A 50,473-nucleotide genomic window follows, 5' to 3' on the forward strand; every position below is an offset into this window, starting at 1 on the left:
TTCGATTATTAAAGGTATTTGAGTTCGATTTTAATCCTAAATTTTATCTTTCAATTATGTTGAAAACCTTGAAAAACTCATGAAATGAAAACATTTGACCCATAAAAAATATGAGCATTTATTTTTGGAGGAGTTTAAACTTTAAATCCATATCCTTATATGGGATTTGTGGATAGATTTCAAAATTTAGAGCATAGTGGAGAATCAGGAATATCGTATTCAATACAGCTTCCTCTGGACCAGGGTTCTGCATGATTCCTACTCAGGTTTTATGAAGGAAATTATGAGGTGATGGAGGCGCATTTAATCCCCCAACAGCAGGTAAGCATCGAAGCTACAGATGATGAGTTGGTGAGATCATTGGCTGCGTCATTGCCCAAGGATTCAAGCAATCTCTCTTTGCTCAAAAAACCATTGCTTTTTTTTTATTTTTATTTTTTTCTATTTTCTTTTCAGGATAACGACATGGTTGATGGTCCTATCCCATAATGTATCAAATATTACAAACGCCCTTTTATTTGAAAGAACCCTCTTCATCATCGGACCTGTGGTTAGGTTACAAAAATCCATCCAAAATTATACTTGTCTTATCAGAACATAGATATGTTGCTGTTGCTCACCATTAATTTCCTCTTTCCTTATAAAAATGTATTTGCCATCGTTCTGATTTTTTTCATGAACCGAACAGAAATGATAAGTTCGGTGGTAAAAGATTGGAAGAAATTGAAATATTTCATAAAGAGGTGGGATTAAAAATGCTTTAACGTTATAAAAGCATGTAAATTTTTTAATTAACATAAAAAGTTGTTACAAAATTTGTCTAATTAACATAAAAACTGGTTACAAATTTGTCCAGAGAATAATTCACTATTAATTTATTAATTTATTAATTTATTGATGAGATTCAAACTTAACCATTTTTCATTAATTTTTTGAAAGCTTAATTACACAATTAATAAACAAAGATACAAATTCTTCTAATTTCAAACATAAAATCGATAACGTGATTTTTTTAATAAACATATAATGATTTGTAAAAATTATAATCAATGCAAATTTTTATCTCTTTGAATTTAGGTTGATCAAGTCCTCAATATAGAATAAAGCAACAAAGATATTATAAGAGTAATATTTTTTGAAAAATGAATCTCTTCGAATAAGAAAATTTGATTACATGGAAAGTCTTAAAAGGATCATTACTTGACTTGATTTTCTTTAGGTTTTGACTTTAATAAAGTGTTTCAAGGTTTTTAATCAAAAGATTCCAGCCAAATATGAAAAGTTGCATTGTTTTCATGATGGAAAGTTTATTGTCTTTCGAAGGTAAAATTAATAGTTGGATGACTAAAATAGAATAAAATGTATAAGTGGGTAGCCATTTCTCTAGTTTACCCATAAAAAAAAATCATAGCATGGATTAAACATTCTACATCATCATTTAATAAATAAAATTTAATAAAAGAATTAATTTACACATTTCAAAATATATAAAGATTAATTTATTGTTTTTTTAATAAAAAAATCGAAATACAATATGTAGTGCTATTTTTACATTGAGGAATCTGGTTCCGATGTTGTTTTTAATGATGTATGAATCTAAGCTAAAATGGGTACTTAACAACCCCAAAACTCTAGTTTACCAATGTTTTTGAAAAGTGTTGTGGAAAAGTAGTTTTGAGAAGTTTAATTTAAAATTTGAGTGTTTAGCTTTACTACCAAAAAGTACATTTGAGAAATAAAATATCCATTTTAGACATGTTATTATCAAATAACAAATATACATTTAAATAATATTTAAATTAGTTAATATTATTATATTTTAGTAAGAATATAAAACAATTATTATAACTTCTTGTTAATATTTTAATATATGAATTATAAATTTTAAATATTTTTAAGCAATAAATATTAATTATTTATAAAATTTAATTAAAATATATAAATTATATTTTAAATATTTAAATATAACCTTAAATATGTGTAATTAGTATTTTAAAATTTTTATTTTTAATTAATAATTTTAACATATTTGTAATTAAGCATGAAGAAAATAAAGAGAATATATTATGTCATTGAAGAGGTGAAAAAAAAATTAAGCATCAAAAATGCTTTTGGGAGAGAAAAAGCTAATAATTTTAATTTCTCCTTTTCAACACAATTTTTGGAATAAAAAATACTTTTAAAACCTAGAGTGCTTTTTTTAAGCAATACTAAACATTATTTTATTCTTTTACTAATGGCAAAAGCACCAGTGTTCGAGGTGAATAAGAGGTTTTGATTCGATGTAAAACCATGGGAAATTAAAAGCCACCCTCCCCCCGTTTCTCTAACACCAAGAATTGAGGTGCCAAACCCTAAAAGCAAGTGATTTGCGCCTCGCAAAGTTCGGTACTAATAAATTAATCATTGCCTCGGACAAGTTTGAAACCAATTTCACATGTGATTATTAACCGCCTTTGTCTGCCAATGCTACTAAAATATACACATTTAAACCATAGCAAGTGACGGCAGTTGGTCCATGAAAGCATGTAATATTCCCATCTTCAGTTAAGAGAGCTAAAACTACTATAATGTTGCTCCAAGAGCTCCACATTTGGTCTTCTGCTGAGAGCTGCAATTTAGCACTACAATATCCATTTAGCCATTTGCATAAATAAAAAGCTAATATCAAACTCAACTAATTCATTTGACATAAATACAAAAAGGGCAAACACCAAGGTTTACTATCGGACGGGAAGTTTATTTTTGACTTAAACAGTTCCAAGTATATGCTTTACATAGAGTTCACTTGTGTTTATTATCCAGCAGAGACGGCTGTTTCTGTTTCTGGGACGGCAGTAGTTGCCTTGTCTTCCATTTCTCTTAATGGAACATCACCATTTCCTGTTGGAGCAACACCCTCTTTGAACTTCTTGTAGATATCGCCTTTGTAAAATGTTCTTGTCCGAAAGACCAGAATCAATGAAACTATACTCCCCAACAAGGTAGCGGCACTGATGGTTAGAAAAGCCAATCTATAACATGTTGCCCCATTGCAGGTCAGGTCTTGTCCTGCTTTTCTTTCAAGTCCCAAAGCTTCCATTTGCTTCAAAGCTTCCTTATCATATAAATGACCAGCCACTCTCACGTTGAAGATGTAGGATCCAACAGGGCTTGAAACTGAGCCAACATTGTACATTGTGGAGTAGTGCTTAAGACCGAACAGTTCGGATATAATTGCACACAGTAATGGCAATTGTGCACCAAGGCAGAACCCTGTCATTACTGAAGCAAAATAAAGGGAATTGGGGACTGCAAAGGCAATCAAAAGATGACCAATACATGACGAAAGGATGACCAGAGTGAGCATTAGGGGACGAGGGAAGTTGTAGTTTGTCAAGGCCATTTCAGACAAATAACCTGCCAACACCCGTCCAAAGAAATTCCATATGCTCACTAGGGATATAAAGGTGGATATGCTATGTTTCGGATAACCCAATGATTTACCAAGTTGTCCTAGATTGTCAATAACTGTTAATGCCCCTCCAGTCCCACAAGCTGTTGCAATGAAGAGAATTAGCATGTCAATGCTAAAAATGGCTTGGAGGATGCCATAATCTTCGCCTCTTTCTGGAGGATCAAAGATCGTTTTAATACATGCAAGCGGCCGGATCGTCGCTTCCGCTGGCCTTACTGGAACTACGGGAGGATTCTCAGTCACAACATTCACTTGGGAATGATTGTTTGAAGCTTGTTTTTTGCCGGTCCAAACGCTAAGTTCTTCTTTTATTACAATAACAAGTGGCAGAAGTAATAAAACGACAACAACAAAAGCACTTGCCACATACTCAGTCCTGGTAAACCTGACCTTGTTCTGCAAAACAATCAAAACCATGATAAAGCCAGCAAGTCCAAGAGCAATGTAAAGGAATCTGTAAAAAATCTCGAGCTCTCTCGCCATCCGAACAACTTTCAAAATCCGAATAGTTCGAAGAAAAATTAAGGGAACAATGGTTGGAAGCCAAGCAAGCAGCAAGATGAGAGCCTTGGAATCATCCGTGTAAAATGCATGATAGTATTGAGTCATGACTGCGCCACTTAAACCGATAAACCCCTTCAAAAGGCCTAAGACACTGCCTCTGTTTTCAGGGAAGTTCTTAACACACGTGACCAATGCACCAGTGTTCGGGAATGACTGTGAATTTGCAGCTATCCACATATACAAACACATCTGCCATGCATGGGGCTTGGCTATGCGGCCAGTGACCGATACCCATAACATAAAATAGCCAAAGAAATTCATTAGTGAACCCATGCAAAGAACCACCCATGGTGGCACCACTTCGTAGATGAGCCCCGACAAGATCCCAAGATTACCACCCAAGTCCTTAAAGAAACTGAGCAAATTCAGAGTTGTTTGGTCATACCCTAATGTTGATTTAATGTCATTAGAATATAGACCAAACATGTAACCTGAACCATTGGCAGACATAATAATGAGTGTCGCGAAAACCATGAATAATCTACTGGAAAGTACATCAAACACAAAGTCCTTCATGCCGCCACCAGTTTTCCCAGTTAATACCATTTTTTTCCTTCAGTTTAAGCAGTCTCCACAACAGAGCTTTGGGAGCTGGATATCACAGTCCGCTTTTGAAGACGTGAATGAAACAGCTTTGGCATAACTTGGAGATTAAAAAGGTCAAATGGAACCATTTCTGTCTTAGATGTTTGTCTTGTACTGATTGGCGGAACATTCTTGAACTTTATGTTTCAAGAGAATCAAATTCTTGTTTCATCTTGTGGGTCAACGCTATTGAAAACTCTGTTTCCATTAAGAAGCTATTAAGACGAGTCAGATTGTTATCGTTTCACTCAAATTAATCCATACAATATGAAATAGAGGATTAAATTAATAACGCAGTTGCTTAAATGTAATTAATTTAATAAAACTCCTCCTGCAAACTTAACTAGTAAACTGAATACAATAAGCAGGCCATAAGCAAAAAAGGGAAAAAGGGGGGGGGGGGGAGGCTGATGTTTTACTTTCAGCATTTGCATTTTAATGGCGGCTTATATTTTTATGTTAATTCTGATATCACTCCACTTTCCCTTCAATAAATGCAAGTAAACAATATGCAGTCGTAGAAGGTTACAATTCATTGGTTTCCACTTTCATTATCAAAATTCCTTAATGTATTTTCTTATAGCCATGTGCGTGGTATGTTTTGTTTAGAATATCATAGTATATGATCTAAATAATTAATATTCACAATATTTACTAAAATATAATAATTTATAAATTTTAAAATACGGTGCATAAATTTCGAATATATCACTTCATCATTAAATAAAATAAAAATCGTGGAGAACTTATAAATAAATATTAATAATTTTATTTGAACATAATTAAATAATAATTCATTATAAATAAATGTTAAAACACTAAACTTTAAATCCAAGACCCTTGACCCAAAACTTAAAGACCTAAATATTTGTTTATAATAGTTACAAAAAGGTTTAATTATATTTAAATAAAATTATTAGTATTTAATTTTAGTTGTTTTATATTTTTATTTAATTTATTGACAATGTGTTATGCTATTATTTATTGATGATGCATAAAATTTATGCATCAATATTATTCCTTCTAATAATTATATTTTTATTTCAAAAGTAAAAAAAAATACTATCAATTCAAAAATTCAAAGATATTATATATTCAAATAATTAATAGATAAAAAATTTAAATAAAAATTTCATCACATAATAATACGCACAAATATAATAATTTAATTTATGTATATGATAAATAAGTTTCATTCGTTAACTTATTAACCTACAAAAATAATTAATTCTAAATAATAATGAGTGAAAATTAATTAGTTATAAAATATATAATTTCATAATAAATAACATAAAATAGATAATTTTAGTACAAAAATCATTAATTATAAATAGAGATATTCATGGATCGGGTCAAGTTGGTTTTAGATTGGTGTATGTATGCTGATATTAACATATTTTATATCTGCCCAAGCTTGACTTGGCCCTAAATACAGGTCACAAATTTTGTTCAAGCTCACCCATATTTGCAAAAGGTCAACTTGAACCGTCTTGAGGCATTTTGAAAAATATATTATTTTTATTAAGCTTAAGGGTATAAAAAGCTCTTGAACTTTTTCAAAAAAAGCAATTAAGCCCCTTTTTTTTCACTCAATTGAGTACTTAAACTCCCAAAATACATTAAAAAAGACGTTTTGACTGTTAACTGTTAAAGTTAACAGCTCCCGGTTTTTTTTAGTTAAAGCCATCATGTGTCACTACCCGGAGTGACATGTGGCGAAAAAAATAAAAATAATAAAATTTATAGAAAAATATTAAAAATATTAAAATTTTATAGAATTTTTTAAAAATATTAAAATAGAAAAAAATAAAAATCATAAAATTTATAAAAATTTGTAAATTTATAATTATAAAAAATCACTTCTCTCTCTGGCTCTCCACTTAGACTAAGTAAATTGACCTCCACCTCCACCTCCACCAACACCACCACTTCCTTCTCCATGTCTTGTCCCTTGTTGGTCCCATACATCAACGAAACTTAAACTCAACCCAATGCGGGTCGTGCCGACCGGCTCATTAACACTTTTAATCTAGATTATTTATTTCGCTTTATACTTAGGTTTTTAATTTTACTTTTAAATTTTAAATTGTTATTTTCCAAGGAAATAGGGAGAGGAAGAATTTAGTTGATGAAGAAGAAGCATCATACCAAAAACCTCAGCAACAAAATGGGAATGTCAAGTAAAAGAATGTATTCTATCATGGCTAGATTAGCCCGTTCAATGGAGGGGGCAATAAATAGCTGTTATTGTTTCTCCCTGAAAAAGCCCAATTCAACTCGAGTTATATAATAGTTTAAAATAATGAACTAAATAAATAATATGATAGAAAAACTCATGAATTAAGAGTGCTCATTTTAATTGGCCACAATCATCCAAATCAAGAACTTTGCTTGCTGATGTCTTTTTGGTGGTGAATCGAGCTTGACAACAATACTTTGAGATAAATAAAGTGGACATGGGGTTTGGTGTTCCTTCAAGATGAATGTGAGCTAGGGGTTATGGAACTTATACTCTAAGGTGCATTTTGAATTAAGCATAAGAGCCAAGTTAATGGTAAAGCTGGGAGTGTATATGGTAAGAAAAGGGTCATACTTGCCTATTTATGCTTGGTTTCTGAGCTGCTTGACAAGGATTCATTAGTCAGGCGTTTGCCAAGTTGGCTTGCTAGCCTTCCAAATGACCAATTTATTGGCCTTGCAACCTTAGTTGGTCAGAGTTCTTTCTTATAAGACTTGTTGATTCTAGATAGCTACTTATCATCTCAAATGGTTGACTCTTTGGTCCAAAGCTGCACAAATTGGATGTTTAGAATTTCGTAGGCCTAGATTTTGTTTGGGCTATAACACACTTCTTCTTTGTAATCTATAAGTTAGTCTAAGATTACAATAACTTTATTAATTACTTATACAGTCTATGATTTTAGGAGTTATTTATATAAAAGGATTTTTCATGTTGATGTGTTTAGAATAAAATATATAATAAATAAATTATATATTACTTGAAAAGAAGAAAAAATAAAAATATAATTTAAAACTTGATATAGAAAAACCTTTATTTAAATATTTTCATAAAAACTTGGCCTTCATTTGAATATTTTATAATGATTTGTTCTTTATATGACAATTTAAAAAAAAACCTGACCCTTATATAAATAACCCTAATATGTTAATTTATATATTTAGCTGAAAGAATAAATTGATAAATCCTTTTATCATTTATGATATTTCCTAGATGGATTCATCAATACAAACAGAAGCCCGACTTGGATTTTTTTTCCTTGAAAATATTGCTTTATAATATGAAACTAAGAAATAACCTGTGGTATGAATAATCAAGGTTTGGATTATATGATTTTATGAATAAGGACTTATCCTTTTCAATATTGAAAAAAAAAATACTTTATTGATGTTCCTGCTGTATTATGTTACAGCAAATGACAAACAATTCAATTTATTTAATTTCTTAAATAAAGGTATTAATTTGGAATTTAACGATTTCAAGATGTAGAGCTATGTCTAGGGGTGTAAATAAGACATTGGTCCTTGCAAGTTATTCAAATTTGACTCAAGAAAAATTCGAATTCAATTCAATAATTATCAATGTAACGACCCAAAATCCGTGGGCACCAGAAAAGTGTGTTATCGGGCCTCCGTCTTAGTAAAATAAGTTCGAAAATAATTATTAAAAAAATATTTATGAGTCTAGTAGTGTGTTTAATTAGGTTTTAATTAAGTAAATTTAGCTTAATTTAGAGTAATTAGTAAAAAGGATTAAATTGAATAAAGGATGAAAGTTAAATTGTAGATTAAAAGAAAATGAAGAGGACCAAAATGGAAAATAGACCATTTAGTATAGTTGAGGCGGCAAACAGAGAAAAAATCTAAAGATTTCTCTAGATTATTATTGAATTATAAATTATAAATTATTATTAACTATTATTATTAAATAATATTATATATATATATGTATATAAAACAAATGAAGAAAAGAATAAAAAGAAACAAAGAAGAATAAGAAACAGAGAGCATTCGAAAAACAGGGGAAGAAAAGGGAAAGAAAAGAAAAAGGGAAAATTGAGATTTTGAAGCTTCAAACTTATTTGGTAAGCTAAATTTAGTCCTTTTCTCTTAATTTTGATGTTTTAAAAGCTTTAGAACAAAGTTTTGATGAAATTAAGTTGATATTTTGAAAGTTATTAGATTTCTAAATATTGTTCATGTTGAATAAAAAGATGAATTAGGGGTTAAATTGATAGGAATTCAAGTTAGAAATGAAATAAGGATTGAATTGCAAAGTAAACTATAAGTTTTGTGTTTTAGGGACTAAATTAAGGAAAATTCGGAATTAAGAAAATATGTTGAAAATTTAATAGTTAAATTTGAGTTTAAATGAAATTTGAATAGGAATAAGGTGTGAATTGGTGTTATAAATTTGGTTATTAACATTTTACATCAAAACAGTTTTGGGAAGTAGCAATAGTCTGACTTTGAAAATTCACTAAAAATTGTATAAATTGAACTAGAGGATGAAAAAAATATGTAATTAAAACTTATTGAGTCTAGTTTCTTATAGTATAAATAGTGTAAGCAATGAATTGATGAATCAAGAGATATTTGAAATTTTGTAAGACTGGTTCGGGGTGATTTCGAGATGCCCTGTTTTAAATTTGGAAAATCATTAAAAATTGTACAAAAATTATTATGGAGTGTAATTTATATATGTGAACTCCTTAATGAATCTAGTTTCAAAATAAATAAACAAGAACCTTGTTCGAGTTCTGTACAATGAGATAATTTATTTTTAGTAGAGAGAGGTCAGAACTGTCAAATGAAATAACATGGGAGTATTTAACGAATAAACTGTACTAAATGACTAGACCAAAAATTCTGGAAATTTTATGGTTAGAAGATATATGAGTCTAGTTTTAAGGAAAATTTACGGATATTAATTTGGAATTTCGTAGCTCAAGATATAAATAATTTAGTAATAATGACTCAAGTAGACAGCTTAATGGTGAAATTATATATATACATTAAAAATGGTTAAATTTGCATGTTTAGGCCCATGAATTAAATTGAATCATGTTGTATTGATGATTATAAATTATTATTTTCAGTAGCCAACAAAGAACCTGAAGCATCAACATCGAAAGGAAAGGAGAAAGTCATCGAGGACTAAAACGGAGAATTACGGTGTATATTACTATAATTTGAATTTTAATTATTATTGATTGCTGAATTTTTATTGTTATGTATGGTAAGTAAGACCTGAGGTAAGTATGTGAAATTGATATGAATATTGAGTGAAAATGAAAGTGATGCAAATTGAATCAAATTGAATTGAATAAGTGAATTATGGAATATGTAATTATTTGAAAAGTGTATTGATTGAAAAATGATTGGTGATTTGAATTGTGAATTGAAAGTGATATAGGATTGAGAAAGTGAATTGAATACCCTATTAACTAGTCGGGCTGAGTCGGATATAGTTGGCATGCCATAGGATTGGAAGTGTTCAGGATACTTGACCTCGAGTCGATGAGACACTGGGTGTCACTATATTTCTTCGATAGATTCGATGAGGTCTGGGTACCAACTTTACTTGACTAGGCCGATGAGACACTGGGTGTCAATTATTACTGAACTATCCGATGAGGCACTTGGGTGCCATATTGGTGTGTTTGGTTGGATCCGTGTATCCGCCAAAGTCCGAAAGTTACGTTAATAGGGTGAAAAATTGAAATGTGAATTTGAGGCATTGAAATGAGAAGAATTACGAATTGAAATTGGAATTGTGATAATAAGAGAAAAGTATGAAATGTATATTCATAAGTGATATAAATTTAAGTTTGAGAAAATACATTGATTTATGAATTAGTACATATGACATTAATTGTTAGGTATTTTAATATTTATGTTTTTACTTGTTGTTGATATGACTCGATTTATAGTAATACCACTGAGTATATCCATACTCAGTGTCACGTTGTTTCCGTGCGCAGTTAGTAGAAGTCAAGTGTCTCGCTCAAGATCCAAAACAATCCCGACTCAACACAAATTTGGTGATGTATATTTTCTTTTGGATAAAAGTGGCATGTACATAGGTGTTGTTTAGTCACTTGAATATGTATATTACTTTGGGTAGTGAAGGATGATTTATAAAATTTAGATGGTTAAATGAAATAGTAAGGAAAGTACATGATATTTTGATACATGAACATTAAGTTGTTAAATGAATGAAGTTTTTAATCAATTTTGAATGATGCTATGATAGTTATTAAGTTAAAATTTTGTTAATGATATAAATAATAGTTATATGAATGTGAAATATTGGTGTTGGTTGTTTTGGTTTGAATTTGCAGGAGGTTTAGGTAAAAATAAGCGGAAATGCTGCCGAAATTTTTATAAAAAAAAATTTTGGAATACTCGAACAAGTCCCGTTCTACTTTTAATACGTGTTTGAACTTCGAGAGTTCAAGATAGGGACTTAATTATTATATTATACCATAAAAGTTATATTAATTGTAAATTATTCGCAAGTTGTCTGATATGTCCGGTAATGCCTCATAACCTCGTTTCGATAACGGTTTGGGGTTAAGAGGTGTTACAATTGTTGGTATCAGAGCTATCAGGTTTAGCCGATTCTCGGGCTAAATTGGGCTCGGAAGTGAGTTTAGAAGTACATGCCACTGTCGAGTCGAAATTGAGTCGGGATTTTTGGATGCTAATGTATTTATTTGATTTTGTTTTATAGATAAAATGTCAGATGAAAGAATGGATAATGTTGAACAGGAAATGTATACTGGAAGTCGAGAATTAGAAGAAACTGAATCTGCTACACCTAGTGTGAATCCGTTAAATAATCAATCTCCTAACGTAGGGAGAGAAATAAATGCCTCACAAGTGTTAAGAGATATAGCTGATGCTTTACAGTATATAGTGAGAGCTATACCTGCTACTACATCTATACCTACTGTCAGACAGGCCCCGATTAAAGAGGTACGAAAATATGGTGCCACGGAATTTTAGGGATTAAAAGGAGCTGATCCATCCGTTGCTGAAAATTGGATAGAAACAACAAAAAGAGTTTTGCAACAATTAGATTGCACCCCCCGAGAGAGTCTGATATGTGCAATATCACTGTTACAAGGAGAAGCGTATCTCTGGTGGGAATCTGTGGTTAGACATTTGCCGGATGATCAGGTAACTTGGGACTTGTTTCAAAAAGAATTTCAGAAGAAGTATATTGGGGAACTGTACATCAAGAGAAAAGCAAGAGTTTTAGTGTTGAAACAGGGAATATGTCAAGATTGGATTATGAGCGAGAGTTCTCTAGATTGAGCAGGTATGCTTTAGAATATGTTCCAACCGAGGCTGATAGTTGTAAACGATTTCTACGGGGACTACGAGATGAAATCAAGATTCAATTGGTAAGTCTCAGAATTACTAAACTTGTTGATCTTGTCGAGCGAGCAAAAATGATAGAACAAGTACTGGGCCTGGATAAAAAATCAGAAATTGGTAAATCAGCTGGGAAACGTATGGGAACTACTAGTTCTAATCCATTACCGAAGAGATTCAAAGAATCAAGAAGTGACTGGAAATCTAGTTTTAGTTCAGCGGAGGTGGTAGAAGCGAGAGTAAAACAGATGACAAGAACTACTAGCGATGTGAGAGGTCCATCTCGAGGTGTAGAAATTCAGATCGTGAGCATCTGCGGAAAGAAACACAGAGAGAATGTTGGAAAGTAACTAGAGGTTGCTTCGGATGTGGTTCTCTGACCATTTTATCGAGATCGTCCAATACCGATAGTCTTTGCAGTATCGTCACAAAGATCGATATCTCTGCTAGAGGCAGAGGGTCGTAGAGGTAATTCGGTTTCGGAGGAGGTCTTGGTAGAAGGAGCGGTGATATTGCTACTCGGCGATCTGAAGCAGTACCAGCTAGAGCTTATGTGGTCGAAAACGAGAAGAAGGCGATGCACATGATGTTGTTACGGTATATTTCTATTGTATTCGAGCCTATTTATGCTTTAATTGATCCGGTTCATCACACTCTTATATAAATTCAAAACTAGTCGAATCGGGGAAATTAGAATATGAAATGTCTAAAGTTTCTATAGAAGTGTCTAGCCCTTTGGGACAAACGGTGTTAGTAGATAGAGTATGTCGGAGGTGCCCGTTAATAATACATGATAAAATGTTTCTTTTGGACTTGTTGATCATGCCTTTTGGTGATTTTGATATCATTTTGGGTATGGACTGGCTATATGAACATGGGTTAGTTTTGGATTGCTATAAAAAGAGGTTCAGTATTCAGACAGAAAATGGGGATAGAATTGAAGTGAATGGCATCTGTACCAGTGGTTCGACACGCATTATTTCAGCGATGAAGGCTAATAAATTACTACAATAGGTTTCCAACATACTTGGCATATGTTATTAATTCGATTCGGTTGGGAGTCGGTCAGTCAAATTAGGATCAGACGTGAGTTTCGAGATGTATTCCCAGAAGAATTACCGGGCTTACCACCTGACAGAGAGGTTGAATTTGCTATTGAGGTGTATCCAGGTACAACACCAATTTCTATACCTCCGTATCGAATGTCGCCCACTGAGTTGAAAGAGTTGAAGGTGCGATTACAAGATTTACTAAATCGTGGATTTATTAGACCAAGCATTTCACCACAGGGAGCTCCGGTGTTGTTTGTTAAAAAGAAAGATGGTTCTATGCGGTTATGCATTGATTATCGACAGTTGAATAAAGTGACGATCAAGAACCGATATCTGTTGCCTCGTATAGATGATTTGTTTGATCACTTAAGGAGCTTCAGATTTTCAAAATTGATTTGAGATCCGGTATTATCACCAAGGTAAAGGAAAGTGATGTGTCTAAAAGCGCTTTCCGTACTCGTTATGGCCATTATGAATTTTTGGTAATGCCATTTGGATTGACCAATGCCCCACCGCTTTCATGGATCGATGAACCGCATTTTCCAGCCGTTTAGATCAGTTTGTAGTGGTTTTCATTGATGATATATTGGTATATTCGAAGACGAGATGAACATGATCAGATCTTGAATAGTTCTACAAATTTTACGAGGAAAACAGCTATATGGAAAGCTCAGTAAATGCGAGTTCTGGTTATCAGAAGTGGTATTTCTGGGACATGTAGTATCTGCAGATGGAATCCGAGTTGATCCTAAAAAGATCGAAGCAATTATTCAGTGGAAGACGCCAAAGAATGTATCGGAGGTACGCAGTTTTCTTGATTTAGCTGGGTATTACAGGAGGTTTGTAAATGGATTCTCGAAGATAGCACTACCAATGACTAAACTATTTCAGAAGAATGTTCCTTTTTTTTGGGATGATCAGTGTCAGAAAAGTTTTGAAACATTGAAGCGAATTTAACCGAGGCACCAGTTTTGACATTGCCAGAATCGGGTAAAGATTTTGTAATGTATAGTGATGCTTCTTTGAGTGGTTTGGGTTGTGTATTGATGCAGGATGGGAAGGTAATAGCCTATGCATCTCGTCAATTGAAACCACATGAAAGGAATTATCCCACTCATGATCTTGAGTTAGCAGCTGTGATTTTTGCATTGAAGATTTGGAGACATTATCTTTATGGTGAAAAATGCTACATCTATACTGATCATAAGAGTTTGAAGTATCTTCTTTCTTAGAAGGAATTAAATTTGAGACAAAGGCGTTGGATCGAGCTTCTGAAAGATTATGATTGTGTTATAGACTATCATCCAGGAAAAGCTAATGTTGTAGCTGATGCATTAAGCGAAAAAGTCAGAATTGAATTAAGAGCAATGTTTGTGCGGCTTAGTATCAGTGAGGATGGGAGTCTTTTGGCCGAATTGAGAGTAAAACCGGTAATATTTGATCAGATTAGATCAGCTCAGTTGGAAGATGACAAATTATTGAAGAAAAGAGAGATGGTACAGAATGGCACAGCAGAAAATTTTAGTATCGATGATTGTGGATGCTTGAGGTTTTGAAATCGGATTTGTATTCCAAATACTTCTGAGCTTAAAGAGTTGATTCTACGGGAAGCTCATGATAGTTCATTTGCTATGCACCCCGGAGGCACGAAAATGTATCGAGATTTAAGAGAATTATACTGGTGGCCAGGGATGAAAAGAGACATAGTAGAATTTGTAAGTAAATGTTTGACTTGCCAACGAGTAAAGGCAGAACATCAGGTTCCTACTGGATTGCTTCAGCCTATTAATATTCCTAAATGGAAATGGGATCGCATTACAATGGATTTTATTACGGGATTACCGTTGTCAGCAAGCAAAAAGAATGCTATTTGGGTGATAGTTGATAGACTTACCAAGTCAGCACATTTTATAGCAGTCAGGACTGATTGGTCGTTGCAGAAACTTGCAGACGTGTATGTTCGAGAAATTGTTAGACTCCATGGCATTCCGATATCAATAATTTCAGATCGAGATCCCGGTTCACATCGAGATTTTGGAGACGATTACATGAGTCGTTGGGTACTAAACTTAGTTTCATCTGACTTTTCATCCCCAAACCGATGGACATCCGAACGGGTAATTCGGTACTAGAAGATATGCTTTGAGCTTGTATTATCGATTTTGAAGCGAGTTGGGGCGATATTTGCCACTAGTGAGTTTGTCTATAATAATAGTTTCCAATCTAGTATTCAGATGGCTCCGTATGAAGCGTTATATGGTCGAAGATGTAGATCACCAAGATATGTTGGACGGAGTTGAATGAAAGAAAAATAATTAGGCCGGAATTGATTCGTGAAACAGAAGAAACAGTCGAGAAGATTCAATAGAGATTAAAAGCAGCTTTTGACAGACAAAAATCTTATGCTGATCTGAAACGTCGGGACATTGAATATTCAGTTGGAGATAAAGTGTTTCTCAAAGTTTCTCCTTGGAAAAAAGTATTAAGATTTGGCCGAAAAGGAAAGTTAAGTCCTCGGTTTATCGGACCATATGAAGTTATAGAGAGTTGGACGATTTGCTTACAGATTAGCTTTACCTCCTAATTACAACAAATTCATGATGTTTTCATGTTTCCATGTTACGAAGGTATCGATCGGATCCATCTCATATTATCTCTACTGAAAACATTGATATTAGACCAGATCAGTCATATGAAGAGGAACCAGTTCAAATACTAGCTCGAGAAGTGAAAGAATTAAGAAACAAACGAGTCCCTCTGGTAAAAGTACTGTGGAGAAGCCATAGTGTAGAAGAAGCAACGTGGGAGCCAGAGGAAACTATGAGATCGCAGTATCCTCACTTATTTTCAGGTAAAATTTCGAGGACGAAATTTTTTTAAGGGGGGAGGAAATGTAACGACCCAAAATCCGTGGGCACCAGAAAAGTGTGTTATCGGCCTCCGTCTTAGTGAAATAAGTTCAAATAATTATTAAAAAATATTTATGAGTCTAGTAGTGTGTTTAATTAGGTTTTAATTAAGTAAATTTAGCTTAATTTAGAGTAATTAGTAAAAAGGATTAAATTGAATAAAGGATGAAAGTTAAATTGTAGATTAAAAGAAAATGAAGAGGACCAAAATGGAAAATAGACCATTTAGTATAGTTGAGGCGGCAAACAAAGAAAAAATCTAAAGATTTCTCTAGATTATTATTGAATTATAAATTATAAATTATTATTAACTATTATTATTAAATAATATTATATATATATATATGTATATAAAACAAATGAAGAAAAGAATAAAAAGAAACAAAGAAGAATAAGAAACAGAGAGCATTCGAAAAACAGGGAAGAAAAGGAAAGAAAAGAAAAGGAAAATTGAGATTTTGAAGCTTCAAACTTATTTGGTAAGCTAAATTTAGTCCTTTTCTCTTAATTTTGATGTTTTAAAAGCTTTAGAACAAAGTTTTGATGAAATTAAGTTGATATTTTGAAAGTTATTAGATTTCTAAATATTGTTCATGTTGAATAAAAAGATGAATTAGGGGTTAAATTGATAGGAATTCAAGTTAGAAATGAAATAAGGATTGAATTGCAAAGTAAACTATAAGTTTTGTGTTTTAGGGACTAAATTGAGGAAAATTCGGAATTAAGAAAATATGTTGAAAACTTAATAGTAAAATTTGAGTTTAAATGAAATTTGAATAGGAATAAGGTGTGAATTGGTGTTATAAATTTGGTTATTAACATTTTACATCAAAACAATTTTGGGAAGTAGCAATGGTCTGACTTTGAAAATTCACTAAAAATTGTATAAATTGAACTAGAGGATGAAAAAAATATGTAATTAAAACTTATTGAGTCTAGTTTCTTATAGTATAAATAGTGTAAGCAATGAATTGATGAATCAAGAGATATTTGAAATTTTGTAAGACTGGTTCGGGTGATTTCGAGATGCCCTGTTTTAAATTTGGAAAATCATTAAAATTGTACAAAAATTATTATGGAGTGTAATTTATATATGTGAACTCCTTAATGAATCTAGTTTCAAAATAAATAAACAAGAACCTTGTTCGAGTTCTGTACAATGAGATAATTTATTTTAGTAGAGAGAGGTCAGAACTGTCAAATGAAATAACAGGGAGTATTTAACGAATAAACTGTACTAAATGACTAGACCAAAAATTCTGGAAATTTTATGGTTAGAAGATATATGAGTCTAGTTTTAAGGAAAATTTACGGATATTAATTTGGAATTTCGTAGCTCAAGATATAAATAATTTAGTAATAATGACTCAAGTAGACAGCTTAATGGTGAAATTATATATATACATTAAAAATGGTTAAATTTGCATGTTTAGGCCCATGAATTAAATTGAATCATGTTGTATTGATGATTATAAATTATTATTTTCAGTAGCCAACAAAGAACCTGAAGCATCAGCATCGAAAGGAAAGGAGAAAGTCATCGAGGACTAAAACGGGAGAATTACGGTGTGTATTACTATAATTTGAATTTTAATTATTATTGATTGCTGAATTTTTTTATTGTTATGTATGGTAAGTAAGACTTGAGGTAAGTATGTGAAATTGATATGAATATTGAGTGAAAATGAAAGTGATGCAAATTGAATCAAATTGAATTGCATAAGTGAATTATGGAATATGTAATTATTTGAAAAGTGTATTGATTGAAAAATGATTGGTGATTTGAATTGTGAATTGAAAGTGATATAGGATTGAGAAAGTGAATTGAATACCCTATTAACTAGTCGGGCTGAGTCGGATATAGTTGGCATGCCATAGGATTGGAAGTGTTCAGGATACTTGACCTCGAGTCTATGAGACACTGGGTGTCACTATATTTCTTCGGATAGATTCGATGAGGTACTGGTACCAACTTTACTTGACTAGGCCGATGAGACACTGGGTGTCAATTATTACTTGAACTATCCGATGAGGCACTGGGTGCCATATTGGTGTGTTTGGTTGGATCCGTGTATCCGCCAAAGTCCGAAATTACGTTAATAGGGTGAAAAATTGAAATGTGAATTTGAGGCATTGAAATGAGAAGAATTACAATTGAAATTGAAATTGTGATAATAAGAGAAAAGTATGAAATGTATATTCATAAGTGATATAAATTTAAGTTTGAGAAAATACATTGATTTATGAATTAGTACATATGACATTAATTGTTAGGTATTTTAATATTTATGTTTTTACTGTTGTTGATATGACTCGATTTATAGTAATACCATTGAGTATATCCATACTCAGCGTCACGATTGTTTCCGTGCATGAGTTAGTAGAAGTCAAGTGTCCTGCTCAAGATCCAAAACAATCCCGACTCCAACACAAATTTGGTGATGTATATTTTCTTTTGGATAAAAGTGGCATGTACATAGGTGTTGTTTAGTCACTTGAATATGTATATTACTTTGGGTAGTGAAGGATGATTTATAAAATTTAGATGGTTAAATGAAATAGTAAGGAAAGTACATGATATTTTGATACATGAACATTAAGTTGTTAAATGAATGAAGTTTTTAATCAATTTTGAATGATGCTATGATAGTTATTAAGTTAAAATTTTGTTAATGATATAAATAATAGTTATATGAATGTGAAATATTGGTGTTGGTTGTTTTGGTTTGAATTTGCAGGAGGTTTAGGTAAAAATAAGCAGAAATGCTGCCGAAATTTTTATAAAAAAAAAAATTTTGGAATACTCGAACAAGCCCCGTTCCACTTTTAATACGTGTTTGAACTTCGAGAGTTCAAGATAGGGACTTAATTATTATATTATACCATAAAAGTTATATTAATTGTAAATTATTCGCAAGTTGTCTGATATGTCCGGTAATGCCTCATAACCTCGTTCCGGTAACGGTTTGGGGTTAAGAGGTGTTACAATCAAGGCGAGTTCAAGTAGCTCGAGTTATTGAACGAATCAAATTCGAGTTTAGTAATACTTGACTCAAACGATTCACGAACTTCATCGAATTTTTCATATTTTTATATTATTAAATTACATTATTGCCTTTAATATATAATATTAATCTTAGAGCTTAATTATTAAACTGAATTTGAGTATAAAAATTGGTAAACGAACTTAATCGAGCTCGAGTAATTCAATAATATCTCGAGTTGAACTTGAGATTAAAAATAATATTTAATCAAATTGAAATATCGAACTCCAAATTTTGAATCGAACTTGAGTTGAAGAGTATTTGAGGTTTGCTGTTTATCAAATTACACCACTGACCATGCCATGCCCTCTGTTTTGGCTGTGAACTTATTTTTAATTATTAAGAAAATAAATGTTTTTGTCTTAGATTTCTCTATCATAAATTACTATGAACTAAACCGAACTCTTATCCTAATTAAGTATTACCATGTATTACTTTTATCAATATTATAAATCTCTTTGTTGGATTAAAATTATGGTTGAGGACAAATTCTCATTCTACATAGAGAATTTATTGTGCATATTGCAATGTAATTAATATTTGGATATACTAAACACCAACCGTGTTGTCTGCATCACCAACAATACCATACTTTCCCTTTCTTGTTTAATTAAATAACTCACTCAGTCCTTGATTTATCCGAGACGTCATCATTTATTTGGCGTTGGGTACATGATGGCCTACCATTAAACAACCTTATATGCACCAACTTTCAAGTTATTATTAGACAGTACTAAAAATGGAAGATCCTAAGAGAGTGGAAGAAGGGTTTGGCCAGACTCCATTAGGTCATGAAGATGATAGTAATGATAAGGAATTAGAGGGTGATAACAAATGTGACAATGGAGAATGCTTTGATAATATGGCAAAAGAGAATGGGAGTGTGGCTACGGGTGAACTGACAGGGAAGGAGGAAGCACCATTAGAGAAGACAAAGAGCAAGAGAGTTGCTACCTTGGATGCTTTTAGAGGGCTAACCATTGTTGTAAGTCATGAAATGATTTTGAGCTAAGTAATAATCAACACTTTAAGCCTTAAAAACTAGAAAATGACTCATTGGTTCTCTTTGAGGTTATAGATGATGATATTGGTTGACCATGCTGGCATAGCATATCCAGCACTTGATCATGCAGCATGGGAGGGATGCATGTTAGCTGACTTTGTAATGCCTTTTTTCCTCTTCATTGTTGGTGTTGCAATAGCCTTGGCTCTCAAGGTATACATGCATACAATATTTTTTTCTTTAAAAACCATATATGTGTGTGTATATATATATATATATATTTCAAGCATGCAATACAATTGTGATAAATATCATGATGGTGTCAATATTGCAGAAAGTTCGCAAGATCAAGGATGCGATTTATAAGATAACGTTGCGGACATTAAAGCTTCTATTTTGGGGAATTGTGTTGCAAGGTTTGCCATATTATAAATTGTGATTTTATATTAACAAAAATGTAGTTCTGTATGGTACATGAGCTACCACTGTCTCCATTGACACACTGCAGGAGGTTATTCTCATGCATTAGCTGATAATATCAATCTCGCTTATGGGGTTGACATGAAGCTTATTAGATGGTGTGGCATTCTCCAGGTCTTCTTTCTTATACCCCTATCATTTTTTTAATTTAGTAGTCACTTCTGTTTTTCTTTTTGGTCATCCAATTATTTTAAATTTTTTGGTGTTTCTATTTTTAAGGTAGTCAATTTGTAACAAAAAAAATAAAATTAAATAATTGGTCGATTATTTTATAACTTTTTATGCTTTGGTGAAAAAAAAGGAAAAAAGAAAATCATAATTAGTAACCTTTATTATATTTTTTTCATATTCTCACACTGTGGAAACTCAACTGATAATATATTTGAAAGAATTTTTTATAAAATAGAGTTGTTTTATGAATCAAGCTCATATTTTATCATTCAAAAATAAAAAAATCGGTGTCGATTTAGTCTTAACTCAACTAGCATAGGCATTGTTGTCAATAAAGAAGAGCATGAGTTCAAATATACTGAAACGCATTATCTTTTTATATAAAATTTTACATATATATTAAATAAAAGTAATATAGTTTTTAAAAATTAAAAAAATTATATAGGTAAACATAAACGGGTTCAAGTTAGTTATTTACAAATATGCATAGATGTAAGCATAATGTGAGTTTATATTTTAAGTTAAACATCGAATTTTGACAATTATATATGATATACATAAATTTAACTCGACCTATAAACCTTCTAATCTTTATATTTAATTAAAATTAAAAATATAGTTAAAATATATAAAAATAATTATAAAATTAAAAAGAATGGTATTATGGTAAATTTATAGATTTTACCTAAACCAGATCCAGCCTAATTCCAAAAAAATTTAATGAAACCCAGCATGACTCACCCCTAAGCTCAATTTCCAAAGAGAAAAAGTCAGAGGGGTCAAAAACCAACAGTTTCCATTCTTAATTATTCGAACTCTTCATTTTCCTGAACCTTCTGAGTTGGATAATATCTGAAACTCGTTCCAAGTGTATGCAACATCTGTGTAAAAGCCACTGTCAGAAAAAAAAAAAAAGCATGTGATAAAGAAAGAAAAAATAGAATAGAAAGATAGCTAAAGCAATACTACATTTTACTGACCGCAGAGAATAGCGCTGGTCTACTTTGTTGTAGCTTTGATAGAAACTCTGACAACAAAAAGGAGACCTCTTGTTTTATCTCCTGGACATTTATCCATTTTCACTGCTTATCGATGGCAATGGTAAACTCCATCTTCACCTTAACTCTTACTTTCATCATTTGCTAACATAATTGAGAGATTGTAATTTGATCTACTTCCCATCCAGGATTGGAGGGTTCATCGCCTTTTCCTTTTACATGATCACAACCTATTCCTTATATGTACCAGATTGGAGTTTCATTAATCATAAGGAAGGGAAGGCATATACAGTATGTTCTGATATAAGAAGATCGTTGCAATTATTTTATGTACTTGAAGCTGCAAATTTCTGGAATTTGGTTATTGCAGGTGAAATGTGGGATGAGAGGCCACTTGGGGCCTGCTTGCAACGCTGTTGGGTATGTGGATAGGGAGATTTTGGGCATAAATCATCTGTATAAGAGCCCTGCCTGGCAACATCTTAAGGTTGGTTCAATCTATTTAATTTTCCCTTACAAGTTCCCCACAAATCTATTTATGAATCCCTTGAACAAATTGTTAGGCTTGTACCCTCAGTTCTCCACGTTCCGGCCCTTTTCGAGAGGATGCTCCAGGGTGGTGCCATGCAAATTTCGAACCTGAAGGCTTGTTAAGGTTTGAAACCTGTCGATCAACTCTTAAACAAACTAAATGAAAGAATGATTCCTTTGGGCTGAACATTAGATTAATAATCGTTTCTCTTCTTATAGTTCAATCTCAGCTATTCTTTCGGGTACCATCGGCATCCATTACGGGCATGTTTTGATGCATTTCAAGGTTAGAAAGCACTCCATTATAGTTGTTGAAGTATCATAAATTTCCTGAAGAAAACAGTTAAAAAAACCCAGAAACTTTTTGCAGGGTCACTCCCAAAGACTCAAGCAATGGGTATCAATGGCAATTGGCTTACTTGTCCTAGCATTCCTTCTTCATTTTTCACATGGTTAGTGTCTTAGGCTGGTCATGATCTGGGGAGCTTAAAATACTTAATGTGTCAAACTGATGAATCAAGTAATTAACCAAGGTTGTTTCTCCTCTTTTTTTCAGCTATTCCTATCAACAAACAACTCTACACCATTAGCTATGTCTGCCTCACGGCTGGTGCTGCAGGAGTTGTATTTTCTGGATTCTACATTCTGGTATTAAAAAAATGGATCCTGCCATTAATTCTTCACATTAGGATGCAAATTTATAGTTTATTGTCGATTTTTGTTTCCCTTTTTGCTTATTGTTTTCGGAAAAACAAACAGATTGATGTTTGGGGATTGAGGACTCCATTCTTGTTCTTGGAATGGATAGGGATGAACTCCATGCTGATCTTTGTATTGGGTGCACAAGGTATACTTGCAGCATTCATCAACGGCTGGTACTATAACAAACCTGATAAAACACTTGTAAGTCCTATGCTTTTCTGCAAGTTTTACCATATCAGTTTGGAAAGTTTTCAGTTCCTGAACGATAAAATATGCTCAGGTTACTTGGATACAAACACATATATTCATTGATGCATGGCACTCGAGGAACCTAGGCACTCTCTTGTACGTGATTTTTGCTGAGATCACATTCTATGGAGTTCTTGCTGGGATATTACACAAGTTGGGGATGTATTGGAAGCTGTAATGAAGCAATTTCGGTTCAATAAATTGCAGGTTCCACTACTTCAGACATTAAACTAATGTGCTTTTCTTTTTTGTATGTGCTAACTCTGGGGAATGCTTGTATTGCTAAATGTTGATGAACACTGGAAAAGACGTCGTTGAACCATGAAACTTTTTAATGTTGGAATCTGAGGAACCGTTGGTTATACCTTGATGAAATAAAACAAATCGTGCAACACGACAATATCTAAAATATGGAAGTGATGGAAATAGACATTTTAAAGATTAAACACAGCTATTTCGTATGTGACGTTATATTTTGTAAACAGTGACAGACACCAAAGAGACATCCATGATTTTTCAGAAAAGTTGCAAAACAAGAATAAACAAGTCCCTAAAAGAATATGTTGTTGAATGAAATATCCTTGAACATAATCTGAACAATATATATGCTTGGTTATAACTAGTTTTCGGCATCTCTTGATCTGGACATCAAGAGATAAAGAATAAGGGATATTAAATAGATAAAGTTCGAGGACTCTTTTGGAAGAAAACCATAGTTTCCATTAGACGATACTTTATTCAGCAGAGAGACCTTCAATAAGCAAATTGAAGAAAAAAATTTCCAGTATCTTTGCTAGGAAGAACGTTCTTCTTGGAAGCAAGTTCCGGGATCTGTTGATTCGGATCATGTGTCAGTGGCAATCTTTCTCAAACTGTAAAAACATGTTAACACTTTCATGCAACCATATCAGACAGTTTTTTGTCCATCAATATCAGGTGAAGCTATTCAGTTTTAAAGACAAAAGAGGTACAAAGACTATCTCTGGCAACATCTTGGGGCAGAAATGACAATAAGCTGAAACTGGAAATCACTGTTCTTCTCAACATGTTTTGCATTTTTTAATGTACGGGAAAAGTAAAATAGATTTAGAAATTTCATCGAACTGCTTTCGAATTTACCCAATAGATCCTCTGAAGATTCTTTACATAATGAGATATACATGATATCTACCTCTATGACACAACTTCCAAACATATATACTGCTATAAGAGCGTTACTCTCTATCTCTTGTTGTGAACTCATCCCTATAGCACAAGCTTAGCCTCATAACAAGCTGAAACTAGTAAGATGTGAAATTTTAATCACATATGACCCGTAATATACCCGGACTGCACAGTCCGACGGGGCAAAGTATACTTTACAAGCTGGTCATGCCCATTGGTGATGAAGAATGCTGTGATCATAGCTATTCCCAACCCATCAACAGCTTCCAAACTCCTTCCTCGACCTTTTCTCTTGGAATAGATAAGCTAGCTCCTTCATCTAGTAGAACTCTATAAACTTCCCACTCTCGATCTCCAATCATATGTCTCCCAACCTCCGCCTGAAATACATGCATGCACAAAAGAGTTATACATGCAACTTGTAAAAGAAAAACAGAGGAACGTTAATTGACTCCACATAAGTTAGTTCTTATTCTGATCAAGCACTATATACATTTAATATGTTTGGAAAAGCAGGTAGCCTATCAGTAAAAATGTAGTATATCCACCACCATATAAGAAACAGCAATGATGAGTAGGAGAGAAGCAAATAAGCATACTATTGCATTCTCACAATCCCCTTATCAGAGTAGGAATTGAACCCATCATCAAATTTCAAATCGGTGCATACAATATACCGCAGACAAGATGGGAAAAACATGCAACCAGATGATATCGACTCTAAATCCCTATGCTGCAATCTAGTTTTAAGTAACAAAAATATGCATTTATTGACATGGGCAAACAAAATGCAGGAAAGCATTGCCAAAACTGAGCTGAGGAGGTCCGAGAAGATGCAAGTGTTAAGCATCTTGAGAGCACGGGTAATGTCATAAAAAACAAGAGGCCGGCCCTTGCTTGATAACTCTACCGGATTTGCTACAAGAAGCTCTGTATCAGGACCCCGGCTCACTATAGCTACTCTGAGGGGTTGGAGCAGTTCCATCTTTAGATGCGAGGACAATGTACTTTGCTTGCTAGGATCAACTATCTTCTTCCCATCAGCTTGCATTATAAACAAATCAATCTCACACTTTCTTCCTTGTCTTATATAGACGCGTCCATATGAAATCTAGTTACATTGTGAAATTGACGCATTAAAATGGTGAAACTAGTGCCTACTTGCATGAGCAAAAGCATGCTTCTCTTTGCAACTGACAGTAAAACAAGTAAAAAGGAGCTTCCACAATTCAAAAGGAATAATGTCAATTGTGTTAAGCTATACACACCATGATCTTGAACATTTGTTTATAGGAGCATAGCAAGAGCAGTTTTATCAATTCATGGGGCACTTGGCAACACATATAACTAAAGCCACGTGAAAATGATGGAAGAATAAAACCCATTGACTATCAAAATGTTCAAACAAGTATAGATATATTCATACGAGCATGACACAAATATTGTAAATAATTCAAGCTTGAATGGTTCTAAAACCAACCCTTGCAGAAATAAAAGTTCAGACAACTGTCCATGATCATTGGCAGCCTATAACTTAAAAGTTCAGTAGAACATCAATTTATTATATAGTAATTATTCTACATACCTGAATGCGGTAATCCTTAAGAGTTCTCATGATGTCATATAGAAGACCTTTATGGTCTTGGCAAACAATCTGAACAAGCGTGTGAGCAGGACTGAGCGAGTTGTCCATCACGACAGAAACATTGCTGGAAGTAAGTGATACACTTGGGAGTTCATTGGAGACCTCTAAGTGGAAAATATCTTCTGTTATTCCAGATGGGAGAAACGGCGATGCCTGAGAACATGCAGCAATTTCAGGTCCAACCTTTTCAATATTAAAGTTAATCACAATGCGCTGCATAATATCTTCCAATGCTTTATAAGTCTCCTCCTGCCTTATTTTCGTATGTAATAGCTCCCTAGATTAAAAAAAAAAAAAAAAACCATATAGATAATCTGACAGAAGTGCGTTACATTTCGAAAATTAAGACAAACTAAAAAAGGGTTGTCAAAACTCCAGGTGAAAATGCAATATGCCTCTGCTCATAAAGTTATAATTACTATAACCTATAATATCATTCTAAAATCATTTCCAATTTGCAAGTATTGTCCTATCAGAGAATATATTCTTGTCCATTTCATTAAGATCTGAATCCCTTAACCCTCTCTACAAAATGGATGTTAAGAATATTCTTATAGACGTAGACATATCACATATGTATGTAGTTTGAATCCAAGACAAGAAACGTCCTACCTAGATGTGCATATGATTATGATTCCAGATACATTTATAGTCATTTCAAAGAAGCGTAACTCATGCTGGCTATCAAACATATTACATAAACTGAATGGACTTTAAACTTCTATGACATGACGCACAAAAGTAGTTTTCACATAGTAGTCTGATTCGGAGAGATCATATCAATTATCAAAGAAACAAAACCTGGTATCAGTGACAAAGAAGAGGTCTATCACTGTGCCATCTGGAATGGTTGATACTTTCACTTTCTTAATATTGAGTTCCAGATTACACAGAACTTCTGTCACATCTGCCAAAAAAGAAGAAAAAACAATCTAAACTTCATTCACTGATTTTAGTTTCAATCACATTTGACTGCTTAAGTTCTTCAGAAAAATGACCCTATTATGAAGAAACTATTTCTTCATGCCCTTTATGATAAATATTTAAGTTGGATTTTTATAATTCAATATTTAAGTTAATTTTCCATTAAAGGAGAACCCCAGAAAGAATCTAAGAAAAGGATAAATCTCTCAAGACAGAAAAGCCTTGGTAGGAATTGAAACTAGAGAAGATGTTGAGAAAAGAAAAAAGTTTTTCCATGTAAAAGGCCTTTCCTATCATAACAACAAAGTTTAAGCAGAAAGACATCAGGAGGCTTAGGTGGCTGCAATTCAGAACGGTAATAAAAAATCTCAGAAGCTGAAGAACAACAAGGGCAAGCCTCAACTAGTCTTTTCTTCAACAATTCCCATCTTGTCGTGGGTTTACAAACCACCCAAAACACTATGTAGCACCATTTCCCATCCGTAGATACATCTTCACACCACAAAATATAAAATGAAATTTAATACTCATCCATTAAAACTCTAAAAAGGTAAATTTAATTTATTTTTTTATTTTTTTATTTTTTTTGCTCCAAACAACCCAAAAACCAAAACTTTAAAAATCAAAGTTCCCTAATAAGTTAAATCAATACCTCAAGTTCTTCATAGCTAGTTTCCCGCTAAAAGGGGTGAAAAAAAGTTGATACTTTATAGGTAGCTATAAGTGAAGACATACAATCATTTGTAAAAAAGAAGGAAAGATTGCGATTACCTCCTCTAACAATGCTGAGACCAAAAACGAGCAAGATGCGGCATAAATCACAGCCTAAACCAGTTTTATCAGGGCAGTTAACTGTAATAACACTTGGCTCTCCTTCTTTATCTGATTGACTTATCAAAACTACGTCGTCATGTAGAATACCCATATCTTTTATTACTTTCTTCTTCTTCTTCTTCTTCTTCTTCAAAGCTTGAAAAGAACAGTGAAAGATTTTTGCTTTTCTATAAGAAAAAAAAAAACTCTAGTAGAGTAGAAATGTTGCAGAGAGTGGAGACAGATAAAAGACAAAGCGGGGAGTGGAAGGAGAGCGTGTGTATTTGGCTGCTTTGATGATGAAGGTTTTCTTCTTGTAAGCCAACCGAAGTTGATTTTGGCTTCTGAATTTCCATTGATGGATTGGGGACCTCTCCAATAACACCCATTGAACAAGTGGAAGCACCTATATGAAACTTAAGTAAGTTTATATTTCTTTTCTCTTAATATTTTAACAATTCATTAAATTTATTAAAATATTTATATTTTTAATATAATATTTTTTATTATTTTAAAATATTATATATATTTCGATTAAAAGTTTATTTACATAAAATGAATATTTAAAATTTTTAATCTGTGTTAAAATATGAGAATCAAATTATTAAAATATTAAATGTACAATGGAGGAAGAAATGAAAGGAATTTGTGACCAAAGATTTGGTTGAAAACAATATGGATATCATCCACTTGCTTATAATGCACCTCTTCTTTACAATAAATCGAAAATGAAAGGAAAATATAGATTTTGTTTGTTTGACTGAAAATGGTTTTGAAAAATTATTTTTGAAAAAGAGTTTGTTTTTCTAAAAAAGTTGATATTTTTTTATGTTTAAATGAATCTGTGTAAAATATTTTCATTGTTTAGTAAATTTCTTGAAAATGTTTTACAAAGTTGTTTAAAATTAAACAAACATACATTCGAGAATTTATTATTTTTTATTATTTAATTGAGCTCATTTATATCTATTAAATTTATATTTTACATTATTTTCACATATATTGCAATGATTTATATAAATATTCATTTTCATATAACAATACTCAAAATCTTGGAATCACAGTATAATATTTGTAACATTTGGAGTAACTAAACTCTACAAATAAAAACTGATAATAACATATTCCTACTAACACAACAAGCTGATAATAACAAAGCTAATTCATAAAAGATTATATTATCCATTATTTTCCTTCATTCACTCTACAGTTTTCTTGCTTGGCAAAGGCACAATGAAAAGTTGCATTTTTATTTCAATTTTCATAGGCCAATCCATACAAAAACACAAAGAGTAGAACATAAATAAACACTAGTAGAGTGACAAAGGATTTGATATCGAGTCTTCAATTGTCATTAGTCTCAAGTTTGATCTCTGAATTAATCTCTTACCCCTTTTCCCTTATAAACCTTCAACAGTTAACTCTGTCACTTGAGTGACCCATTTAAAAAGAAAGGATAGATATGGCCAGAATTACATTTTGAGAATAATAGGAGATTTCTTAGTGGCTTTTGTTTTTGGAACCTATCAAAAGAAATAAAGACAGGATGGAAGAAAAATGTTTGAATAATGGAATCAAATCATAGCAATGATTAGCAAATTTGATCAAGTATCAGTATTATCATCATCCTTCGAGGAACAAATATAAGTGATAGAGGGAAAGTAGTTTTGGTAGTTAGATGCAATCCTTTAGAATTACATCTTTTCCCTCCTTACCAATCTATGCCCATGAGCTGAAATTAATTATCTTTTTGCAAAATTATGAGGCTCCATTCGATGTCCAAAATTCAGAGTAAGGCAAATGCTTTTGAAAATTAATAAAAATATATATATAGCATAATAAGGAATACTGTGGAACTAAAATATAAACAGATAAGTTTTAAATAAGCAAATCCAACGTTCCAACACAAATCCTCTAAGTATCCGAGTGAATGCTTAGAAATATCATGACGGCAAGAAATGAAAGTGCATGAAGTAAAGTAGGATAGCAAATGCTAATAAAAATACAACCCTCACTCTCTATTTGTCTACTCAAAGATTTTAAGGACACTAATTATAAATGTCACTGCATTTTTAAGTGCATTCCCCATGAACTCACAATCAAATAAGCCTGATATGGCCATTAACTTTTTCATCTAAAAGGAGTAGTAGAATTGGCATTGACAATAAATAGACAACAAATATGAAAACAAAAATTTTTTGGGGGATAAAGGAGTTGCAGCTAAAAGCCTAAAAGATATCCTATAATCAATTTTTGAATATGAAAATTAGCAAAGATGATATGAATACACTCTAAGGGCTAGTTTGGTAATACTTTTAAAAAGTGCTTTTGGAAAGTACTGTGGAAAAGTGCTCTGGAAAAGTACTTTTGAGAAGTGCTTTTGAAAAGTTTAATTTAAAATTTGAGTGTTTGGTATTGCTGTCAAAAAGTGCTTTTGAGAAATAAAATATCCATTTTAAACATGATATTATAAAGTAACAAATATGCATTTAAATAATGTTCAAATTAGTTGATATTATGATATTTTAGTAGTAATATAAAAAATAATTTATTATAACTTATTGTTAATATTTTAATAAATAATATTAATTTTAAATAATTCTAAGTAATTAAAATTAATTATTTATTAAATTTAATTAGAATATATAAACTATATTTAAATATTTAAATATAATCATTAATTATTTATAATTAGATATTGACACAATTGTATTATTTTAAAATAATTTTTATTTTTAATTAATAATTTTAACACATTTGTATTATTTTATTTTAAAATGTAATTTGAATATACAACTCATATTAGATATTAACATGACATAAAAACATAAACCTAACAATTTAAAATATTACATATATTTAGATTAAAGTTTCAAAAGGGATAATATTTATATACCTAATATAAATACTAAAATTTTACAATAGCATTTACAATAGCATTTACAATTTAAAGTGAATTCATTAAACTAGAAGTTATAGCATCTCTTGTTAATTCCATTTCAAAACCACTTGAATTGTTTGATTCACCGTCATCATCACCATCATCGTCGTCGTCATCATCATCATCACTTTCTCGACCATGCGCATTTTCTGAATCAACAATATTCTCATATGCCCTGTTAATATCTTCGTATTCCATAAAACCTGCATCATTTCAACCGACATGTTTTCGGATAAAATTGTGTATCGTCATTGTAGCAACAACGATCATCGTTTGCTTCTCAAAACTATAACTTGGCATATCCCTTAAAATGGCTCATTTTTTTTTTCAAAACACCAAAAGTTCGTTCAATCACACTACGTAACGATGAATGTGAATGATTGAATATCTCTTCTTTACCAAATACTGGTCTACCTCTACGAAAGTCAAGTAAATGATATCGTTGACCTCTATATGGTCCAAGATAACCTTTCATTTGAGGATATCCAGAATCAACAAGATAATATTTTCCTACATGTCATAATATAACAAACAATTAATTCAAGAATTTTTTTATAAAAATTATCAATTAAAGAAATTATACTTTATTATTTAAAAAATAAATAAATAAATGAAATATCTAACCATTTGGTGGGTGCGGAAATTTGTATTTTGGATCTCGAATTGCATCAAGAAATATTCTAGTGTCATGTGCCGATCCTTCCCATCCAGCCATGACCAAAGTGAAACACATATTAAAATCACACACTGCTATAACATTTTGAGTCGGGATACCTTTTCTTCCAATATAGGGAATTTGTTTATTTGGTGGAAGAATAGCAGCAATATGAGTACCATCAATTGCACCTATGCAATCCTGAACAAATAATCATATTAGTCTCGTGCATATTTTTAGTCGAACAAAAATATTAAAATATAATAATATAAAATTAAATTTTAACTTTAAAATGCGGCATATATCTAGAATCATTACGTATTTTTTCGGGTATTGAACTAAAAAAAGGATCTTCGGGTGCAATTAGATCAATGGCCATCCTTGAAACTTTCTCAAGCACAATTGCAAAGTATTGACTTATTGTTGATCTAGACCTTTGAAATCTTTCTCAACATTGGGAAACTTTTGCGCCGGTGCCCAAGATGTATAAAAAAATTCCCAACATTTCACTAGCAGATATGCTTCTTGAAGTTTGCAAGTTGTATCTTGTCTCCAAAACTCTCAACAAACTTGTGAATACAATTTTAGACATCCTAAAATTAATTATATAACATGATTCTTGACCGTCAAGAATCTCTCGAATCCATGTCTCACCTGACTGTTTTGAATCCATGCATGGTTGCTTCAATATATACTTCTCGTAATATAATTACACGTAAGAAGATGCAACAACAAATAATCGGTTAAAACATTTCATGCATTGTAAAATCTCTTTCTTTTCCCTTTCATCATCACTTTCATCACCGCTGAAATTCTCAACTATACTCATCACCTGTGAATAAATTTTATATCCAAAATCATATATAAACAACTATTGATAAAACTAATTTAGTATAAATAAGTAGAACATAAATTTAATATCCAAAAATCAAACATAAACAACTATTGATAAAACTAGATTACACATAAATAAGTAAAATATAAATTCAATATCCAAAACCAAACATAAACAACCATTGATAAAACTAGATTACACATAAATAAGTAGAACATAAATTCAATATCCAAAAACCAAACATAAATAACTATTGATAAAACTAGTTTAGCATTGTTGTTTAGTCACATAGTAGATATCTCTGAACCCTAGAAGATCGGAAAATTTTCAACTATCCTTCATTTTCGTCTTAAACCACAAAGCTCTAATCTTGGGATTAATTGATAAAAACATAATTCACTTGTCCTTATTAAGAAATAAATTAAGTGAGAGAAAGTATAGCAAACTAGCTTCTAGAACTTCTTCTGCCATGCTATCAAGCACTTTGACTACTTGTGGAATACCATATGGATCCATAACAGGAGTCAAACTAGATGTGGCTTGACTCATATTGACAGCTACTGATTGCATGATTTTGTGATAGGTTTTAAATATTTATAATTAATCGTTCTTGAAACTAACTATTATCGCGATGTAGGCAAGTGTACCTATCGAACAGTAGTATAGTTTTAGCAAGACCGGATTGTCGAACCCAAAGGAACTAAAAGTACTAGTAACGACTGTCTTTTTATTACCTAGCCTAAGAGTAAAGAGGTTTTTGTTTTATCTAAACTAATTATCTAAACTAAGAATTCACAGAGAATAGAATTGGGGAATTGCTTTTGGGAAAATCGATTGAATTAAGACAATACCTAAGGAAAAATCCACCTAGACTGTACTTGTTATTCTGGCTTCGAATCGGACAATTTATTTATTTAACTTGTTCCGTAGAGATCCCTAAGTTATGTTATTATCCCTATTCAAGACTAATAACATCTAATCCCTAGATTGAATAATTGAGACGTTTCTCTAATTAACACCCTAGGGTTGCATTAACTCGATCTATGGATCCCTTTATTAGGTTTCACCCTAATCTGGCAAAATCTTGCCACCCTATGTCTATGCGCGCAATCAACTTCACTTAATTATGACAAATGTACTCTTAGACAGGATCTATTCCTCCTCTGAATAAGAGCTTATCTTGAATCAGTATCCTGGATATCAAAACAAGAACTAAGAACACATAATTAAGAACAAGTTAAATATTCATCATACAATTTAGAAAATAATAACAAGATTCGTCTTAGGTTTCATTCCCCTTAGGTATTTAAGGGTTTTAGTTCATAACTAAATAAGAAAACATCTCAGAATAATAAAGAATACAAAACATAAAGAAAACCCAAAACTCCTAAAGGGGAATTGAGGAGAGATCTTCAGTCTTGATGATGAATTCAGCTTCTGAGATGAATCAATCGGCTTCCTTGGAGTAATTCCTTACTCCCTATTCTGTGTGTCCTCTTTTCTTCCTCCTCTAGGGTGTATTTATAAGCTTTGAAATGCCTAAGAGCCCTTAAAATTAGCCTTTTTCGAATTGGACTCAACTTGGGCTCAGCAGGGACACGCCCGTGCGACATGGCCGTGTAGGCTACCCGTGTAAGGAAGTCCAGGCCGTGTTAATTTCGTACTTTGGCCCATTTTCTTCTTTTTTGGCCCATTTCTCGTTCTTTTCGCTCTTCTATGCTCTCCTAAGTATAAAAAATGAATTTATAGCATTAGGAGCATCGAATTCACCAATTGTAATAGGAAATCATCCATAAAATGCGTTAAACATTAGGTAAAAATATGTATAAATTACGGTTTATCTACTGCATTGCATAATTTTTCTATTTGACTGGACAATCTTGCAGCCCCTCCAATTTGCTTTGAGGATTTCTTTCTTCTGGTTTTAAAATGTGAACTTGATATCTCAGGTGTTTTTCTTTTTTGACTGTTTCCATCAATGTGAACATCATTTGAAATCTGAACATCATTTAAAATGTGAACATCATTTCTCACATTTTCTTCCTCGTTCTCTTCAGGTATTTCATTGTTAACATCCTCAAAAAGATCATTACGGAGTGTACCAGAAAAAGGGGCCTATGCTTTATCACCTTTTGCAACTATCTCCATGAACATTTGGTCTAACTTCCCTTCGAATTCAGGATCAATGCCCGATGTTCTAAATTTTTGAGCTTCAGGCACAACCTACATATAAAATAATAGTTTAATAATAGTAATTATCAATAACCTCATAAATAAGAAAAAAACAAAAATATTCAAAATTATTAATGTACCTTTAGCCTACTCTCTTACCAATCATCCGATGCATCAACGATTCTTTTTATAGGATTCCACCCTAGACCAGTATATTCGCCTTTAAGTTTCTTTCAAGCCTTCCATTCTTTTTTTAGGGCATCCCACCTATTTTTAAGTTGTCTTTGTGAATAAGGCTTACCCGTTTCTTTCTCAAAGTTGGTCATTATTTTCAACCATCCATCTTTTGTGAAATGAGTACCAGGCCTATTGCCTTTCAATATCTCTTTAATACAAATATCACAAAATATTTCTGTCAATCTCTTATCCCATATTGCTTTGACTTTTTCACCACTAACTTCAACTGTCGAAGTACTTATCTATTGTGCTTACGAATATATTCGTTTCAGCCAGTAAAGCAATCAAGAAAATCAAATGTCACATAAGTATTTTTTTTACATGTGTATCAAAATCAATATAGGATCCTAAGATTTTTTTTCTCAATCAAAATCAACTTTCCAAAACCGGAATAATAACCAAGAAAGAGAACACAACTAATAATAGCATTAAACACAATTAAAAAGTCACTATGAACAATATTTTATCAATTGTTATTTTTAAAAAATAATATAAGGTAAAGAAATTTGAGAGATGATATGCATACTCTTTAGTACCTCAGCTTTTAAGGTATAAAATTATGCAGAAAATGATGACTGTTTAATAAATCAAAATGATGACTAAGTATACAACACCATCTTTCTAGGTATTCCTCTCATGTGCTTCTCCCTGCCTGCCCATTCCATTTTCCTTCCCATTTATTTCCTTTTCGAGCAAACAGCAAGCAGAGGGAAGTCTATTTATTTCCCATTTATTTCCCATTTATTTTAAATTTCACGAAATTGCTACATTAATTATCAAGTCACTATTATTAAACATTTGACCAAGTATACAACACCAATTTACTCAAAAAAGCTTGAAAAAAGAAAAAGTAAGAACAAATTATGCAGAAAGTGGACAGGCTTGCAATAACACTTAAAAGGAAGTCTATCAAACGTGAAAGAATGAAATGAAGAGAACCGTAACAAGCTCACAAACCTGGGATTTTTACTTTGTCAAGTCCAAGAACCAAAGGTCAAGCAAAAGAGAAAAGCTGAAAATATTGTGAAAGAACTTTTTTTTATTTCATAATTATTTCCTAAAATTAAACAATCAGAAAATAACTAAAGAGAAGAAGAAGTATTTCACAAAAAAAAAAAAAGAGAAGAAGAAGAAAAAGAGACTCACCTGTCCAAAGAGAAACAACCAGAGGAAAAGTAAACAAAAGAGAAATGGGGAAGAAAAAGAGGTTTGTCGTCTATTGGAAAGAAGAAAAAAGAAGGCTAAAAAAGTAATATAATGCCAAAAGTACTTTTGGCTTAGAAAAAGTGGCAGATTTGCTACTTTTTCATCTGTGAAAAAGTGATTTTTTTAAGTTGAAAAATGGGGGTTGTTATTTAGTGCTTTTAACAAAAAAGTGATTTTTGGGCAAAAGCCCATCACACAAGTAGAGCCGAATGGGGCCTAAATTGCAGTGCAATACCACAGTTGGTTGTCTTGTCTTTCAGGGAATTTAACTTTGTTTCAGAATTCGTAACACGATTTAAAGATTGCATTGAATGGTATCATTATTAGATAAATTCACCATTAGGAGTTGTATAAGGCAAACGTTTGAAATTAACAATAATGTCGTACAATTAGAGACCGATTCAAATCATCGCCATTACAAACAGAGAAGACAATAAAAATAATTGGCATTATATTCTATCGAAAAACAATTAACATAATTTTAGCAAAAATATAAAATAAAGGTTTGACATTTTGCCTTGTACTTGAGAATAGCATGAAAATTTTCATTTCCACAATCCTAATCCCAGAAAACAGAATTGAATACAAATCAGAAATATCCTAAATAGAATTAAAAAAAAAAAACCCAAATGTTACTTCTTTGGTGGCCAATTCAGAAGCATAAGGAAGGACGAAATTGACAGTGAGTTTGGAAGGAATGGAGGAAGGAGTGGGAGGATGAGGTTGCATGAAAGAGAGAGAAGTTTTAGGAGGGTCCATATTGAGGATCATTTAGTCCACACCTCCGTGAACGTGACATCCGTAGAGGGAGCCGCTGGCAGATCAGTGAAGGGTTGAGCCCTTGCTACCAAAATGGGTTGACGGGCCAATAGCATTTATGCTCGACGTAACATTCTGGGAGAGGGTTGGTGGTGATCGCTCGGTTATCGTAAGGTCAGAGACAACGTCTGAGAAGAGGGGTCGTTCAGTCTCTTTCTTCACTCTGTTTTTTTGTTTTGGTACTTTGTATTTGTGAAACCGTTGTTGGCTGACGACAAGCAGTAGATCAGGGTGGCAAGGATGAAGGAGAAGGAAGAGGCTTCAGGTTAAGTTACTGGTGAAGGGAAAAACTTTGGAAAACATCTTACCAAAATAAAATCTGTAAGACATTTTACTAAAATAAATGCTTCTTTTCCCATGTTTTGTAAAAGGTTTTACAGTGGGAAATTATTTTCAGCTAAACAAACATTGAAAAAGGCTAAAAAGCTTTTCTGTAAAAGCTTTTACAAGTAAACAAACACAGCCATTGTTTGTGTTATACAATATGACATATCTTCGAAACATATTTACAATAATTAATTATGTTATATGAATTATGACGCATTCCATTAATTTTATTACCATTTTTTTCTTTTACAAAATAGATAATACTGAGAGGCATGGCACATTAACTGAATGAGTTAGTATAATTTGTTAATGAATTTTAATTTAATTGAAAAATAACTAAAAAATTATTTTTTACAAAATAAGTTGTATTATTATAAAAATATTTTATGTTTAATATAAAATCAAGGTGACTTTCTACCACATCTTGTATGTGCTTTGCTTTTACTAGCTTTCCTTATTAATATGTATTAGCTTTTATGATGACCTATAATTACCACTTTTTTTACGAGACTGGTGTTATATTTTGAGTCTAAACTTGGATATAATTACCATAACTCTCTCAAAAGAAAACTCTCTCCTAGGAATAAGAAGTGAAACTGCATAGGAGTGTTAGGAAAATTGGTGATTTAATGGGTGGTGATGAGTGTAATCAGGTTGAGAACTTGAAAAAAATCTTACAGGGACTCCCTTCTAGGTAGTAACATGGAAAATCTACGCCAAGTGATCTTGTAATTGGAGGTTAACTCCATGGAAATTAAAGTTCTTAGTGATGATGGTGAGGATTCTTTGGAGGAAACACTAGCGACTCAAGTGGCTCATATCTCGCTTACACAAGGTGAAAAAGGAAGAATCAGGTAGAAACGGGAAAAAGCGTTAATTGTAAAGGTCTTTGGGAAACCTCTAGGTTATCATTTTCTTAATCAAAAGCTGGCTTAGTTATGGAATCCTTTAGGGATTATAAAAATGATTGATCTTGGGTGCGACTTCTTCTTAATAAATTCCAGCACAGAAGTGGATTATGATAATGAGTTCTGAGGAGGCCTTTGGTTTATTGGAGGAAAGTTTGTTACTGTTAGAAAATGGACTCCTAAGTTTAGAGCTTCTGAAGCTAAGGTTGACAAAGTTGCTATTTGGGTTCAATTGATTGAACTTCCAATCGAGTACTATGATAGTGGCATTCTCTATAAAATTGGTACAAGTATAGGTAAGTTGGTGAAAGTTGATAATTATACTCTGGTAATGGAAAAGGGTAAATTTGCACGCATTTGTGTGGAGATTAATTTAGATAAACCATTGGTGAAAGAAATATTTATGGAAGCAAGAAAATAGAGATTATGCTATGAAGGAGTGAAGAAATAATGGGTTTTTTACTAAAAAAGTATAAAAAAATTAAAAAATTCGAAAATAATACAACAAAAAAAGTAATTACGAAAATGGTATGTCAGGGTGGTCACGCCAATCTGACAGGCGGCACCACCCTGACAAACAGTAACCGCACAGTAAAAAAAAATTGAAAAAGAAAAAAAAAAAAAGAGGACATGTTGGTGCCAGAGGCGGCACCAGTGTTGCCTCTAGCAGAGGCGGCACCGGTGTCAGCTCCTTTTGGTGCCGATTTGACCCCTCATGCAGAGGGGTTTTGGTTTTTTGTTTGGGGGACCATAATATATGGTCCCCAAGCTTCATTTTCGGCAAAGAAGAAGAAGAAAAAGAGAGAAGAAGGAAAGAAGAGAAGAAAGAAAGAAGAGAAGAAGAAGAAAGAAAAAGAAGGAGAGGAGGAGAAGGAGGCCGGTGGCTGAGAGAAGAAAAAAGAAAAAGAAAAAGAGAAGGAGAAGAATAAGAGGGAAGGAAAAAGAAGGAAAGAAAAAGGTAATTTTTTTTATAAATTTGAGTAATTAATGTTAGTTTAATAACGTTTTAGATTTAAATCAGATATAATTTTTATTTTTATTTCTTTGTAAGGTGTTATTTGGTTAAGAAGAGATATTGAGGTATGTTCGTATTTATTTTATATTTCATTGAAGTATTAAGCATTTATGTGTAAAGAATATTTTTTGTTATTATTTTATGTAATTTATTTGTTAAGTGTGTGTTTTAGGTTGTTTAAAAGATTTTTAAATTTATTTGACTTATTATAGAATTTTTTTATTTTTTATTTTTTATGTGATCGGGTTTTAAACTTTTTACAAAAATAGTAAAAAATTAAAAATTAAAAATATATTAATGAAAAAATAAAATACCGAAGAAATAAAATACAAAAAAACTTTATTGGGGAAAGTAGTGGTGACGAGTTTTTGTTAAAATAATATAAAAAATAAAATATGAAAATAGTATAATTAAAAAATAAAATCCGAAAATAAAAAAATACGAACAAGGTGCCAAAGTCAGGTTACTTATTAAATTAATATAAAAAAACTTAAATAATACATTTGAAAGATTTTATGCTAAAATAAAATACCAAAATAATATATTTTAAAAATAATATCTGAAAAAATATGAATAAAGTGCTAAAATCAGGGTTATTTATTAAAAAATATAAAAACACTTAAATAATACATTTGAAGCATTATGTACTAAAATAATATAAAGAAATAAAATACGAAAATAATATATTTTAAAAATAATATACGAAAATAAAAAATTATGAAGAAAGTATCAAAATCAGGTTATTTAGTAAAAAACCCTTAATATATAAAACAGTTAATTAATACATTTGAATTTTTTTTGCTAAAATAATATAAAAATAAAATAAGAAAATAATATATTTTAAAAATAATATCTGAAAAAATACGAATAAAGTGCTAAAATCAGGGATATTTATTGAAAAATATAAAAATACTTAAATAATACATTTGAAACATTATGTACTAAAATAATATGAAGAAATAAAATAGGAAAATAATATATTTTAAAAATAAGATACTGAAGAAATACGAAGAAAGTGTCAAAATCAGGATTATTTATTAAATTAGTATAAAAAACACTTACATAATATACCTAATACATTTGAAACATTTTTGCTAAAATAATATAAAAAATAAAATAGGAAAATAATATATTTTAAAAAATAATATACTGAAAAAATACGAATAAAGTGCTAAAATCAGGGTTATTTATTAAAAAATATAAAAACACTTAAATAATACATTTGAAAACATAATGTACTAAAATAATATAAAGAAATAAAATACGAAAATAATATATTTAAAAAAGATACGAAAAATACAAATAAAGTGCTAAAATCAGGTTATTTATTAAAAAATATTAAAAACACTTAAATAATACATTTAAAATATTATGTACTAAAATAAGGGTTTTAAAATAAAAAATACGAAAGTAATATATTTTAAAAATAAGATACTGAAAATAAAAAATACGAAAAAGTGTCAAAATCAAGTGTTATTTATTAAATTAATATAAAAAATACTTACATAATACATTTAAAATATTTTTGCTAAAATAATATAAAAACAATATATGAAAATATTTTACTTATTATCATTTTAAAATAATAATAATATTTGTATTTAAATTGGATATATTTAATTTTTTAATGTAGTATAGCAAAAGAAAATGTTGTCGAAAAAATTGTTTGCTATTTTTTTATAAGTTATTCTAATAAATATTTAAAATCTATCAAACAATAAAATTAATAACCGAAATTTATTTTGAAATTGCAGGCGTCGCAATGGCTTCATTGATCAATAAGGAACTTTCTCACATATGTGACACAGCTAATAATACGGTAATATATTGTTATTTGTTACGCAAGGGTTCCATTAAAAAAAGATCTACGTAATTTAAGAAAATAAATTATGTTATTATAACTATTTTTTGTAATTTAACACTGTCAGGACTCGTACCGCATATTAAGGGGCAGGGTGAATGGTGTAGGATATTCCCCGGATGCACGACTGATGCCGTACTTAGAGCTAGCTGGATTCGGATCAGCAGCATTGACCCGGACGTTCGATTTGCGGTACGATTTAATATCCGCATTGGTCGAGCGCTGGCGACCGGAGACCCACACTTTTCATTTACCGTGTGGGGAGTGCACAGTTACTCTGGAGGATGTTGCATTGCAGTTTGGGCTCCCAATCGACGGGGATGCCGTCACGGGCGTAAGTGCGATAGCTGAGCCGGCTGCACTTTGTCACAGCCTACTAGGAGCCTCGCCCGGCGATGTTGAGTCTACTTTTTCGGAGTTGAAATTTACATGGCTAAAAGCCAATTTTCAACATTTATCAGATAATGCCACCGAAGAAGAGTTGGTGTGCAACTCGGCGTACATTATGCATATCATAGGGGTGTATTGATGCCCAATTCGAACAACAACAAGGTTCATATCCGATGATTTACCTCATTAAGCGATCTGCGTAGTGTTTGCTCCTATAGTTGGGGTTCCGCAGTTCTGGCAATGTTGTATCGTGAGCTTTGTCGGACGACAAAGCCTAATGCTATAGACATGGCGGATGCCTTATATTGTTGCAATCATGGGCTCTTTATCGGATGCCATTCTTGGCATCGGTTAGTCACCAACCATACGTATATCCGCTAGTTAACAGGTGATAAAATTTAACTTGTTAGTAATTGGCAATTTCTTTATAATGATACTATTCTAATGAAACTATATTTACTTGAAAATTGTTTTTGTAGATGGAGTATTTATCCGGGTATCGGGAGGTCGTACACTGTCCCGATATATCGTCTGATGATTGAACAACATGCCGGGGAAGGGGTAAGCTATTCAAATATTCGTGACATGTAATTGCTTTGTATATCTTACTCCAACCGTGTTAAATTTTAATCATGGTATTAATCGTGCAGTTTATATGGATGCCATACCGTAGACCAGAAATTGCGGCTATTATACCCTCGTCTACCTACGTTGATTCTCTGTTGTGGTGCACAAACGCACCAATTATCAGTTTCAATGTAGTCGAGTGGTACCACGGAGATCTAGTACTACGACAGTTTGGTTGCATCCAGTACATCCCGGATCCGCAAATACAGGTGGGGGAGGAGGTTCACGGTAAGAACAAGAGAGGGAGACATGGACAGCATTGGGGGGTTACGCACCGGAGATATATTGCGGTGTGGGAGAGTCGGATGGCTCGAAGACCTCAGATGGATATGTCTTCCGATTTGCGCCCATCGTTAGAGTACATACAATGGTACTTTAGTATGGGGAAGCCATATTTACTTGGTGGGCAGTCGACTATAGTCCCCCGCGTCGCGGTGATCTGGGGCATCTGAGCGATGGCGATATAGAGCCCGATCCACAGCCAGATGCCGAGCATGACCTAGAGCCGGAGCCCGAGGTACAGCCGGAGCCCGAGGTACAGCCAGAGGCTGAGTCTGAGCGATCGCATTCACATTCGACTGATACTTCTTATCATCCAGATTTGGCAGGCAATGACTATTTCCCGGGCTCGTCATCACATTCACATTCGGCTGATACTTCTTATTATCCGGATTTTGCGGGCAATGACAATTTCCCGGGCTCATCGGGGGGCGGATACCATTACAGATTTGATATGTTTGGGTCGTACACACCTCAGAATAGCACCTCTCCCGGCACATATCCACCGCATTATAACACTGCCCCCGGCCCGTATCCACTGCAGTACTCCACTCCTACTGGGTTGTATCCACCGTAGCATGGCACTCCTCCCGGCTCAAGTTCATCGATGCCATTCGAGCCATATGATTTTTCTTCTATGTATCAGACACTCTCACCTGCGACTGAAGAGGATGTTGGTTGTCGCGATCACCCACAACGTGAACGTCGACCTCCTCAGAAATATACCCCTAGGACCACACCATCGAACCATCAATTTTAGGGGTTTCTTCAGTTTTGATATTGAAAAGTTTGTATTTTTTGTATATATTTAATTAGAATAATTGAAACTTTTAAACGTGGAACAAAATTTTACCATAACGTAAATTAGATTAATTTGGACATTTTTGAACATTAAAACACTAAAACTTGTATCAAACTTAGTCTTGTAATATAAATTGGAACAAACTTTAAATACATTACAACAGTAATCTAATTTGAACATTAATTAAATTGGAACATACTATTACCGGTATATATAGAGATTTCATGGGCGTATGAAATAGATGATACATATGTAGTTATATATGCAAGTTGAGTAAATTTAAACTAATTGGCTAAATAAAAAATTCTAAAAATTTTATGGTAAAAATATATGTGAGCTTAGTTTCTAGGAAAATTAACGGATCTTAATTTGGAGTTCCGTAGCTCCAAATATAAATAAATTCGTAACTACAACTCCAAAAAACAGCTTGATAGATTTTTAACAAATAGAGGAATATTTGCAATATAATTTTTTTCATATAAAATAAATACATTACAACATAAGTTCAATTCCTACCTGATCGTGATGATTGTCCGACATGATAGTTTCGCTGCGGGCATTTACTCCGATTATAACCTGCATAATCCACAACGCGTACCGTCGGATTTCTCCCTAATGTCCATTTCATTACGGATTCTAGTTGATTGCGGACGACCTCTTGGATTCCTGCGTAGCCCTCTGTCTGGGACAAGTTCGAAAGTTATCAGAGACACTTCCCATGTAGACAGGTCGGGCAAGATAGGGAATTCGTTTTCCCATACACGTAACGTGCGATTGAGTGGGTACACATCTTCGACAAATTGTTCAACATTAAGGTTCACTTTAGCACACGCTACAACGACATGCGCACACGGGTAATGAAGTGTTTGGAATCTCTTGCAATCACATTGTCTATTCCGGAGATCAACTCCGTAGGACCTAGGTGGTAGACCGAGTTGACGACCAATGGTCTCTGTAACTCGAAACGTTTCAAGGCGTCGTGAATATATTTCTACATTCATCGACCTCACCATCCGACGGTTTGCAACCATTGCATCCTTAATATCTTCGACAAATATGTGTCCCGCCTCAATCTGGTTAACTTGTTGCTGACCCATTCTTGGCATCAAGGTAGCCAACTTATAGAATGTAGCCGAGAAGACTGTTGAAATCGGAAGGTGTCGTGTTTTCAACAATACAGCGTTGACCCCCTCAACTAAGTTTGTAGTCATTTGACCATAACGAAAGCCCTCGTCAAAACTTTGAGCCCATTGCCACGGCTCCATAGTACCCAACCACTGTCGGAAAGATGTATTTGTTTGACCCTCCATGTCACTCTCAAGTCGAGTCATTCTTTGGCGAAAAATGTGTGGCTCTAGCTCAATCAACAGTATATGTATTAAGAATAGATAAGTTCTGATGTGCCTAAAAACTTATATTAAAAGGATAAGGCAATCGTTTACCTATTTTCACAAATTGTCTTTTCCATCGCATTTTATAATCTCTAATGAAGTTAGGCTGCGATGTGACGGATGCACGATAGCGGATCTCCATGGTACACGGAACGCCTAATGGCGGCAATTAATCCTTTCCTCTATAAGAGATAATACAAATACTATCGTTGCTAATAACATACCTTCGCAGTTGGTAAGGAAGAATTCCACGATTCCATGTTCTCCTTATCTACAATGGCAAATGCTATCGGAGCACGTTCCTATTGCCGCCTTGAGCAACCGCAATAAGTAAGATCTGTATATTTTCCATATAGCGGGTCCCATCCACTTGCACAAATGGCTTGCAGTGGGGAAATGCGCGCACACATGGATCAAACGTCCAGAACATCCGATGCAAAATTCGTTTTCCCAACTGTAGTTGGTCATCCGGGCCGTAATAAGGTCGCGTCTGTAACTCAATGACGGTCCCTGGTACGTACTCCCGCATAGCGACTATCCATCCCTGTAGCTCGTTATACGACGCATCGAAATCCCCATACAATTGCTCCATTGCCATCTGTTTTGCTATCCATGCCTTTCGATATGACACTCGATACTGAAATCGTGCTTGTATTTTGGCAATCAGTACCGAAACTTTAATGGTCGGCATGTCCTTCACCATTGGCATGATACACGTACAGATAGTTTTAGAATCAAGTTTTCGATGATCTTCTGTCATACGTGTTGATGTACATGTGTGAGGCCCAACAATTTTGTGTATCTCCCACATCTGCGATTTTTGAATAAATGCAGCTCGTACCCGCCAATTGCAGCCTTCCCCCGACTTCCAACACTCTCCAATATATAATATCGGTTTAGACACTACAACTTTATAATCTACTGATATATTCATGCTATACCGCTTAATAGCAAATACGCACTCTTCTTTACTTTCTAATCTTTGGCCAACGAATAACTCCTCAGGATTAGAATTTATGGCCAGTCGGTGAGCAGGAAGTATTTCAGGGTACTCTGGAAACTCGGCTACATGCGCTGCGTCGGGGTCTATGAGCGACATATGTGGCCCAGGATTATTGGGAATCACAACACGTCGCATCTGGTTCCCGACCGAAGACGCGTTAATGTTTCCATCGTCATTCACGTCTTCATCATCAATATCATCGGGGACATCATCCACATCGGGATCACTATCACTATCGACTTCTTGATAACAAGGATCACTACTATCGTAACCATCATCACCAACCACATCCATATCGGGTGTAACATTAAGATCGATATCGGTCCCACCTATAGTCGATTCACTATCAACGTACGATATTGGAGCTACCATGCACGGTTCTTGAGCTCTATGTTCTTCACCATATGCAGTGAGATTTTCATTTTCCTCCATACCGGCTAACTCAGCAAATAAGTGAATCGGTGCATTTTTGTCACTCCCATTCCCACAGTAAAGAGTGATCATTGTCTCCACGTCTTCATCGTCTACAAGTTCCATTTCAGTGAATTTGATTGGATCTGTCGAAACTGGAAACTTGTAGAAAAGTTTCGAGATTCTTCTCCCACAACGTCTAACAATTTTTACGTTAATTCTTCCCTTCATATCATCCAACGAGACATTTCTATTAAATCTCATTGCTATTTGTTGCCGACATTCAAATATACATCCAACGGTTGTTGTCAAGATAATTCCATCGAAATAAATGCATACAAAAAACTGATTATCCATCTTCAATGCTCAATCATTAAAAATAAATAAACTTTCTCAAAATAATTTGAACACCAAATAAACTACTTAAATAAAAATTTAATTACTCAATATGCAATTTTGTCATTCATAAGCTCATAGTTTTCAGTTCTCATTTTATACATAAACAACATTTATCTTTACATTTAACCATTTAAAATCAACCTAAAACGAGTTTTTACCTAATAATATAAAAAATAAAATAAAATACCAAAATAGGTTGTTTGAAAGATTAAGTGCCAAAAGTGCCAAAATGATACTTAATCTTTCAAACAACTTATTTCGCTATTTTATTTTATTTTTAAATAATATGGGTAAAAATCTACCTAAAACACATATAAGAAAATAATATATTCTTTACATAACATAAATAGGCTTTTTAGGTTTTTTTACAATAATAATAACTAACAATAATTATAGTTTTTACTAACAATAATAACAATAATAACAATATTTTTTACTAACAATATTAATAATGACAACAAAAAATAATAAAAATCAACAATAATAATAACAGCAAAAACACATTAACAATATAAAAATTCATTATTTAAAAAAAATTATACCTTATTTTTTCCTTCTCCTTCTTTTTCTTCCTTCTCTTCTCCTTTCTTTCCTTTTATTTTCTTCTCCTTGCTGCTGAATCTTGCTTCCGGGGTTGCTAGTTCTGGTTGGTTTTATAGCGCTTAGGTGCCTCCTGTGGGACCCACACAATTGGTGCCGCCTATTCCAGAGGCAACACTAGTGCCGCCTCTGGCACCCACATGTCCAATATTTTTTTTTTCGTTTTCAGCTTTTTGTTTTCATTTTCAGAGTTTTTTTACTATGCGGTTACTGTTTGTCAGGGTGGTGCCGCCTATCAGATTGGCGTGACTACCCTGACATACCATTTTCGTAATTACTTTTTTTGCTGTATTATTTTCGAATTTTTTAATTTTTTTATACTTTTTTAGTAAAAAACCCGACAAAATAGAAAAGTTAACAACACTAACCAAGTACATAGAAAGTGGAAAGTTGGCCAATCAAGTAATAGTAAAAGGTTGGCCTTAATTATGACAAGACTAAACAATCCATAGGTTTACCAAATGCTGGAAAGAAAGTGGAGAAAGTCCAAAAGGAGGACACCCAGAATATGGGTACTGTAATAGGAAAATTTCCCAATAGAAATAAAAGAAAAATGTCAAATAGGAATAGGGGCTTTAATTTTAAGGAAACAAAAGGAATGAAGGGGATCGTAATTAACAAAAACCCTAAAGGCAGGCCACCTATGTAAAAGTCAAATATGAGCCGGCCTAGGCCATGTGATGGGAGTAAGTTCTTTAATATTGATAAGACATATTTTCTTCTGTTCATAGTACGAAGACTAAGGAAAAAGGAAAAAGAAAGGAGAGTACTAATATGCTAGACAACAAAACTGTTTGTCTAATTGGAGGAGGCTCTCATAGATTGGACGTTGCATGGGAAGGTAACCCTATTTCGACTAAAGCTGATATTTCTATTAGGAAAAAATTAACCCTCAAACCCACACTGGAAAATGGCTCGGAGGGGGGACCAAAGGAGGTGGCAACGGGTAAGTTTTTGGAGAAGAGCCTTCGGTTAGGGGATAAGGTTGAGACTTGCAAACGAATGATAATAGAATAGATGGATGAGAACAATCTAATACAGGACCGACTATCCTCCACCACGAAGGAAACACTGTCAAGAGGGATAATGAGGACTCCGAGTTGGGAACAAATAAGGCCACAACGATAAGCGTTCTCTCAAGAGCGATTTCTTCAAAGGGAAATTCAAAAGGAAACACCAAATAAAAGGAGTCACAAGCAGTGGAAGAGAGGCGCTTAGTGCTGATCCTCATCTTATCGCCACCTATGTAGCCATCTCCTCCATCACCCTTCGATCCATAGGAACATATGAACCAGAGAGCCTAAAGCAACGAAAGGAAGGAACAATAGATTATGGAGATTCCACAGTACCGTCTAGAGGAGAAACCTTTGGAGTTTCACCTTATAACCAAAATTTCTCTACGTTCGAGTTGAGAGTGAACCTACTAATCCAGCAGTTTCGAATCTGAGTATGGCCTATAAGGTTCAAGAGCAGATCAAGCTTCCTGAACAAAGTGGAGATAAAGTTGTGGTTCAATCCTAACCTGATAAAAGGCTTTGAAAGGGACCCGACACATCCTTCTAACCAACCATTCTATAATCATATGACTATCATTAGCTGGAACTGTAGGGGTACATCGCATGCGGGCTTTGGAGAAACTGTTAGGGATATGGCTAGTGTTTATAACCCTCATTTGATGGTTATCATTGAAACTAAGGCTAGGGGTATAGATGTACCTAGGATTTTGGCGAGTTTACCTTTTGACAGATGGATAGATACTCGTACATATGGTTCAAAAGGGGTATTTGGATACTTTGGAGGTTCAAGATGATCGACGTGGAGGAACTTTGCTCTACAGAGCAGGAGATCCATATGTTGGTTAAGTTACGTAAACTTTACTTGGATTTTGTTTGCAATTTATGCTAGTCCGATATTTAGTGAACCTAAACTTTTGTGACAGAACTTAACTTTAATTGCTAGTAAATATTAGCTTCCTTGAGCTATAATAGGGGACTTTAATGAGGTCCTATCTAGTAGTAGTAAGAAAGGAGGATTACCTGTAAATTCAAATAGGTTAAATACCATCTACAAGTGTCCCAACTCTAATAACATGATGGATTTAGGCTTTTGGGTCCACGCTTTAGATGGAAAAACGGTAGGTAACTTTCTTCATTAATCCAAGAAAGGATTGATTATATCTTTGCGAACCCTGAGTGGAAAGTGATCTGCCCAAATGCCTTGATTTCTCATCTTCCTAAAGTTAGACTAGATCATTCACCATTTTTGTTAAGGTTGATTAATTGCTCAATGCCAAGTGGAAACAAACTGCTTAGGTCTTAGAAAATATAGTTCAGACATCTTGAATTTCAAAGTACGATAAACCCTTTTTAGAGTTGCATTGAACAATCCATTAATTCTATGATTAAATCCTATACTAGTTACTTAAAGATTTGGAATCAGGCAACCTTTGGAAATGTGTTCATTAATAAGAAGTTGATGGTTCGGCTTGTGGGCATTAAAAGAGCTCTTGAAAATAATTCTAATAATCATCTTCTAGAACTTCAACGTGTTAGTATAAATCTCCGATAAGGAAAATCTCGAACACACAAACGAAACTGGAACAAAAAAAAAGAAATAAGACAAAGCTCTAAGGCGTGTATCAAGCCACTATCTTTAAGGTTATATTGGTTTTTTTTTATAAAAATAACCTTATAAAAATATCCTTAAAAAAATTAAATAATTACTTAAATAACCTATTTTTTGATAAAATATGAAAATAATCTAAAATCTATAGTAAAAGTTGGTGAAGCCAAAGTATTTGGCGCCACCAACATGCCATGTCAGCAATCTACATTAAAAAATTAATTTTTTGGTGGAGCCATATAGAATGATGCCACTTGTATAAATACTAGGAAAATATTGTGATTTTTAAAAATATAAGGGATACTTAAGCAATTTTACCTTTTTCTAGTGGAGACAAATAAATTAGCGCCACCAGATTTTCAAGACAATAGCCATCTGTCACCCTATTTCCCTATTAAAATAGGTAAAGGTATTTTTTTTTTCCTTCACTTCACTTTTTGTGATTTGTCTTTTTTCTTTTTTCTTTCTTTTTAAGTTTTATTTATTTACCTTTTAAGTTTATTTTATTTGTCCTTATTTATTTTATTTATTTGTTTATCATTGATTTTAAAAATTTGAAATGTACACTTGAAATGTTTCATAATATTATTTTTAAAATTTTAAATATATATATTTAATAATATAAAACATTTAAATATTTTAAAGATATGATCTTTCAAATTTATTATTAGTTTTATAATATTTTAAATGTATATTTTAAATATTTTTAAAATTTAAATATAATTTTATAAATTATTAATTTTAAATTTCAAACATTTTTAAATTAAATTTTAAATTTTAAAATTAATATTTTATTAGATAAAGCCATTTAGAACGGCTCCATCACTTTATTACAAGTGTAATTTTTTATATTTTTAATATAAAAATTTAATATTTAATTTTTTATTTTGGTTGAGCCATTCTTTATGGCTCCAGCTCTTGGTTCTCTAGCATAGATAGAATGGTGAAATTGTTGTATTGAGTAGGAAAATTCAAAAATTCTGTTGAAGATGAATAATGAGGTGTTTTGGTGTATGTTCTTTTTTTATGGTGAAATTGTAGAAGGTGATGCTAGTTGTGTATTTCAAGGTCGGCAAAAAGTAGGTTTGCAATTCAAAAAAATGTGAAGCTGACAGAAATGAAAAGGAAGATCAGTGCAAAAATAGTTATCCGTTGTGGAAGGGCGATGTCCAGATTATTTTACAAGTTTCCAATCTCTACAGATGCATTCAAATTTTGTGATATGCAGCTGTTAGATGATGATGACTTAGGTACTATGATGGAAATATGATGGTCAACTGG

The 50,473-nt window shown here is 32.7% G+C and overlaps 3 protein-coding genes across 5 annotated transcripts; 1 reads left to right on the forward strand and 2 right to left on the reverse strand.

The window, feature by feature from the left end:
* Nucleotides 1-2,650: 2,650 nt before the first annotated feature.
* LOC108451688 (uncharacterized) lies at nucleotides 2,651-4,782 on the reverse strand. Its single transcript, XM_017749347.2, has one exon. The coding sequence runs from the start codon at nucleotides 4,565-4,567 to the stop codon at nucleotides 2,798-2,800; it is 1,770 nt and encodes a 589-aa protein (XP_017604836.1). The 5' UTR covers nucleotides 4,568-4,782; the 3' UTR covers nucleotides 2,651-2,797.
* A 3,809-nt stretch (nucleotides 4,783-8,591) lies between these two features.
* Nucleotides 8,592-23,530, forward strand: LOC108451689 (uncharacterized). 2 transcript variants are annotated; one of them, XM_017749348.2, is made up of 13 exons: nucleotides 19,745-19,997; nucleotides 20,091-20,228; nucleotides 20,350-20,431; nucleotides 20,524-20,609; nucleotides 21,652-21,767; nucleotides 21,853-21,955; nucleotides 22,035-22,151; nucleotides 22,228-22,319; nucleotides 22,415-22,481; nucleotides 22,566-22,647; nucleotides 22,752-22,843; nucleotides 22,955-23,098; nucleotides 23,178-23,530. In XM_017749348.2, exons 1-13 carry the CDS (start codon nucleotides 19,752-19,754, stop codon nucleotides 23,322-23,324), a joined length of 1,512 nt encoding a protein of 503 aa, XP_017604837.1. In that variant the 5' UTR covers nucleotides 19,745-19,751; the 3' UTR covers nucleotides 23,325-23,530. The 2 variants fall into 2 exon arrangements, 1 of the variants encoding a protein (XP_017604837.1); XR_008270963.1 differs by lacking the exons at nucleotides 19,745-19,997; nucleotides 20,091-20,228; nucleotides 21,652-21,767; ... (6 more) ...; nucleotides 22,955-23,098; nucleotides 23,178-23,530 and adding exons at nucleotides 8,592-8,709; nucleotides 17,461-17,534 and having other exon boundaries at nucleotides 20,350-20,550.
* A 709-nt stretch (nucleotides 23,531-24,239) lies between these two features.
* LOC108450629 (ACT domain-containing protein ACR10-like) lies at nucleotides 24,240-28,105 on the reverse strand. 2 transcript variants are annotated; one of them, XM_017748344.2, is made up of 5 exons: nucleotides 27,651-28,105; nucleotides 26,757-26,862; nucleotides 25,896-26,232; nucleotides 25,221-25,421; nucleotides 24,240-24,690 (listed from the first exon to the last, which is right to left on the reverse strand). In XM_017748344.2, the coding sequence occupies exons 1-5, from the start codon at nucleotides 27,802-27,804 to the stop codon at nucleotides 24,553-24,555; spliced, it is 936 nt and encodes a 311-aa protein (XP_017603833.1). In that variant the 5' UTR covers nucleotides 27,805-28,105; the 3' UTR covers nucleotides 24,240-24,552. The 2 variants fall into 2 exon arrangements, with proteins under 2 accessions (XP_017603833.1, XP_017603834.1); XM_017748345.2 differs by lacking the exon at nucleotides 25,221-25,421.
* Nucleotides 28,106-50,473: the final 22,368 nt, after the last annotated feature.

Source organism: Gossypium arboreum, chromosome 9 (assembly GCF_025698485.1).
Source record: "Gossypium arboreum isolate Shixiya-1 chromosome 9, ASM2569848v2, whole genome shotgun sequence".
Taxonomy (NCBI): Eukaryota; Viridiplantae; Streptophyta; class Magnoliopsida; order Malvales; family Malvaceae; genus Gossypium; species Gossypium arboreum.

What these genes read in the sequence shown, in the direction of transcription:
- LOC108451689 (XM_017749348.2), top strand. Translation starts at nt 19,752, where the DNA reads ATGGAAGATCCTAAGAGAGTGGAAGAAGGGTTTGGCCAGACTCCATTA. An exon ending in TTGGGGAATTGTGTTGCAAG is followed by an intron (nt 20,432 to 20,523) that starts GTTTGCCATATT and finishes GACACACTGCAG; the next exon opens with GAGGTTATTCTCATGCATTA. An exon ending in ACAAACCTGATAAAACACTT is followed by an intron (nt 23,099 to 23,177) that starts GTAAGTCCTATG and finishes AAATATGCTCAG; the next exon opens with GTTACTTGGATACAAACACA.
- LOC108450629 (XM_017748344.2), bottom strand. Translation starts at nt 27,804, where the DNA reads ATGGGTATTCTACATGACGACGTAGTTTTGATAAGTCAATCAGATAAA. An exon ending in TCTCAGCATTGTTAGAGGAG is followed by an intron (nt 26,863 to 27,650) that starts GTAATCGCAATC and finishes CTTTTTTGGCAG; the next exon opens with ATGTGACAGAAGTTCTGTGT. An exon ending in TTAAGGATTACCGCATTCAG is followed by an intron (nt 25,422 to 25,895) that starts GTATGTAGAATA and finishes CAATGTAACTAG; the next exon opens with ATTTCATATGGACGCGTCTA.
- LOC108451688 (XM_017749347.2), bottom strand. Translation starts at nt 4,567, where the DNA reads ATGGTATTAACTGGGAAAACTGGTGGCGGCATGAAGGACTTTGTGTTT.